Source organism: Eschrichtius robustus, chromosome 5 (genome assembly GCF_028021215.1).
Source record: "Eschrichtius robustus isolate mEscRob2 chromosome 5, mEscRob2.pri, whole genome shotgun sequence".
NCBI lineage: Eukaryota > Metazoa > Chordata > Mammalia > Artiodactyla > Eschrichtiidae > Eschrichtius > Eschrichtius robustus.
This window is the reverse complement of record NC_090828.1, coordinates 29726834-29777653: the sequence shown is the minus strand read 5'-3', so window position 1 is coordinate 29777653 and position 50820 is coordinate 29726834. Positions and strand designations below refer to the sequence as shown.

The 50820-nt window shown below is 38.7% G+C and overlaps 1 protein-coding gene across 1 annotated transcript; it reads right to left on the bottom strand.

Annotated features, from left to right (window-relative positions):
• Window positions 1–403: 403 nt before the first annotated feature.
• On the bottom strand, window positions 404–50498 carry DYTN (dystrotelin). Its single transcript, XM_068543811.1, has 12 exons — window positions 50480–50498; window positions 41626–41700; window positions 38650–38851; window positions 36727–36812; window positions 36116–36216; window positions 31728–31799; window positions 31305–31468; window positions 26431–26542; window positions 24864–25012; window positions 9677–9836; window positions 6657–7164; window positions 404–507 (listed from the first exon to the last, which is right to left on the bottom strand). The coding sequence occupies exons 1-12, from the start codon at window positions 50496–50498 to the stop codon at window positions 404–406; spliced, it is 1752 nt and encodes a 583-aa protein (XP_068399912.1).
• Window positions 50499–50820: the final 322 nt, after the last annotated feature.

The following is a 50820-nucleotide window of genomic DNA, read 5'->3' as shown; positions in this document are numbered from 1 at the left end:
TGCCAGACTATTGAGAAAGAGGTAGAAGGTTTAGTTCTTTTAGTACAGATTTTTAAATTTATTTCTTTATTTATTTATGGCTGTGTTGGGTCTCCGTTTCTGTGCGAGGGCCTTCTCCAGCCGTGGCAAGTGGGGGCCACTCTTCATCACGGTGCGCGGGCCTCTCACTATCGCGGCCTCTCCCGTTGCGGAGCACAGGCCCCAGACACGCAGGCTCAGCAGTTGTGGCTCATGGGCCCAGCCGCTCCGCGGCACGCGGGATCCTCCCAGACCAGGGCTCGAACCCGCGTCCCCCGCACTGGCAGGCAGACTCTCAACCACTGCGCCACCAGGGAAGCCCAGTACAGATTTTGAAAACATGTTTCATCATCACCACAAGGGGCCTTTGAGCCTGGACTCTTTTTCACTTCAAGTTGGGCAAAGCGATCTGATCAACAAGCGCAGAGAAGGCCCTGCATACTCGCTCAGCTCCACAGTACAGGTCCATATTTACTGAAGATTGCAGGTCTGAAAACAACAAACAGGAAAGTCCTTCAGAGAAAGCACCTGTAGGTTCTCAAGCTGACCTTAATAAAGCTCTAGCACAGAGAAGAAATAAAATCCATCTCTGCAGTTCCTGATGGCAATGCCCTTTCTCTAAGCTAGCTTGCAAATGAGATGGGTATCATTTACCATGATCAATTACTAATTCAACCAAGTTGTGGGTTCTTAAAGAGCATTTTCCCATAACTTCAAGCACGAATCTGAGTAGCCAGAAAGCCCACTCTAGAGCAGTGGTTTTCAAACTCTGGTGTATGTTAAAATCATCTGGACAGTGTTAAAATAGATCGCTAGGTCCCACCCTCAGAGTTCTGATTCAGTATACATGATGGTTAATTTTATGTGTCAATTTGATTAGACTGTGGTGTCCAGATATTTGATCAAACATTATTCTTGGTGTGTCTGTGAAGGTGTTTCTGGATGAGGTTAACATTTGAATTGGTAGACAGAGTAAAAGCAGATTGCCCTCCCTAATGTGGATGGACCTTGTCCAATCAACTGAAGGCTTGAATAGAACAAAAAGTCTGAGTAAGAGAATTCCTTCTGCCTTACTGTATTCCAGGCAAGACATCAGTTTTCTTCTGCCTTTGGACTCAAAAGGAAACATCACCTCTTTCTAAGGCTCGAGCCTGCCTGCTTTTGCATTGGAACTACACATTGGCTCTTCTGGGTCTCCAGCTTGCTGACTACTGATCTTTAGACTTGCTAGCCTCTGTAATTGTGTGGGCCAATTCCTTAAAATAAATCTCATTCTATATCTATATATACATCCTGTTTGTTCAGTTGCTCTGGAGAACTCTGACTACCATAGTACATCAGGGATGGGGCCCAAGAAATTGTGCTTCTAATAAGTTCCCAGGTGATACGGATGCTGCTGGCCTAGGGAAGATGCTTTGAGACCTCTGCTCTATAGCTACTGATTAATGGTTTGAGTGCTCCCCTATGACCTATTGTAATAGGAATTGTGTTGTAGAAAGCTCTACAATTTGGCAGTTATTAACCAAAAGTTGGATACGCATAATTTTTAAGCTAAAAGTTCCATTTCTAAGAATTGATCCTACAAAGATATTTACATATGAGTACAAAGATATATGCTAGAAGAATACTCACCAAAACATTCTTATGATAATAAAAAATTGGGAGCAACTTAATTACACACCAATAAATAAATTATGGTCTATTTATACCCTGGGATATTATGCAGCACTTAAAAAATGACACTGCCCAATGTCTAAGATATTTTGTCAAGTGAGAAAAGCAAAACAAGTACAACCTAACTTATGTTGAGAAAGTAAAGACACATATATGCAAAGAAAAAAGTCTGAAGGAAAAACTGCCAACATTTTTTACCTCTGAGAAACAGGTGGCAGGGAGTGAAGGACATGATGATGAATTCATTTTTGAAAAACATGTGCACTTAGGCATTTTAATTTTACAATGAGCATGCTGTATAATATTGTTTGTATAATTAAAAAAATAAGATCACAGGAAATAAAAACATGTAAAGGCTTAGTTTGTTATACACTTTAGTTACATGATTTATTATGGCTCCACCTATGCTGTTTTCTGTTGAACATAAGAGGAGAGGGTTCATGTCTTTTTTACTGTCTAGTCTCTAACACTGCCCCAGAACTACAAGGACCTTGAATAAATAATATTTTATTGCCTGAATAAAAAACCTTGTCCAGAGGCAAACTTATTTTAGGATATTCTATTCCTCAGCCCACAGTTATAAAAACTTTAAATACAATAAAGAAATAGAGAAGCAATAATTCATTTCATACATCGGTTCTTTTTTTCTTGTTTGGTTGTTTTATTTTTAAGCTCTAGTCCCTTGAAATGTTAAAACTAGCCAAAGATATGCACCTAACACCAAGCATGTTGCTTGGCATAAACTTGGAATTCCATACATATAGGGACTGAATTAATATAGCATATAGTCAGAGGCCTAGTGAGATGTTAGATAGACAAACCTGTGAAATCAACAGTCCAGAGGAAATCACAATGGGAGAATAATTCACTTGAATGTAGTTAACAATCTATCTGGTCTCTGAATGAACTTGGGATGTGAGAGAAGGCTATCAGAATGATGGGTATAGAGGTTTAAAAGTATTAGATTATTTACTCGATGATTACTCTTCTGGCAATTGAAATACTGAGCCCATGTCTTCCTTACAATAATAATTAATGAAGCAAACCAATATGCATTGAGTATCTACTCTGGACTAAGACCTTGAGCTCCAGATTGTACATGTTGACTGCCATTCTGATATTTCCATCTGGATGTCTCCAAGCAATTCACACTTAATGTGTTCAAAACAGAATTCTTGATTTGCTGACCTCCATCTCAGCTTTCCCAGCTTTCCTTATAGCAATAAGTCTATGACAATCTACCAAGTCCAAGCTGCCACCACCTGCCCTTCTCCAAGCCACTTTCTACACAATGACAAAGTGTTTTAAAAACATAAATTTACCCCTTTCAAAATGAATGCCCAGCATCAAGCACAGCTCTTGGCACATAATTAAATCTTGATGACTATTTGTTGAATGAATGAATGAATGAGTGAATGAAGGATGAACAAAATAGACATTTTTTTCTACCTTCGTGGAGCTTAATGCTGGAACTCTTGTGTATCTTTTCCCATCAAGAAAAATTACTTCTACTTTTTCATATATATATGTGTGTATATATATGTACATATATATATCAGAGAGAGAAAGATTCACTAAGCATTCAGTATATATCCTTAAGATTCCCAGGCAGCATTTGAGAAGTCTACCTTCTAGATAAGTGAGATAAAGATCCAGTGTTGAACTTCTCTTACCTGTGGTTGCTAAAGCACTGCTCCGTATTTTTCTACAACCTGCTAAAGTCCAAACTTTATCTTCTGATTACTTAAAATAATAGTTTAGATGATGGTTGCAGGTGGGGAAGAAAGGAACAGGAATAATTCTCCCACACCCCCACCCTTAACCATGCCCTCCTAATCCCATCATCACTCCCTCGCCTTCCCTTCTCATCCTTGAAACCTACTGTGGTAAACGGATGGCAAAGAGGGATGGAAGAGAAGCTGGGGAAAGAATTTCAGAGATGTAAGTAGGAAATTTCTCTCAGAAAGGGAAAGAAAATAATTTAATGAGAAAGTAAGACTAGAGCATTACGTTTGTTTTTTTTTTTTTGTCACCACAGAAGCAAGTAATGTTAGATGCTCTTTCAAATCTAATTCCTTTACTGCAAATTTGAACAAAATGTTTGCTACTGATTTTCAGTCCAACATTTGGAATTTAAAAAGGTTTGGGGAACCCCTTCTACACACTTTTTCTTTTCCATTAAGCCCTCAGGGTCTCCTGAAATCCTATTATCCTAGATCTTGATATTGAAAGACTCTATTCAGTTAATGTCAACAACTGCCCCCAAACTGACCATCATGCTTGCCGTTTTCGTCTCATTAAGTCTTAGGTCATATAAAGTTCATCTCAATTTCCAAAATGTGTTGACTCCTTAGCAAAGCTCCAATTCAAAAGGCTAGTCAGTTACTAGGATAATCACACACTGGGTGAAAATGTTGACACTCTGAGCAAATCTTAGTATATTACAAACAATAGATCTTTCTAATTTTTCCAACAATTCTCAAATTAAAAAATAAAAAAACAGGGGCAGTAAAATGATTAGAAACTTCCTGCTGTTATCTGATGCATCTGTAACAGAGATAGAAATAAAACAAAAATGACCAATACCTTAAAATTTAGTTTGTTTGCCTTTCCACATCTTCATATGTGTGGTTATCACATTTCTGTCTCTGATTACGTTTGCTGTGATTTTGATAAGCATGCATAAATTATGGGGTGTATTTTTATAATCCATATTGCCAGTGGCTAAGTAGAGTTTACAAACAGAATCATATTCAATACCTGATTGAATAAGGATACCAACTTAATAAGAAATATTTGAGTGAAGAATGGCAATGTTTAATAAATGTAGATATTAGCCATGAAGATTAACATAGATTCTATGCTTAAAAGCCTCAAAGAAATAAAACTGATATAAAAGAAATGACTATAAATTTAAATCTTGTCGATTAGCACTCACTGAATTATCACAAAGTATACAATGCAGTATAATAACAAAAAGGGAAAGGTGTACTTCCCTGCTAATATCATAAGCACTTTTGTATAATAATGCATACTACCTACAGAAGCATCTCAATGGTTCTACTTAAATTGCAAATGGAAGCAGAGGTAAATTTTTTGAAAATATATTTTTTATATTATCTACAAGATTGGATAATGCTAACTGCATATTTATACATTATTGCATTATCTGAATTTAAAAATAAACTTTGCCTTTTCATGATTTCCCTTTAAATGATATAATGATGGGTATATATATAGATACAGATACATTTATATGTATAGACCTTGATAAAGTTACTTAAAATATGCATGGATCTTTTAGGTATCAAACTGCATGCAGTGCTGGGATATTGTCTCCCAAATATGTGTAGTAGGCCTAGTCTATTAGGAATCTGAAATGTACAATATAGCCTACTACATTTGTGAGGGCTGACCCAATACAATATTTTAAAAATCAACAGCTTTCATAAACTCAATTGGAGAAACAAAAACAAAAAATAAAAATGAGATGAATATGTGAAATCCTAAAATAGTTTCTAAAATAAAAGTCAAATTTTTATGTGAAATTTTCCTAAAAAGGTCAAGTGGATATTGACTTTGCTTTGAATACTCATCATGACCCCACTGATGTTTAGATGGAAATAAGTGGGTGGAATCTTGTGTTGGCCTAAGAATCAGGCACAAGGAGTTCTCATACAGTCTTTGTCTCAGGCAGCCTGAGCATGCTTCTGGTATCTTTGTGATCTTGTTTTCTCTAATACAGGATTATAATTCCAACTCTCGTCACAGTAGATATTTTTAGAATCACCAAGTAATTACTTCATTGACTTGGCTCTACCGAGTTCAATATATAACTGACATTATCATGTTCCCATTTTATAGCTCACCAACTATTATGGGCTGAATTGTGTCTCCCTCCCCAAAGTCATATACTGAAGTCCCACTCCCAGTATCTCCAAATGTGACTATATTTGGAGATAGATTCTTTAAAGAGTTAATTAAATTAAATGGAGTTTATGTGACTGGATCCTAAACCAATATGAGTAGTGTCCTTACAAGAAGAGGAAATTTGGATAGGGACATGACAGAGGGAAAATGGTATGAAAACCGAAGGAGAAGACAGCCATCTACAACCCAAGGAGAGAGGCCTCAGAAGACACCAACGCTGCTGACACCTTGATCTCAGACTTCCAGCCTCCAGGAACGTAAGAAAAAAATTTTTTAGATTGTTTAAACCACCTGATCTGTGATACTTCATTATGGCAGTCCTAGCAAACTAATACACCAACTCAGAAATATTTTGGGAAGGCCTTCTTTGATGCAGAAACACATGAGAATGTTATCCTTGTTTTATCACCAGTCTCTATATGATCACTCCAACATAAAAGATCTTACACTTTCTTAAAAAGAAATGGATACAGATATAGATATATTAAGATGACAAAATACTCTATAAATAAGACAATGTCACTGTAAAACAGAAGAAATAGCTGTAATAAAGAAGTATTAATAAAAAGAGCCTTTAGATTTAACAATGAGACATAGCTTATGAAGGTGATGATGATGATGGTATTACTAATAATACAGAGACCTTAATCAATTATCTAGAAAGAGAGCATCATTCTTACTCCCATTTTTAAATGGTAACATCAGGCTGCCCAGTTATATATGTTTTAGTACTATTGATAATAACAATTGCAATAACAAAATAATAGGTATTTATTGAATTCTTGGTATGCACCAGTTGCTATACTAAAACTTCATATGGCTTATCACTTTTAATGCTCACAGTAACCCCATCAATTAGGCAACACTAGAAATCAAGTTCAGAGAGATTACTAATGTCCAAAAGACTCACAACTCCGTTACTCACTAGATGAATCATAGCTGTAGGGCTAATACAGGGCTATAGAATCAAGTGTTTTAAAAGGCAGCCTGACTCCCTGGCCATCACTATCTCTAGGGATTGTGAAAAATCTTACCTGAAGGCATTTCTAGAGTGAAGGCATCCGTGAGTTTTGACAACAATTCTTGCAGTTCCTCTTCCTCCAGCTCATCCTTTCCCTCCTGGATGTTAACTGCCCCTTTCCTTTCCACAGGTGCCAGGGCAGGACTGTTCATTTCAGTAGGAGCAATTTGGGAGGTGTCCTGCAGCAGTCCTTCCTGGGAACTGGATAGGGAACTAAAGATTTCCTTCGATGTCTTTTGTGCTTGGCTTCGTGCCCTGGTGCTTTGTGTTGACCCTGGCTGCAAAATGGCCTCTGGTGATTCTGAGTTTGGTAGAACATGTTCTGCATGTGCTGGACCTTGGTAACTTCCGTCAATCACAGTGGACTTAGGAAGTGTTTCCTCTTCTGAACGATCCTCAGTGGCACCCTTGATCTGGGAAGACTCTCCTCCCCTCTGAAAACTTTCTTCACCATGTCCATGGTCATGCTTGGCAGCCATATTTTGCCAGGAAGATGAAGGATGAAGGGGCTGCAACACTGCCTGGATAAAGAAAACTTTATTTATGAAGAAATGAACATTTATCTTACTTTTTCATTATGCATTAAATTTTAATATTCCAATAGGAAATTTTAATGCAAGATTTTCTTTTTTGTCTCTAAATACATTGCTATTAATTTTATTTTATGCTGTTGATTCAATGTCAACCTAAAGGTAGAACAGCTCAGATTCTAAAATATCACAGGGAATAATCACAAGGAATTTGGGAAAATGCTAGGTTCTGAAAGCTCAGGTTCTAAAAATATCATAAGGAATATCTGAAAATGTCAGGATATCTTGGATTGATAGATAAAAAGTATTACAATAAAACATTCGTAATGATCTATTTACGTAGGTATGTTGTGAGGGGTTTCATAATAAGCCATAGGAATAAAATCTGGGGGGTGTGCTCTCCACAAAGCACAGCCCTCAAAGTGTGGTCCACAGACTCCTGGAGGTCCCCGAGACCCTTTCAGGGGTCCAAGAGGTCAAAATTATTTTCACAGTAACACTTAGAGGTTATTTGCCTCTTCACTGTGTTGACATTTGCACTGATGGTGCAAAATCAATAGTAAGTAAAGCTAAAGTTGTTGTTTACTGCACATCAAGGCAGTATCACCAAGAAGTGGTAGTAGTGATGGTATTCTTACCATCGTGCACTTGCAGTTAAAAGAAAGGCAGTTCCTCTTAAGAATATCCTTGATGCAGATGAATGGATAAAGAAGATGTGGTATATATACACAATGGAATATTACTCAGCCATCAAAAGAATGAAATAATGCCATTTGCAGCAACATGGTTGGACCTAGGGATGATTATGCTAAGTGAAGTCAGAGAAAGACAAATGTCATATGACATCATTTATATGTGGAATCTAAAAAAAAATGATACAAATGAACTTATTTACAAAACAGAAACAGACTCACAGACATAGAAAACAATCTTATGGTTACCAAAGGGTAAGGGGGGGAGGGATAAATTAGGAGATGCACACGACTGTAAATAAAATAGAGAAACAGTGAGGGCCTACTGTATAGCACAGGGAACTATATTCAATATCTCGTAATAACCTATATGGAAAAGAATCTGAAAAATAACATATGTATTTATGTATAACTGAATCACTTTGCTGTACACCTGAAACTAACACAACATTGTAAATCAATTATACTTCAATAAAAAAGAAAAAAAAGACTATTCTTGAAGGTGTAGCAAAAATTCTTATTTTTCTTAGTAACACATGTCTTCTTAATATTATATGTGATGAAATGGGAAGTATGCATAAAACACTTCTTATGTTTACTGAAATATAAAAGTTTCCTCTTGTGCAAAAGAATTAGACGGGTATTTGGCAAACATTTTTTCAAAAATGAATGAAGCGAGACTGTGACAGTAAGGAAAGCAATGATATGTGTTGCCAAGCTTAACAGTTGAGTTTTAAGCAAAAATTAGAATTTTGGAAAACTTGCATCCACTACCATGAGCTTGCTTGCTTTCCAATTCTTAAAGACTTTTCTGATGAGATTCACGGTAGTATTAATGAATATGATTTTTTATGATTTTTTTAAATGATTCTTTAAAATCTTGTATAATGAAATGGGTGAGCATTAGGAAGTTCGGCATAGCTTGGTGGTGAACTTCCAAATGACCAATGTATGATGGTATAAAATCATGCCAGGATAGAAGATTCATTCAAAAAGCACAACAGAATATTGTATTTTAATGAAACAGGGTGTGAAAGAGATGTGGTTTCAGATTCAATACTGCAACCATCCTTTAAGAAACAATCATTTATCACCTTTTGGTGTAGTATCAAAGAAGAAGATCTCCAATTATCTGAAAAGGCTATTAAAATACTCCTCTCTTTTTCAACTGCAAATCTGTGTGAGGCCATATTTTTTCATATTCTTCAGCCAGAACATCTTGCAACAGATCAAATGCTGAAGCAGTTAGGAAAAATCCAGCTGTCTTTTCTGAAGCCAGCCATTAAAGAGATTTGTAAAAAACGTAAAACAATGCCAGTCTTCTAATTAAATATATATAAATATATATAATTACTGTTTAAAAATGTTCCATAAATAATGGGTTTATTATTTTCATTTTCAAATTAGTTAATAAATTTATTTTAAAACCGCTTATTGGTTTTAATTTTGATTAGGGTAAACAGCAATAGATATAACCCACAGAAGCTCCTTGGGATCCTCAAAAAATTGTAAGTCTCTAAAAGGGATGCTGAGACTAAAGGTTTAAGAATCAATGCTATAAAGAACCTCTTTGCCCCAGGTCTGTTGTTTCTAAATCGTACTGATGCTGTTCTCTCCCAATGGCACTTCCTTCGCAAAACTGGAAGATATCATCTGGCTGGTGAAAAGGGGAGTTGGTCAGGGTATGGAGAGAAGAGGGAAAGGGAAGAGGCTGATCAGAGTGAGGTGCAAAGGCTCAGGCTGCAGCCGACCCTCAGCCAGAAGATTCTAGGTCAGACTTCCAGATGGCCAGTGTCTCCCACATTCTATACCTGTAGATTTTGTCCCATTAGCTGTAGCTTCGTCCACAGACTGTCCTGGTTGGTTGTGAGTTCGTGAATCTTTGTTTCAAATCTGCAACTTTTTTCTTCCTGGCAGGCATATATGGCTTGCAACTTGTCTTTGTATTGGTTTAACTGTTTTCTAAGGAGGCTGCAAAGAGGACAGGTCTGAGTGGGTTGGAAGGGCAAGAGGTCAGCACAGCAAGATGCAAGAGCCCTAGCGAGATGTACTCCGGGACCTCTCTGGAAGAAGATGCCGGAGTAGCCTGCGCCTCGACTATTACCTAACATTGATCAATCCTGCTTTAAACTGTTTGTTCACCATGTACAGCTGTCCTTCGTGTCTATTATACACACAATTCCCCCAAGAATTTCATTGGTTTTAGAGGTGTTTTCAAAAACTCATCATGCATGTTATGGATTACTTTTGACGGCATACATTCAGCAGCTCCTTAAATGCGAATATTGACTTTATTCATTATCTTTTTGTCCAGAAACACTCCATTTAGAATGATAGCATACATGTCATGGCTAAATACCTAACACCGGACCAAGACCACAGGGAGGGAACAATGGTGCAATTTGTGAATTATGGGTCTTGGCTTCTCTTCCTAAGTCTAGTTGTTCATTGGTTTCAGAATGAACCAAGTAGTCAGGGTAATTCTTTTAAAACATGAGGCAGAGGACTTCCCTGGCAGTCCAGTGGTTAAGACTTTGTCTTCCAATGCAGGGGATACGGGTTCGATCCCTGGTCAGGGAGCTAAGATCCCACATGCCTCGCGGCCAAAAAACCAAAACATAAAACAGAAGCAATATTGTAACAAATTCAATAAAGACTTTAAAAGCGATCCACATCCAAAAAAAAAAAAATCTTTAAAAATTTAAAGAAAAGAACAACAAAGAAAACCCATAAATCAGATCATGTTACTCCTCTGCTCAAAGCCCTCCAATGTTCCCCTCCTTATTTAGAATAAACCAAAGTCCTTATAGAGGCAGCCAAAGCTGAACAAGATGGCCAAGGCCCTCCGCTTCCCTCCCTGACCTCATCTCTGCTTTCTCTTACTCACTGTCTGCCCTTCAGCCACGCAGAGCTTCTGGCAACTCTTCGAACACACTGGGCATGTTCTCCCCTCAGAGTTGGCTCTTTTGGCCCCCAATACCTGGAATCCTCCTTCCCCCAGGTTCTTGCTCAGCCCATCCCCTCATCTTTAAGTCTTTGGTCACCATCATACTCTCAGTGAGGCTCTCCCTCATTGCTCTACTTGAAACTGCAAACCAGAACCCCCAACTTCGCCTCCATCACCTCCCATCTCCTTCCCTAGTCCTTCCCATCTCCTTGTCTCCATGGATTTTTGCCATGTCTAATTGCTACAGCACATGATGCGATCTTAGATTTTGACTTAGTCTCGAGCCTTCAGACTTCTGGACAGTCATTTTATATGACATGCTACCTGTTTTACTTGTTATTTTACTTATATCTTACTTACTCTATTATTAATTGTTTATTGTCTCTTTATTCTGGCAACTTTTTTTCTGTTTTGCTTCTTGCCATATCCCCAGGCCCAGGCCTAAAATAGTTCCTGTTACAGTGTATGTATACAGTGAAAATTGGCTTTCTAAAGTACAGTCTTATTCTTTGACCAGTGCGGTTGTCATATTTGTGGAAGTTGTAGAAATTGGCTCCCTGGTAGGAAATGCAACAACATTTCTCAACGTTAGAGCCTTTGAAATTCTTAATTGCCACAGATCTTGGAGAGGTCTTGCAATTTAGCTGGGGCTCCTATCCAAAGCAGGCATCTCTAAAAGATGGCCCTCAAACTTCCAGGCAGTCACACAGGTGAAAGAGGAGTCTGATTCTAAAATCCTTGATTGTAATCAGAGTTTCAAGTACTTCTTTATGATGGACTTTTCAGAAAGGAGTCAGCCCAGCGATTTTATATAGCAGACAACAAAGAAACATTCTCAGAAGGCCTCTCTAGATAGTATTTTCTATACTTAGAGTGTTGTGCTTGTTATGACCAGTAGTGACATCAGTTTATCTTTCTCCCATGCTGTCTATCACTCACATCGTCTTCCTCCTTTCTGGCCCATCCACCATGTTTGAACATCTAGAAGACATGCGTTCCCATCCTTCCACAATCCAGGTGAAAGTAAGGAAAGCCCTATCAGAAGTGCAGCTCTTTTCTACTCTGTTGTTTTGTTTGTTTGTTTGTTTTAATGGAGAAATTCTCGGAGAGTCTCCAGTGAACATGATTTACCCAATGCCAATACTTCCAGCAACTCGAAGCCCCATACTTTCGAGGTAAATATCCACTGTTAACAAAACAGTTCAGATTATTTGAGAAATAATTCCTTTCAAATGATCTGAAATCTGTCTTTCTAAACTTTTACATCTTTACATGTAGTTCTGCTTCCTGGAGCTAAGGAGCTTGAATCTCCCATGTACCAGGTCTTCAAATACAACACAAAGGCAAGTTAATTCACCAGGCGAGTTAATCACGCACAGAGCAGTGGAACATTACTTTTCTTGATCAGCACCTAGCATAGAGTAATAAATAGATAACTAATAATTGAATGATACTCTTTCTTGTAATGTAGTCTGAGACTGCATTGCTTTTTAAATCATCAGTGACAAATTGTGGGCTGTTACTGAACTTATAGTTGACTATGTATCTCAGGTCTTTCCACGCTCTTTGTTGTGAACCTGGGCCTATAATTGTAGGATTTGCATTTAATCTTTTAAAATTTGGTCTTTATTAATTGCCCCACTATTCCAGACTATGATATCTTAGTGATTCAAGACTGTCATTTAGCTTATTATCTATGCCTTTTGGTATCATGTCACACACATTTGAGAAGCATGCTTTCTGCTATTTTATCCAAGTCATTGATAAAAATAATGGGGCAGACAAGAACAAGGATAAAGCCTTCACATAGATTTTACTCACTAATCAGGCTCACACTGGTATTCTTTGTGTTGATAAATACCTTACTAGGAGACCAATGGTGTATGTAGTGGGTATGAATTATATAAAAGGGAATCATCTAGTTTAAAATAATTGTTTGAGGTAATTATTTTAAGAATTAAGTTTTAAAGAATTAAATTTCAAAATTTCCTTTTTATTTCTACATTTAAGTTTCAAAATTGCCTTTTTTTTCCTATACTATTTTCCTTAATTTTATTTCTAATTTATTTTTCTTATACCATGGAAAAGATCAAAATTGTTTTTAACATTTAAATTATTATTAAATTACTTTAAAAGTGTTATTAAGCTTCTTTTCATGAGTTATCACAGAAATTTTAAATGTTCGTTATCTTTCATACCTTTGCATTATGAAGCACATCTCATCATATATATATATACCTACACATATATATTAGATGATCAATAAATTTATTGATGACCTATTTTTATTTTAATACATATTTATTAATATATATTTACTCATTAATTTATTGAGCATCTACTAGATACCAAGCATTGTGCCTGCAAAAAAAGGTTTCCCTCAGGGGGACCTTCTTATTGAGGAGCCAGGAATTTTGTCTTCTAAAGGAATGACAACATGATACAGGAACTCAAGGGATGATTAGTCCTGGGACTTCCCTGGTGGTCCAGCAGTTAAGACTCTGTGCTCCCAATGCAGAGGGCCTGGGTTCCATCCCTGGTCAGGGAACTAGATCCTGCATGTCACAACTAAAAGATCCCGCTTACCACAACTAAAGATCCCGCTTGCTGCAACTAAGACCCGGCACAGCCAAATAAATAAATTTTTTTTTTTAAAAGGAATAATTAGTCCTTTGAGACACAATAAGATGGTAGACAGTTTCCAGCCAGCCTAGTAAATCTTCGAGAAAGTTAGATACTGTTGGAGAAATGTACTGATTTATTTTAGAAGCCGTAAGACACACACAAGACACACACAATACTTCACTGAAAATGCTTAACCAAATTTCAAGGAATAAAATCACTCAATCAAAACCCCAAACTTAATGTAATTATCTGGGTGGTTTTAGTTATACTTAACTACTCAAATAGAGTCAAAGCCCCCTTTTACCTTCATACTGGAACCATAGCATTTCTCTGTTTAAGAAATGTCTTCCAAATTAAAGAGAAAAAAAGAGCACTGTAAAAACTTTGTAGAATTTCTTCCTCTAAAAGCGAAGCAAAATGCTATTGCTGTGTCTCTGCTGTTGGTATTTGTTCACACGTGGTTCCTACCTTCTGTCCCTATGGAGAGCATTAATGGATTCGTGAGTCCTCCACAGTTCATTCCTAATGCTGACTATGGTCTAGAGAAGCGAGAAATAGAGAAAATAAGTTTTTGGGTTGAATTTAATCCATATTCCTAAAAATTCATAATAACACGATAATGATATTTCAAAAAAATTTCTTTTTCAGAAAGTGACTGGTGTTCATATGCTCAAAGTGCAGTCACACCATCTTATTTTTACGAGACACTTTTCTTAAAGATATGTAAACATGAACAAGATTTTTAGATTTAAAAAATAAGTCACAGTAGTCTTTTGCCCCAGTTAGGCTGCTGCTCAGAACGTCTCCTTCTCTAAAGCATCTGCAAAAAGCGGTTGGGTTATTTTATTTCTCTTGGCTCAAGAAATCTTTCACTTCTACCTTCCACCTTCTACTGAGAGTTCCTTATCTTTCCATTGCTTGTGTACTGGGAATTATGGCTGAAAAGGACTTTACCCTTATCTGTAATATTTTAACTTTCTATAAGGCAAACAGATTCAGGTCTTATTTGTATAATTAAAAATGTTTTTTTTTAATCAAAGAAAGAAATGTATTACATACAAAAGATAGGCTGTAGCAACTTTAAAAATTAGAAAGAGGTGACAGGGAGTAAAAAGAAAGTGAAAGAAAGGAGGGAAAGCAAAACCTCTTTTAAATTTCTTGCCTCAGAACAAAGCAATGTTAAAGTGAAACAAACTGTCGCATTGTGAAAATGGCTTTTTTTCTTCTTTTATTCGAAGCAGGAAATGGAGCAGATCTTCATTTGTCCCCGCACAAGTAACTCCTGCTCTCTGCCTGGCACTCCAGCCAGAGGCATTCTTGGATGTGCAGTGAGGGGTGTCTGAGTGGTGCAGCTGCATGAGCTGCTGATGAAAACGCACACAGACCTGAAAAACCTCACCCAGAGGCAGCGCACAGGCTGCTTCTTCCTGGGCGGTCACAAGACTTACTCTCCTTTTCACACTTCTACCAGGAACAACTGCAATATGAGAACTCTAATTTCTCTTTGATGATTGAGAAACATCACAGATGATCGTATTTTGAAGACCTCCCTTAGGATCTGACTGTACTGATTACAATGACGAAGGGACACCTACAAGTGGAGTTGCACACGGGAGGGCAAGTCAACAACTGATTGAAAACATGATAAAGGAGTTGCAGACTGTACGCTTAAAAAAAACAAAAAACAAGAAGCATTTCTAATTCCTTTGATGAAAAAAATTTCACTGGGTTTTTTTTTTAAAGTTTCTTCCCTCTTATGTTTCTGTCACTTTCCTCTCTCATCTCTTCCCTTTGAAAATTCCTGAACATTTTCTTTATGTACGGATGAACTAATTTTCCCTTTTTCCCTACTTTTTAATTACATCGAAACTTAGGATACTGAATAGTCAAGTTAAGGTAATTGTGGGCAGAAGAAAGCCTTGTCTGTAAGTAAGCTATATTTAGAAGTTTCTGGCAGAGACTTAATATCTATGGACACTGGAGTAATTTAAAAATATCAAAGTTGAATACAGCTTCCCTTTAGGATGTAGACTTGGGAAGAGTCCCTTCAAAGCTAAACTTTATCCATTAATTGTGCCTTAATTGTTCTTTTCCCCTTCAGACTCACCTGACGATGTGCGCTACTGCCTTTGGTTTGTTGAGCCAGAGATACTCTTTGAGGTATTTGTTTGAAGGCCTCTGTGGTTGTTGTTTCTACTGGTCTAGCTGGACTTACATACCTTGGTGCTTCAGATCTATTGTACTGAATGGAGAGCCTGTTATAAAAGTAGAATTTTATGAGCGGTTGTAATAATTTTTAATGATCAGTTATGACATTGAGGAGAGCCTTTTTAGAAAATGTCAAATCAGCTATTCAATTTAATATCCAAAAATAGCAATAAAGTAGTTCAACTTTTTCCTCTGTGATCTTTTCCAACTACTTAGTTGATATAGAGCGAATTAGCCAATAATAGGAACAAAAATTCCACTTCCCTCCTTCTTGATAATCTAGAAATGAGAATGCAGAGAAGTTCAGGGATGACTACAGAAAATCCCCCAGGTCATCTCGTCCAGGTCAGATACTAGGTGTTCTAAGTGCAGATGTGTGTTTATTATGTCATATCTAAAAGAGCGTAGAATAGAGTAGACTAATTTAAGGTCAGGCATATCCATTTTATACAATTCCATTTAATTTCGTTCCCTTATTCAAAAACTATTTGAAGCATCTTACCATCTCGAGTTATTGCAGATAAAAAGACTTTTTTTTAAAAAAAGCAGAGAACTCCCTGCTCACAGAGACTTTACATGTAATGAACAGACAAATACACAATCATTTCTGACATAGTGCGATTATTTCTACAGAATGCAATGAGAGTATAGGGAAAGAAGCGATTACTCTGGTACACTTTAATTATGTGTTTAAGGAGTGGGCACTTTGGGGTAGAAAAAAGCGTAACCCATGACTTCTTTGTCACACAGCTTCTGAGTAACACACTCTATTCCTACCCCGTCTCAAATCATTTTAACACCTTGGGGTTGTTCAACACCATTTTCTGCATTCATACAGATGCTTGCAAACAGCAAAATACATATTGAATTTGTTTTTGAAACAAAAATGGCATCATTCCATACACATGATTCTGCCACTTGCCTTTTTCTCTTAATGTATGATGATGAATGCCCTCTAGTGTAGTAGATAGGTGCTAAAATTTGTCCTTAAGTAGATTCACTATGTTCTCTTGTATGTTGTATCGTATATAATCGACCATTTTTCTACCAGTGGATCTTCAGTTTGTTTGTTTAGTGCCCCACCCTCCAATGCTACAATGTTTATCTTATTTTCTATGTAGTAGTGCTCTTATTCCTATAGGACAGAGTTCCAAAAATGGATCAAGGGCCAAATCTTGTGTACATTTTTATGTTTAGTAGGTACCATTCTTCTAAAGCCAATCTCTCCACATGTGCATAGATTCCATCCCCCCTTGGCTGCCGAATGACATTGCTCCAACAATTCCCCTCTCTTGCACCAGATCATCAAGTTTTCCCGCTACAAACTCATCCCCTTCAGTATACTAACATGCTGTTATTTTCCCCATCATAACCAAACATTCTCTTAACTTCAGATACTCTACTACCTACACTATCTCTTTGTTCCCTCTATAGTAAAAAAAAAAAAAAAAAATCCTGGAAAGAATTTTCTTGTTTGGTATCTTGAATTCCTCAACTCCCATTCTCTCTTAAACTGCCTCTGGTCTGATTTTTTTCTACAACCACTGTCCTACAATACTCTTTTTGAGGTCATCAATGAGTTCCTCAGTGCTAAATCCAAAGGTCAATTCTTACTTCACCCAGCAGCAGCATTTGACAGTGTAGATCATGCCCTCCTCCCTGAAACACTCTCTTTACCCGTCTTCCAGGATTCCTCATTCTTGGTTTTCCTCTTACCTCATCCATCACTCTTTCTCAGCCTCCCTTGCTGGTTTTTCACCTTCTCTCCAACTGTGTCATGTGGAGTGTCCCATGGTTCAGTTCTCGGTTTTCCTCTCTTCTCCATCTACACTGTCTATTTGGTGATCTCATACAATCCCATGGCTTTAAAAACCATGTATGTCAAACATTCACAAATTTGATCTCCAGTAGACTTTCTCCCACATTCCAGACACGAATAGAAAGCTGCCTACTCAACATCTCCATGTGGATGTCTAAGAGACATCTCAATCTTAACATGTTCCAAACAGAACTCCTGATCTTCCCCTATGATCCAGCTCCACTGAAAGCCCCCCCATTTCAGATGATAGCAACTTTATCCTTCTACTTAATGTAGCACCACCATGACCATACATCTAGTATATGCACAAGAATTGACCTCTAGATCTGAGGAAGAGAACATAAATTTTATTAATTGATTCAAGTGTATAAGGAAACCTAATATGTGACAAAGTTGGTAACTCATTTAAGTGGAAAAAGATAGATTGGCTATCCATCTGAAAGAAAGCAAGCTAGACCTTTGCTAAAATAAATTTCAAATCGGTTGAACATTTAAATTAAAATTCAATACAGAAACATTAGGAAAAATTTAGGAAAATATTTATATAGCCCTGCTTCTACACTGCCCCCTTTAGGCTATTGTCAATATTTCCTCCTTCGTTCCATTCAGCCACACTAGCCTCCTTGCTGTTCCTTGGAGCTGCCAGGCACACTGCCACTTTGAGCTGGCTGTCTCAGTTAGCAGTATGCTTTCGCAGGTACCTGTAGGATTCACTCCCTCACCTCCTTCAAGGCTTTGTTCAAATGTCACCTCTCACTGAGGACCACTGAGACCACTCAATTTAAATTTGCTACCAACACTCCCTCTAAGTCTGGCTCTCTCTTACCTGGCTCTTCTTTTTTTCTTTTACTTTAGTACTTTTAACTTCTAATATATTATTATAATTCATGTATATGCCTATTGTTAATTGGTTAGTTTCCCCAGTAGAATGAAAGCTCCATGAGATCTTCATCTCTTTTGTTCCCTGATATATCCCAAGGGCCTAGAAGAGTGTTCACTAAAGATTTATTGAATGAATTATTTTTCAGATTATTTTCTGAAAAGTCTATAGCCATTTGCACTTCAACCAAATGTCAAGAGCACCTAATTTCTTCCATGTTCACCAGCACTGGACATTATTCATTTACTCTTTGCCATTCTGATAAAGAAAGTGATAATATATCATTGTTCCTTTAACTGGCATTTTTCTAACTGCTAGTTAAGATGAGCATATTTTTGTGTGTTTAATGGCCATTTGGAATTCCTCTTCTGTGATTACCTATTTATATATTTGGAGTATTTTCCTCTTCGCCCTCGCTCTCCTCTTCCTCATTTTCTTCTTCCTTATTTCCGTTTCCCTCTCCTCTTCCCCCTTCCCCCTCTTCTTCCTTCTTTCCCTCTTCCTCTTCTTCGTCTTCTCTTTCTCCTTCTTCTTCTTTTTCAGTTTTTCGTATCAATTTGTAGGGACCTTTCCATAGCATAGTTTATCCTCTTAGTGAAAATATTTTTCCAAGTCTGAGACTTATTTTTGATTTTGTTTATAATATCATTTACCGTGAGAAAATGTCTACATTCGCATGTCGTCATATATATATGTGTATCTATTACTTCATGATTCCTTATTTTGTTGTCTTGCTTAGAAAGATCTCCTCCAACACCAGGTTTCCTAAATGTTTCTAATATTTTTATTTTAAACTATTTTTACATTTAAACTTCAATCAATTTGGAATTTATTTTCGTTTATGGGGCAAAACAATGGATACCTGATGGATAGCCAGTTATGCATCTTTTTCCACTGAACTGAAATACCACCTTTCTCATGTGTTAGGCTCCCATTTATACTTGGATCATTAATCAAATTTTGTATTCTTGTCCTCAAATCAATATGCCCATTTCTGATTTATACTATATTATTTGGTCATGGTGGCTCTAGAGTAAGTTTTAACGTCTGTTGAGGAACAACCCTTCTCACTATTTTTTTTTTAACGTCTTTATTGGAGTATAATTGCTTTACAGTGTTGTGTTAGTTTCTGCTGTATAACAAAGTGAATCACCTATATGTATACATATATCCCCATATCCCCTCCCTCTTGCGTCTCCCTCCCACCCTCCCTATCCCACCCCTCTAGGTGGTCACAAAGCACCAAGCTGATCTCCCTGTGCTATGCAGCTGCTTCCCACTAGCTATCTATTTTACATTTGGTAGTGTGTATATGTCCATGCCACTCTCACTTCGTCCCAGCTTACCATTTCCCCTCCCCGTGTTCTCAAGTCCATTCTCTATGTCTGTGTCTTTACTCCTGTCCTGCCCCTCTCACTATTTTTTATTTCCACAATTTAAAATATTCTTGTACCTTTATTCTTTCAACATGTCTTCAAAATTATTTTATCTTATTTAAAAAATCATGATTCTATTTGGAAATGCATTTAATTTAAATGCAGTTCACTCTTATTATCCATGGTAGTTATGCTCTTTGAAGTCACGTGAACAATGAATTAGTGGAAACTGAACGATGGCTCCTGGGGGAAACACAGGGTTAGGATCTTGGAAGTCTCTGGTCAGAACATTTTCATCAACCTATCAATATATAACCTTGTTTTTCATGTGTTTCTTTTCTTTTCTTTTTATTAGTTATCTATTTTATACATATTTGTGTATATATATGTCAATCCCAATCTCCCAATTCATCCCACCACCCACCCCCCGTGTGTTTCTATTTAAAGATATATGTATACTGTTGAATGTTTACTGTTGATTCATTAACATTGAACCCATGTAGCTCGTGTCTGAACGAAGCTTATTTCATACACGTATTTTTTGTTAAGACATATCATAGCCTTCTCACACCTAGGAATGCTAGCCAGCACTGCAGCACCATGTTTGGAGGTTATTTGCAACAGTGAAATCACCAACAAAAAGCACAAAAATGGGAAAAACATGGCACAAGATAGACTGTGTAAAGGACATGTGTTTATACTATAAGGGCAGAAACCAGAAGGCAGGGTGTCACTCAGTTCTACCTCAGCTGTGCATCAGGCAACTCACATTTTTTTGCCACTCTGTGCATTTCTGCAAGTGACCAAAGAAGCATCGCGAGTACTGATTTTAAGGTTAATTTTTGAATCGCGTACATTGTTATGTTAGCGTCTTCTCTTTTAGGAATTTGGTATGTTTCTCCCTTTTGCTCAGGTCTTATTTTCTGTATATTCAATCAAATATTACAGCTTTCCTTATATGGGTTTTGTATGTTTTTTGTTAAGTTTTTTCTAGTTTCTTTTAAAAATAATTTTACAGGTATTGTAAATGGGATTTTTATAAAATTTCTATCTAGCTATTGCTGATATAGTGAAGAGCTATTTGTGCATACATATTTTATTTTCCACCACTCAAAACCAATTAATTCTACTAGTTTTTGCTAGAGTTACTTGTGGTTTCTTGGGGATTCACAATCATATTAGCTGCAAATGGAAGTAATTTTCTGTGATCTTTTTCACAGTTTTTATATTCTTTTTTAGTATATTTGTAAGAATGTCCCAAAATATATCATAATAGTGGTGATATTTGGTACCTGGATTTCAATTATGTTTTTGTAAGTGAAAATATTATCAGTGTAAACTATTGCATGGAATCCACATTAAAAGGAAGGAGGCTTATTAGGATGAAGAATGTTTGCTGAATCAATGAATGAATTCAATATTACCATTTGGCAATAACCATGAATCTCTTAGAAGATGGTCAGTACCAATGTGCCAACTTAATAGATAGCAAGGATATGATTTTGCCTATTATCACAATGTAAAATAGTAATATTCCACATTAATTTCTCCTTGACCAATCACTAATCAGAACTTTTTAATTCATCAGTATCTAGGCTAAAGTGGAAATTATTACATTAGAATTATACTTTGGTGAACAACTCAATTGTACTCTGGTGAACAGAATATAACACACCAACATTTAAAGAACGTTTAGTTTTGCGTAGGACTTGCAATTCCCTTTCCTCATCTTGTCTCCACAAATATTACTCTGGGAATAGGAAGGACAGGTTATCCCTATTATCAGGTGAAGAAACCAAGTCTTAAAAACAGTCCCCGAGGGGCTTCCCTGGTGGCGCAGTGGTTGAGAATCTGCCTGCCAATGCAGGGGACACGGGTTCGAGCCCTGGTCTGGGAAGATCCCACATGCCGCGGAGCAACTAGGCCCGTGAGCCACAACTACTGAGCCTGCGCGTCTGGAGCCTGTGCCCCGCAACAAGAGAGGCCGCGACAGTGAGAGGCCCGCGCACCGCGATGAAGAGTGGCCCCCGCTCGCCGCAACTAGAGAAAGCCCTCACGCAGAAACGAAGACCCAACGCAGCCAAAAATAAATAAATAAATTAATTAAAAAAAAAAAACAAAAAACAGTCCCCGAGGCCACACACAGAGTTGGCTGAGAACAAGACTTCTGTGTCTCTCTGTCCCAGGTTCAAACTTCACTAATGTCTTCCAACACTGGGTAATTACTCCTTGAGTCACTTTCATACCCCATTCTAAAAGACCCACTTTATCGATCAATCCATTAATCGCTCCATCATGCATCCATCCATTTTATTACTCGGTCCGTCAGTCATTCAACAAACACTTATTGAGCATTTATCATATTCAGACATTTTTACAGATTCTGGAAATACAACTGGAAACAATAAAAGTTTCCTCCCCCGATGGAGCTTACATTATCGAAAAAAAATTTTTAAATAAAAGTGAAATTTGTATAACGTCAGATGCTGATGAAGTGCTTTGAAGAAAAATAAAGCAAGGGAGGAGGATTGGGAGTGCCAGAGTGGGGACAGGGGCTAAAATGATAAATGGGTGGTCAGGAAAGGCCTTAAGGATGAGATGACATTTGAGCAGAACTTTTGCAAGTATTTAGGAGGTAGGCGTCAAGTCATTACAGAGAAGTGGTCTAGGAATATGAATTCTTTAAAGTAAAGGTTTACGTCTTAGGAGTTGGGGGATCTGGCTTAGTCTTATGGGGAGGAGGGAGGAATCAGGGCTGGAGCACAGAGGTTGGTGGGGAGATGACGCTGGAGAGGTTCCCAGGGTAGCTCAAACATGCAGGAGTTTTCTAAGTCACCTTACAACTTTTAGTTTTTAGCTTAAAAACAATGGGAAGCTAATGGAGGGGTTTAAGGCACAGAATTTTGGGAAAAATGAGTGCGTGAGGAATGCCATCATATTTTGAATTTGTAAAAGATCAGTCAGGTTTCTGTGGCCAAAAGAAATGCACATAAGAGCATGGATCTTTGTGTTCTAACTATGAGAATGGAGGAATTTAGACAAGATCTCAAGTATTCAATAAATTCTGCTGATTAATTGTCCTAGTTTACTGTCACTCTGTCAGGGAAAGGTGAAATAAATGGCTTGAAGAAGACAGATGAATTGGCATCTGATATCTTTGTTTCTATTTTTAAATTTAAATTATTTGTACTCTATTAAAGCTATACATCAAGATGATATCCAAATTCTCTAACTTTAAGAATACTTTGGGGTTTCCCTGGTGGCACAGTGGTTAAGAATCCGCCTAACAACGCAGGGGACACGGGTTCGAGCCCTGGTCCGGGAAGATTCCACATGCCGCGGAGCAACTAAGCCCGTGCGCCACAACTACTGAGCCTGTGCTGTAGAGCCCGCGAGCCACAACTACTGAGCCCATGTGCTACAACTACTGAAGCCAGCGCGCCTAGAGCCCGTGCTCCACAACAAGAGAAGCCACCGCGATCAGAAGCCCGCGCACCGAAGAGTAGCCCCCGCTCGCCGCAACTAGAGAAAAGCCCATGCGCAGCAACGAAGACCCAATGCAGTCAAAAATTTAAAAAAAATACATTGATAACCACCTGCTAGGAAAATGTGGTACAGGTATAAGGCATGGCATCTAATGCGAAGTCAACATGTATTTTTTCCCTTTAAAGAGCTGTACAAATACATTAAATTATACCAAACTGTAAAAAGTGACAAAATGACCACAGAAATAGGGTCTGGGATCGAGATAGAAATATGCTGGTAGATGTCTGAGAAAAGTTTAGGGAATTGCAAAAGAAATTAATAAATGAATACCAATTTGATTAAAGTGATCTATTCTTATACTTCTGGTAGATAAAATAAGAGTGAATGAATTATTCTGGGTTTTTTTTCTCCCAAAAGTCTGATGATAATAAGCCCATGGAAACAGTACCTCTTTCCTTTATCTTCTGAAATTTTAAATTATAAAGAAGTAGTGGGGCTTCCCTGGTGGCGCAGTGGTTAAGAATCCTCCTGCCAATGCAGGGGACACGGATTCGAGCCCTGGTCCCGGAAGATCCCACATGCCGCGGAGCAGCTGGGCCCGTGAGCCACGATTACTGAGCCTGCGCCTCTGGAGCCTGTGCTCCGCAACAAGAGAGGCCGCGATAGTGAGAGGCCGGCGCACTGCGATGAAGAGTGGCCCCCGCTTGCCACAACTAGAGAAAGCCCTCGCACAGAAACGAAGACCCAACACAGCCATAAATAAATAAAATTTAAAAGAAATAAGCAAAACACTCTCTCTATAAATTTGATCTTAAAAAAAAAAAAAAAAGAAGTAGTTACTTCAGCAGTTAAGGTCATGAAGGCTTTTAAAAAGTCATCTTTAGGCTGGTGCTCAGGTATGTGATGGGTGATGTCAGATACCAGTGGTGCTGGGATATCCTTTGAGATAACCCTCTGGAGCGTAGTTTGGCATTCTGAATTTTGAGGATTAACAAAATTCACAACTTTTGATGCAATGGTTTTACTTGAGAGAATTCATCTTAATAAAATATAAGAAAATGCGTGTGTAGGGATGTTGACTACAGAATTTTGGTGGGGGGCAAAATTTGAAAATAACCAAAATGTTAAGGGATTGCTTGTGAATTATGGCACTTCCTTATAAGGATAAGAGTGAGGTCATTGAAATGATATTTTGGAAGCTAATGACAGGGAAAATGCTCTCCATTTAATGTAAATGGAGAAAAGGATGACAAGTTGTATCTATAGCATAATTCCTGATCTGGTAATACTGAAATGTGAATAACACTCACCTGTGAGTGATGGAATGTGCCTTTCTTTTCCTTTTTTAAAAAATAAGTATTAATTCTGAATTAGGCTTTCAAAAGTAACACAACAACAAAAAAAGATGTTGGAGAAAGTTATTCAAATACTCTAATATTAAAAATCTTCTGTGTCTGTCTGAGGTCTTTAGTTGGGATAACTCTAAATGATCGGATGGGCCACTTAAAGGTATTTTTGTCTCGCGTTCTACTTTAAAATTAGAGGTCGTTTCTAGAGGGGAACAGCATCTTTACCCCTCCCTTGCTTGCTGGCTGCATAACCCAGTACCCAGGCTCTGGGCTGCCAACCTGCGCGACTGTCACTCGGAGACACTCACCTGGCCTCTGCATGGTTAGCCACACCTCTTGGATTCACCTGGTCCAGCAGCCACTGCCTTCTCGCAGCTTCTTTCCTCCTACAGCGCCCTTGGAGCAGGTTGTTTCTGAGGGTCCTGAGGAAGAGTTTTGTATTTTCTTTTGCTGACATCTGCTGGAATAGCCAACAGAACAAAGGGCGTCAGATCAGTCTTAAAGTGGTCTTCTTTCCTTACTTGGGTGGATTGGCTGCCATGGAAGTTTCTGAAATTATTTCACTTACCGTTATGTCCACAGAAAAATCATCTTACTTCCTTACTACCTGAATTTCTTCACATCCTCTCTCTATACACATACACATAGTATATGTTTCCAAATTAAATACCCCCCAACTTCTGCAAACACTCCTTTTCCTTAGAGCAACCCAGGAATGGGGAATTTTAAAGCTAGAAGAAGGTACGAAAAAGGACTAAGCCTGTGGTTACTAATTTGGAGGATTCCTCTGAGAATTTATTTCCAGAAAAATCCTCATACATTTAGTCTTGTATAAAATATCAGTGGATTCTCAGACCACCTGAAGTCCACCCCACATGTAAGGCGAAAGGAAACAAAACAACGAGACCTTTAATTAAAAGTATTCAACCCTTGAAATCTAAAGTGTAATAACAAAATGACCACATGGTGTCAGTCTAATATCAATAAGCCCTATTTCTCCCCAGACTTTTAGAAACAAGAGGATCATAGGCCAATAATCTGAGGATCTGGGTTAATAAAATTTAGTAAAGCAGTATCCACTGAAAATTAGTTGGCAAGATTGAGGCACTTGACTTTTGTGGACCATTCATGGTAAAGAGAGAATGAGGGGAAAACTGTCCTCAGTAAAGGTAATTAATCAATATTTTTCACTATTGTGAAATTTGGGGATGAGGCCATCTGCATGGAGAAACTGATTCATACTCAGTGATGAAAAGAGAGTGTTCTTTCTGGAAAAATTGAAATGCTCTCTGCTTTAAAATTATCCTATTTCTCTTTCTTCCCAGCAAGAGCTGAATTCTCTTGCTGAGTATTGTAATTTTCTTTAAAAAAATTTTGAAAGTCAGCTATGAAGTCTTAGTTTTACACTTTTCCAGTCAAAACTGAGATAGAAATCTTTCTCTTTTGTTTTTCCTAAGGAAAAAATTACTTGAGTTTTAGTGCTCAGGAAAAGACATGTTAAAAAAGAAAATTCCCGAAATGTACCAGCAACTAGAGGCCTTGATGCAGCATTTTACCAAACCAGGGCTTTTTCTTTTTAATCTGTATCCATACAGATATGCTCACATATTTTCTAGTACACAGTAGGAGTCAATGGCTTCAGATTAGACTCTGGCCTTTTCTTATCCTCAAAAGGTTTATTAAAATCTACAGTGTAAAGAAAGTATATGTATATTGAGAGATATTTAAGGTTGAGTTTGCCACTTCCTTAGTCTTAAATATTATATGTATGAAAGGAGCAGAACCTGTGGTTTTCCAGGAGGAAAAGTTTTTTAATTGCTGTAGTTTTCACTGATAAGATTCATGAATAGTTTGGCACATGGCATTAGATGTTACCTGGATGCACTTCTCAATCACAGGATGAGACTTCTGGTGGGACTTGCTCTGAAGACCAGATAAGAAACACACCTGACAGATGTCAAAGTTGAGACACTTCAGACAGCGGTATCTGCCAATTAAAATGGAAGTGTGACTTACATCACTACTAGTAGGTGAGCAAAGAAAGTATTATTCAGGTGGAGAATGAGCATCCTGAAATATACAGGAGGTGTCTGAGCTAGCGAGTGAGTATAAAGTTGTCTTCTTTTGTTGGCATTTTTATAACATGACATTAAATTAATATAGTTTTGTCAACAAACTATCATATAGAGGCCTGATTCATCCTCTCCACCCCGCCCCCCAAATACCAAGTGTCTTTTATATGCAGGGTATTATGTGCTACAACCTTTAGGATAGACCCTTAAGTCTGCAGCCACATTTGTGTAGCTGCATAATTCATTCAGGTAATTTGAATTTAATTGCCAACTTAAAGAAAACTGGGAGATTTCCAAGAAGTTTGAATTCTAGCTTCTCTGGAAAATGTGTGAGATATGATGATATTGGACCCGCATTCTTGTGTGGTGTTGGGGAAAATAAAACCATAGATGAAGAATCTAAAATAAATGTGTCATTTATCAGAAATCTGTATGTAGGAAAGAATAATGTGGAAGAGAGGGAGTTCCTCACCAGCCAAGACTGAGTGACCACCACACCCAAGTTTCTTAACACATCAGTGTTGCAGACTTTCTGTTATGGACAGTTACAATCTTAAATCTCCTGTGATCAGAAGGACAGGCGGAAATCTTGAGACACTCTGGTAGGGAAGGGTGTCTCTGGGCACTCAAGGAACATGTTGTGATATCGGGGAGGGCTGGCGAGACCTCATAGTCATGAATTAGTAACTTTTAAGGATGAGTGGGATCATATTGTTTGTCTGCAAAATATCAGGGATCTATACTTTTTTTCCTGCTATTTTAACTCCCTTCTTCAACTACAGAGGATGCGGCATAAAGTCGGGTCTTCCCCATCAACGGCAGCAATGGGCGAGGGCAAGGGGCAGCTACACCTTTAAGACAGTCCCTCCCCAGACTACCGCCCTCATTTATACTACTTGCCTTGCCCCCAATAGCATTTGAGTTTTCAACCCCGGTCTTCAAAGTTATAAAACTTAAACTATGACAAGATTCCTATGCTCTTCAAATTTCATATCTGGCTGCAAAGACATGATATGGAAGCTTGAGGTACTAACTAGCAAAATTAGGTGCCATGTGATGAAGTGCCGAGTAAGAGGCATGGAAAATACATGCTGTAGGAGAGACGGGGGAGATCCCTGGGAGCTGGTATGGTCTGATAAATGTTTCTGGAAGAGCTGAGACTCATGCTAGGCATAGAATGCTGGGTGGGAGATTAAAGTAGAGGAAATCCCAGGTAGAAAGAAGAGGAGGAGTAAGGTAATGCAGACTAGGGTGAAGAAGAAGGGTTTAGAGCTTTTCAGACCTATCAGACCTACAGGTAACTGTGGAGAATGGAGGAATAAAAACTTGCAACGTTCCTGAGGCCAGATGGCAGAAGGGCTTGTGACCAAAGTCATTGGAAGGCAGAGCAGGAGGATGGAAATGCCATGAGACCAGCTCTCACGGTCCTTGTTCACTGCCATCCCCAACACCTCGTCCCAGGGTAGGATATTAATACAGAGTGTTGAAGGGCTATCACAGTAGCAAACAGTTTTGAGCCTTTACTATGTAGCAGGCAGTGGACATGCATTGACATAGTTAATCCCCATGAAAGTTCTTTAAGGCAAGGCATTCTTATTATTATCCTCATTTGAAGAAACTGATTCAAAGAGAGTTTAAGCAATTGCACAAAGTTACACAACTACGTAGTAAGTGGTAGCATTAGGCTTTGAGCCCAGGGATACCATCTAAATGGAGAGCCAGCTATTTTTTTAAAAAATTAATTAATTAATTTATTTATTTGTATTCATGGCTGTGTTGGGTCTTTGTTTCTATGCGAGGGCTTTCTCTAGTTGTGGCAAGCGGGGGCCACTCTTCATCGCGGTGCGCGGGCCTCTCACTATCGCGGCCTCTCTTGTTGCGGAGCACAGGCTCCAGACGCGCAGGCTCAGTAATTGTGAGAGTCAGCTATTTTAACCCCTCTTAATAGACCACCAAGGCAGGAGACTTGCGTTTGAGTCACATGCCACTGTTACCAGGTGACCTTGAAATGGAAACTTAAGCTCACTGTTTTGAAGATACCTGGAACAACGCAGGTTTTCAAAGAACATTAGCTGAATGAAATTAAATGAATGACAGTTTCTTCAATGAAGAAAATGGGGCTAGTAAACCCTGCCCTCTAGGCCTTGCAAAGTTTTTACAAAGCTTTGAAAATTATTCAGCATGCGTAACTGGGGAGACATGAAGTCTATAACATAAAGTATTTTTTCTAAAGATGATTTGATGAGCCACCTGTACTGGCTGCTTTATTTAGCATTACTGTATGGTTACAGTTGACTCGTTAGGACAATACACTGACCCTAATCTCGGCTTAGTTCCTCCATGCTCTGAAATTACCGATAGGTGTGTGAGAAAGGGTGCAGTGTGGATAATGAGATTGGTCTGTTGTTGATGCCTTTACTCATAGAGAACCAACTTTTTTCCCCTAATTTCATTTCAAACTTACATGGCTATTACAGCATAAATGTGACACATTCTGCTAAAATTGAACACTTGGCTTAGGAACAAGCTCTGGTCTTTTTAGCTTCTCCTACTTTAGGAGGTCAAGTCTTTGCCCTCTTCCTGCTATACCTCCAGATCTGCAAACACTTCTGCTCTAAAATGTCTTTATGAATCTCACTGAAACTAAAAGCCTTGAGGCTATTGCTGGAGTTTTCCGAGAGCCAAAAACACAGGTTTAAGGTTAGACCTGTAATACATTCAAGCAATTTCTAATAGACTCAGAAGGTTACAGCTAAAAGAAGCCTAAGTCATCATTTGACCCACCTCTCCTTCTCTTGCTTACAAAGAAACCGAGGTCTAGGAAGGTTAAAGGCCATGCCCAGGTCACGCAGCTGTCTGCATATATGAGAACTGTACATTGCCTTAGATTTCTAGGAGGAAGGATGGGTCACACAGCGGCATTTCTAAGCGGAAGTTTAATCTCACTCTCAATAGATAGGGACGTAATCTAAAACTTAAAGTATGGCACTTCTAGCCCTCTGCCTTTGTTTTTTTGGTTTTTTTTTTGAGTGACCTGAGCAAGTCATTCAAATTCTGTGAGACTCCTTTATAAAATAAAAATAATACATGCTTTATGTTATACATAATGCTTTTGAAAAAATATTTCAACGTAAAAGTTGTATCTTATGTAACTGCAAAGTGAATTCTGTACCTAACCCAGTGCAGGATGCAAAGTAACTGCTTAAATAATACTTGTTTATTGAGTAAGTCAGTATGATATACATATAACATGGAAAATCATATTCATGTTTGCCCACTGTCCAATAAAAAAAGGTTTATTTTTCATTGTAGTATGCAGATTTCTTTGGTTTGGCTTACTTGGCTTCCAACAGTTGGGACCATTTGTATGTTTTATTGTTTCAACTTGAGTTATTTGTGAAGAGTTTGTCATGAGTGAAGTTTCACTGTGTCCTCAGAATTCTCGGCAAATCCAATTCGTTTTCTCAGCAAAATTAAAACCTGATTTCCAGTTTCTTAGTGGACCCAACAGACCTATTTTATATCAGACCTATTTTATATCACTCCTCCTGCCCCTCCTGGGCACCCCCTTTTTTTACCTGTTTTGAGCTCCCAAGTTGCCCCAGCTCTTCAATCCTACCACATCTCCAGCCCCTGTTACACCCATGTTTGTCCACCACGGTGGTCCCCCTGCCTGGCCCACACCTGCACGCTTCCTTCTCTTCTCCCCATCTTTAATAATAACTCGAATTTCACTTCTTTATTGTTTTATTGACAAGAGAACTACAACACCCTTTCCCTAATATGGGATTTTGACTGTCATCCTCAAAGCTGTGGAAAGGTCTGAATCTGCAATGTCCAAACCTAGCTTTCAAATCTGCCTTTTCCTCGAGGCCAGAGAAGCTCTGGTGTGAGCTGCTCCCACAAAGCCTCATCATTCCTTTGGGTTCAAGGAATGTTCTCAGTTGTCTGCACAAGGCGGCAGCAGTGCATCACGGTTGCAAAGCAGGCACTCTGGATTCGGTCGGTAGCCTCTGCCACTTGCTAACCATGTGAGCTTAAGGTTAAGTTATTTAGTGTCTCTGCAAATTAGGCATAACAATACCACATTTATACAGAGTTGTAACAGGCTTTACATGAAATGATCCATGTGAACTACACAACCTTTGTTCAACATTTAACAAATGTAACAAGGTCCTACTATATAGCACAAAGAGCTATAGTCATCCTGTGATAAACTGTAATGGAAAAGAACATGAAAAAGAATATATATATGTTTAACTGAACCACTTTGCTGCACAGCAGAAATTAACACAACATTGTAAATCAACTATACTTCAATAAAATTTTTAAAAAAGCAAAGAATGTAAACTATTGTTATTGTTATTATTATGGATGGTTCCAAAGTATTTAACAGCATTTTTTGGTAACAAAAGACAAAAAAATTTCCCCTTCAGGAACAAAAATATCTAGCGGTCAGAGTATGTGTCCATAGAACTTCATATTCCATTAATTATAGAAGGTAAAATAAAATTTATTATAAGCAGGATCACTCATACAGGAAATTATTGACCCCCCAAAATCAACTGAGTTCTAGATGTGTGAGAAGGACCACAAAAAGAATCTGGAGAAATGCAGCGCCAACTCCAGACCCATTTGGAGAGTGACGGTCCGTGTAATAGTGATGAATGACTCTACCTCAGTCCTGTGATGGGGAAGTTCCTGCAGATTCTACATCGAACAGGGTGAGTGACCATTTCAGGGGCTGACAGTCGGTAGCAGGTCGGGAGCCACAGGAGGATGGGAGGCTCAGATTGTAACCAAGATAGGAATTTCTCTTCTTTAATTGCTGAGCTCAACACCTGAAAAACAATGGCACACTCAGATGTGTTTCTAGGCAGAACTTTGGTCTGTTGTAGAGATGAAAATGTATTTTCATCTTCTCTTCTGGCTCCGTTTCTGTCGGCTCTGCTTGAGAAGTTTATCGCATGCAAAGTTGGGGCAAGTCTACCTCTAAATTAGGTTGTCTAGGATGCGGTGTAGAGTAGTAGGTCTGTGATTTAAATGGGTCAGCAGTGGTGTCTGCCCCCCAGGTCTGAGGGACATGTGAATGGCACTCACCCCTTGGAAACAGCTGCGTGTAGCACTCTCCACAGAGCACAGAGCTCGACTTTCCCCCATGGCAGTCGGGATCTACAAGAGGCAAGAAACCCCACATCAGCGATCAAGAAATGGAGAAATAGGTGGCCACCAGTCACTCCTGAGAGGTGGCGCTTAGGGCCATAGTGTCACAAGTATCTGGTGTCTGAGACTGGATGGGCTGTCTCAGTCTAGGCAAACAGGACATGTGTGGGTTTTGTGCAGTGTATGAATAGAGATAATGAATGAACAAGTGGGAAGAAGTGGAGCTGGGAGGAGGAGGAGTGAGAAGAAAGTCTGGCAGTGGGGGAAACACAGGGAGGGCTTGCATTGTTTCTTTTCTTTTGACCCCAGTCAAATATTTAATCTTTCTTTGCCCTTGTGCACCTATGAATTACAAGTAACAACGATACTGTATTAAAGTTCAGGGCAGTTTTAAGGAAACCTTTTCAAACACTTTCACATCGTCTCATTTTAACAAATCCCAATTTCTGAGGTAGGGCACTCATTATCCTTGTTTAAAGCAAGGAGTAATTGAGATCTGATATTTTGTCCAAGGTAAAACAAGCAAGCAAACAAACAAACAAATGCAAGTTAGCTGCAGAATTGAGCTCTCACTCTAAGACTCCTTACTCTGTTGAGGGGTTCTCCCAAAGCTTTGTCACACCCAGACCTGATGTGTATTCCAATGGCTTGATTTACACCACCTCACTCAGTGGTTTCCATCTTTCAATCAGTAACATTAAGGAGTTTAACTAAGGGACTAAGAACCCCTTGTGACTGCCGAGATGGCCAGGGACTTGGCCCTGACATTATCTATATGCACAGATACATGTACCTGTCACCTCCATTTATGCCCATTTGGTTGTGGGTCCCAGTTTCACATCTGATGTCTTCTACAGCACAGTCTGTCAGCAGGCTTTGCTCCCAAGCTCAGAAGTAATTTCAAAGACCCCCCTGCTGAGTCCATCAACTCGAATAAACATTCTTCTAATCAGGAAAGTGGCACTTAGAGCCACTTTGCTGACAATTAGCCAGACAGAAGTCAACAAACATTTGTGTAATCGTGACAAGATGGCTTGTAGTTTAAATTGATAATAACCCCATCACCAGCTGAACTAAGTACTATGCGTTATTTGGCTTTTGTCTGAAAAAATAACTCACTAAACATACTTTGGCCTGAGAGTGCTGATGAGCTAACTGGAGCATTTATTTGGATGGCGTCCTTGAGCCCTGAGAAAGGGGTTTAGCCTCATTTGTAAAATAAGGAATGTGGATCAGATAGGACCCACTTGTCAACTCCATGATTCTGACACCAGTCAAAAGAAAATTCACTTGTGTAGTGGGTTCTAACCTACATTTTTGGCTTTTAAGTGTGTGCACAAAGATTTTGTAGATTAATTGCCCATTTGACTAATTTCTTGCAGGTGTTCTAAGGAAGGATGCAGTGTGGCTGGATAGCATGCCAGCACAGGCAGAACACCACTTGAAATGATAATTATGATTCTTGGGGGAGGGGTTGGGATCACACCGTGGGGCCTGGCATTTTCTATGGGAACCCATCTCAGTGGTCTTAATGGAAGTCAATAGGATGATAATTTGCTATGCAAATCTCCACCTTCCTAACAGCTTTCTCAGGAGCCTACTAATGCATTGGGGGGCAGACAGCGCTGCAGGAGCTGCCATTTCGGCAGCTCATTGACATCAGTTGAGCCTGAAACAAGGGCAGATTTTTAGGGCCTCTTGGATGGGGAGCCAGCCTGGGGCCAGCTGTAGTAGTGAGGAAGCAGCACAGGATTTCAGGAGGAGGAAAACGCCCCTCCGTCCATCTTCTTTCATTACATCCACCTCAACACCTTAATATAACAAGCCTGATTGTGCAAATGGATGGACAGATTTTCCCGGTCTCCCTGGCTCCCTGCAGCTTAAGTCCTAAGATGTTGGCATTATTGGGGAAGTAGCTCCTTAAGATATGCCTGGAGTCAGCAGAAAACAGGGCCCATGTGCTGCTGCAACCACCAGAACAGCTCTTAAATAACTACATATGATGTTTGAACCTTAGGAATTAAAAAAAAAAATCATTGTTCCACTTAAAAAATATGAACATCTTACATATTATTTGGAATTTACAGAATACATTAAATACTAATTATTACAATCAATATGAACATAAACTATTACTATTAAGGCCAAATCAAAGCAAAAGTAATTTTGGACAGGTTTTTCTAAATCATACTCCCTGTCTGATAATCTCTTTCCTTACCCACTCCCACCTGTATCATAATTATCCCCAGTTCAGAATCCTCGGTTCTGAAGGGTACCAGAATATGTCACCCCCAAATATGAGCCCTTGGCATATGTATTATTTTGAACTAAAGACCATTGAGAACCAGTAGATGCAGAAAAAGCTCTAAAAACAGGGCACAAGTTTTCCTTTTGTAAATTTACATTTATAAAGGAAACTTCTTTTTACCAATAGTGTCTCCCCCTCCCTATCAGGAAGAGGAGGACTCTTAACAACACTTATTAATGGAGAAATCACAGACGTAATTCGGCATAACAAACCTTACTAAACAACCCTTGTTCACCATCTATTTCCCGTCACCTTCTCATAACTTGCCTCCCCCCACCCAGAAGCCCAGAGCCCCCTTTCCTTTGTTTACTGTAAAATAATTTACAAGCCTGAGTTCCATCCACCTCTTTGAGTTACTCATCATTGGGTGTTCCTATGTGTATGCACCATACACATTAATAAACTTTGGTTTGTTTTTCTCTTGTTAATTCTGTCTTTTGCCAGTCCAATTTATAGGGCCCCAGTCACAGAACTTAAGATGGGTCAAGGAAAAAGAACTTTTTTTCTCCCCTACGGTCCAGACCCAGGGGAAAAATGACAGAAAATTACTATGGCTTCACTGTGAGGAAAACCTAGTTTGGGGATTTTACAGGGGCTTGAAGAAGAATAGACGCATCCTTGAAATCAGGGTAAAAGCCACAGAGGGACAGTGACCGCTCTACACAAGATAATCCAGAGCCTGCTTAACCCATTTGCAGAAGATCTTGCTTGGTTACATGATTTTACATCATTTTAATATTTAAGAAACATATTTACTTTAAGGAGGTTAAATTCCCTTGCCTAGTATGGATAAAAACAACACTACATTTGCACATTCTTAAAGAATAGGAAATGATGGAAAGCAACTATTTGAGTATTCGGGGTTGCATTTCATCTATGTTTCCATTAAGCCCCGTTGAAGGCTTTAGTATCAAGAACTTTTCAAGCCATAAAGATAAAGAGATAAAATTCTTGCCCTTGAGAAGCAGCCTAGTGGGAAAAGCATATATCTAGGACATAATTGCAACAAAATTTGACAAGTGCTATAACAAAGTTATGTACAAGAGTTAAAGAGGCTTTCAGTGAGGAGGTGACTAATATTTGAGCGATCTTGAAAGGCAAACAGTATTTGTCAAGTGAAAGGAGAGGCAGTGGTGTTGCAGACAGATTGCACCTGCACAAGTCAGGCATGGAGAACTTGGTGCATGTCAGGTACAGTAACAATTTTGATATGCAAGAGTGACAGTGATGGAAGGAAAAATTAAACACTGTAGAATACGCAAAAGAAACCACTGAATATCGTTTCAATGGGGATTATCTGAACCTATAGAGATGTGCATCACTGTCTTCGACTAAGCTATTTTATAATTTTGTAGACATTAACGTTAACTTGTAGACAACTGATCACAATGCAAATAATTCTTACCTATAGACATGCAAATAAATTCTGTCCTGGTTGAGGGACAACCCTCCCCTTCAGCCCAAAGTCAGTCTTGGGTCCACCTGCAAATTCATTGTCAAATTCTTAATCTATCAGCTTGTCTGTTCTTTGGTTATTTCTTTCAACTAGTTGTAACTTACTGGAGCCCTCTTTTAATTGACAAATTAAATAAAATTTTGAATACATGTTCATTTTATATTTGTATAAGTATCATGATTTACCTCTTTCTGAAAAGGGAAGGATTGAGTCAAATCATGAAAGCTTTGCCTGTGAGGCTAAGGAGTTCAGGTTTTATTCTATCACAGAATATGGCCAACGAAGAATTTTAGGCATTTACATGTACATTTTGGAAGAGTCACTGGCTGCTGTGTGGAGGAAGAGTTGCAGAGAGGAGAGGCTTGAGTTGGGCAAAGCAGTTAGGAAGCAATTGCAGTAGATCAGTCTATATTCAGATAATACCAGTGGCTAAAGAGGAGAGAGGTTGCATGGAGAACTATATTAAGGTAGAATTGACACTGTAAAAGTCAGATCCTTTAATAATAAATGTGACTAATGTAACTGGAACAAATTTAGAATTCTTAAGTATTAGAGATTTACCTGTTGTAGATCTGTTAGTAGGTTTCTCAAAATCCTTCGAGTCATGCGTGCCCCAGAATCATAACCTCCCCTGTTATTTTCTGTATAGAGCTGAAAAAGAGCTAGACACATAAGGGGGGAGAGAAATCTTTAAACTGAATACTTGCTATATATCTTCGAAGAATATGTGCTTTGAATTCTAAACAGTTTATTTGTGGGTATAAAGGCGAAAGTTATAATTCTTGGTTATTTGCTTGCTACTTTGAAGGCTTCCCAAACTCAATAATTTGATAACTAATGAAGATCCATTCACATTTCAATTTTTTGATAATTTAGCACATCAATGACAAAGACCACAAGGTTGGTAAATGGCGATCTGAGCAGAGTCTGTCTTTAAAGGAATAATAACTACTGGTGTCTGAATAATCCCTATACAAATAAATATCAAGGATAACCAAATTATGAATAGTTAGAAAGCACAGATCAACATCTTGAAAAATTCTAGGTCTTGCTGAGTACTTGCCGAACCAGAGCAGTGTGGCGGGGATACAGGAGTGAGTGAAGAAGATAACATGTTGGAGAGATTTGGTGGTCACTGCACTTCAGACATTCAAAACTCCTACATATGTTACCTCTGTACTTTGTAAGAGGACTATCCCCTGAGAGGGCAATCAGGGCAGCAGCTGCAGGTCCAAGCTTGAGAAAACCCGTTCCCGAGCTGCATGGCAACAAAACAGAAATAAGAATGGGAAAAGCAGGGTTATTCTTGGTGAAGTGGTTTATAAAAACCATGACTATGAATGAACATTTCTTTCTTTTTTTTTTTTTGGCTGCACTGTGCAGCATGTGGGATCTTAGTTCCCCAACCAGGGATGGAACCTGCGCCCCCTGCAGCGGTAGCTCAGAGTCTTAACCACTGGACCGCCAGGGAAGTCCCTGAATGGACATTTCTGACACCGTGTTACAAGTTCACGCTTTTCATGGTCAGTTTTCCTATATCTAGAATTTGACAGAACTAAGAATTGAATGAAAATATTTCATCCTTCATATATTCATTCATTCATGTGTTCAGCAAATGTTTACTGGGTGCTTCCTCTGTACTAAGCAGTGTCCTAGGCACTGGAGACCCAGGCGTCTTCCTGGGTCTTCCTGGGTCCTCCTGTACCAGGCAGTCTCACTTCCTTTAGGGCTCACATGCTGGGAAACCAAACAACAGAGACAAGGGCCAAAAGGAAGGCAGAAGGAGCAAACCTTTATATTAAAAAAAATCCACCCATTCTCAGGCCCTCACTTAGAGCCTCATTACTCTGTGCCCACTGGCTGTGCAGTTTCCAAACCTACAAAATACAATGTATCAAAGGCAGGAGGATTGTTAGAGGCAGGCATTGATACAAGAAAGGACAGCCAAAATCACAATGCTTAAGGAGACTGAAATCATGAAAAAATAACTTGAGAACATGCTTATATATTATTTGTACAACAAAAATAAATAAATAATAAACGAGTAAGGAATTTGCCAAGTGGTTAAACTGTGCTTGCCTTTGGGAGGCAGGCTTTGGGGTGATATTTCTTCTTCACTCTTTCTGCACTTTCCACATGTTTTATATTTACTGTGAGCTTTTAAAAGTCCATTCTACAGGATGAAGGCTACTGGGTCAAGATCACGTAAGATAAACACAACTGAAGTGGGACAAAAAAGTGGTAAACACACACACAAACACACACACCCGATACCACTGACTTAGAGCGTGCATAATCAAGCCTTTGACAGGGTGTAAACTGTTTTATGTGTGCCTCTCCAAGTCATATGTTGAAATCCTAACCCCCAATGTGATGGTATTTAGTGATGGGGCTTGGGAAGATGATTAGGTCACAAAGGTGGAACTCCTATGAATTGGATTGCTATTACTACAAAAGAGACCCCAAAGAGCTCCCTTGCCCCTTTCACCATGTGAGGACACAGCCAAAAGATGGCCCTCTATGTACCAGGAAGTGGGTTCTCACCAGACCCATCTGTCTGCTGGTGCCTTGACCTTAGACTTCTCAGCCTCCAGAACTGTGAGAAATAAATGTTTGTTAAGTCACGCAGTCTACGGTAGTTTGGTATAGCAGCCCAGACTAAGACAATAGGTTAGCCATTTATGCACAGGTTATTCAACTTTATCCCACAAACAGAAACTGACAACTGGTTATAAAGGAATAAGCAAAGACATATACTACCGGGGACTCAAGAGAAAAGTGTAATTTATATATATACATAGATGCATAATTGCCCTAGCAAAAGGTGTGCGTGCTTCTCTAGAGTGGAAATGAGTCTGTATGAAAATGTGGATTTTCCCCCTTTTTGCTGTCCATGAGTCATTCATATTAGTGAGGTTGATAAGCATGTACTTCTTTGTTCCCCTCCTGAATAATACATTTGAGGAAAACAAACAAACAAAGAAGCCTTCTTAGATATCAAACCTTGAACAAATATTAGACAATCCCAACTGGTCAATGACCAGAGGCAACTAAACACCCCCTGTGAGGTCACAGCATGGTCCCCTCAGCCTCACCTGTCATACATTGTTGTGAGAAGGCTCAGAGTGAGTTCCGAAGCTCTGGGGTGCACCTGTCCTGGTTTTTCCACCCTGACTCTCTGAAACAGCTCCTGCAGAGCCTGAAAAAGCTGCTGCACAGAGACAGCACTTTCTCTTGCCTCCCAGAGACTCTGACGTAGTAGGACATGCTGAATCAGAGAACTGCCAATCAAGTCCACTGCAGGAAGCAAAGGAAACACTGCATCACTTCTGATCTGAACAAAAGGCTTCAAAAAAATAAACATCATCTAGCCTTTAATGAAGACTGTTTTTTATGGCAGCTGTTTTTTTAAGGGAATTACATATGGCCACTATTTGGATACATCTCTCTTGTGTATAATTCAGGCATTCCTATTCTAACAGTCGATTTGATTTTGCAAAAGTGCATCTGTTTGTAAAGCATAGTTAGAACATTATTCCCAGTATAACCTCTAGGATGTGGCTTTATAAAAGGAAATTAAATGGGAAAGAAGTGAGAAACTTGAAAATAGCTTTCTGAGGAAGTTAGGACACTGGTGAAAAGTTGGGAAAAACATTTTTATGCTGTTTATTAAGTGGATTGAGAAAATTCATCTTTCATGTTCAAATATCATTTTTTCTTGTCTGCAGCCTAGCTCGAAAAGGAATATTGTGTATAAAAATGCAAATGCATTACTTAAAAAACTCAGTGATCTTTATAAAAGAGCAGTTGCTGAATTAGACTCCTTAGGTCTCACCCTTGCTTTAGTAATGTTAATTTTTTTGATCTTGGTCTCATCAGTATTATTATCCAGAAAGGCACTTAATAAAACCAAAGTTGCTTACAAAAAATAATGGTTTATTTCTTACATGTTTTTTTAATCACCTTCTCCTAAAAATGTTACAAGGCAATAAATATAAGGAAGAATGAAGTAGAACTGACCCTACGGTTTCTTGCAGATGGAGGATGACAGACAAAATGAATAAACACCCACTTGTGCCATCTGAGAGATGGGGACGTCAGTGGCACCAAGAGCTGCTGGCATTTAAAATGCTTCAGCCTGTGAAGTGATAAAACACTGCACTTCTGTCTACTTCGTAAATCAACCTCACATACAACAAATCTAGCACGTATAATAAACATTTTTATTTGTTCTCTGATACTGCTTTTAAAGGGAGAGTCTAAGAAAGTGAGGGGGTATGTTTTGGGATGAGACTGTGATCAAAACGTGGCTGCATGTGGTAGAGACTGAAAACTCTTTTATCCTTATTCAATCACAAAACCTATCACCTCGGCCTGTCGTGCTGTACACAGGATGCTATGGCTTCTGCTGAGAATTCTGTATTACAGCAAAACAGATAATAGTGGTGTCCATTAATCTCACCACCAGATTTGTGCAGGAACGCTCTCCGGCTCTCCAGATCCTGCTGCCTGGAGCACACGATATGTTTATCTCGGTGTTAGGGACTTTTGTTTCCCCAATTTTTGTTTGGTTATCTGTTATAGGTAGAACTTTCCAACTTCTGATTTCGTATACTGTTACTATTTCCCATGCATATTATTTATATTCACTGTTTCTGATGCCAGGCATAATAAAAAATTCCGAAAGGTACACCCTCAAATTACACTGTTTGTACACACCCAGGCTCATATGAACAATGATGGAGGCTCATGTGAGCATTGGCTGCTAACTTTCTTTAATAGGAGACATTCTCCAGGAAAATAGCATGATTGAGGGTAAATTTTTAGTGAGCATCTTCTGCCTTTTGTTGATTTCTGGAGTAATATAAGCAATTTGTCTATATCAGTGATTTAAAAAAAAATTTTTTTTTAAGCCAAGAATCCCTTCTTCAAAGGACACTTTCACAGAAATGCAATACGGAAGATAGAGAAAAACAGAGTTGTTCTGGTAGAGGAGATAGCCTTTTGGGTTTTCTCTACTTTCCTATTCTTCCTTTTCCCACCTTGCTGGCCCTTTTGGGTTTTCTCGACTTGCCTCTACTTCCTTTACCCAACTCGCTGGCCCTTTCTTACCCTACTTCACACCCATGTCCACTTTGTGAAACACAGTTTGAAAACCACTGGTGTACCTAAATTATTAGGCAGAGGCAAAATATTAAAAAAATTTCAACCTTTAGGAAAAATGACATATATGTGTGTGTGTGTGTGTGTGTGTGTGTGTGTGTATATATATATAAAATACAATTTATATATATATATATAAAACAATTTTTTTAGGTCTGCTATAATAAATGTCATAAATTACACAAAGTGATTTTTTAAAAATGCAGTACAGAACTTATTAGAAATCAATAACTTCAGATATGCTGAATGCCTGTCGTTTTTCACAGCCAGGACCCAAGTCATTTCATTTTGGAGAATTTTTACAGGATAAAAATTTTTACTGTATTTTACCTAGATAATAGTATAGGAAAAGAAACCATGGCATTCAATCAGGTAAAATTTAATGCAAAAGAGTAGTTCTCATGAAATTCTCAAGCGATTTTTAAACTTTATGGCCTGAGGATTATTCATCTGAACTTACTTTTGCAGGTTCAGAAAGAGACGGGGGTATAACTTAAAAATGCAAGTCTTAAGTAGTAGAAGGAATTTAGAAATGTTTATATTTGAATCTACAAGTTATATTAAACTAACTTATTTTGTGATTTTATTTTGCGTCAATATTGGTATCCTGAAAAGGAAATAAACAAACAAAAAATTTGCAGAAACCAAGTAGGAACATTTTTTTAAAGAATTAAAATCCTCATCCATGAATAATTGTCTATTGTCAGTCAGCGAAGCTACATGTGGGTGGAACACACAGGTGTATCTTCCACACTCCATCTTCCCTGTTACAAGTAGGGTAGATGCACAGGTCCAACCTTCCAGATCCAGCAGTCACTCACATGGGGGGAGTTTTTGGTTTTCTATGACTTTTACATTACACATCAGGGTCAGATTATTTCAAGTGTTTCAAGAGAACCTGTACTTACATTGGCACAAGGTTTGCACTGATCGTAATTTGAAGGCTGTTCTATAAATGGAATTCTCAATACTATTAAGAGCATCTGTAAAGAAAACATGAAATATCATAGATAAAGGGCTGTCTCATTAGATAAATCCCATATCCTAGAAGGAAATCCTAGAGAGCATGTAGCCCTACTTTATTTTGCAGGTGAGGAAATCAAAGTCTAGAGCTCTCTTTCCTACCTGGGAACAAATAATAATGGACTACGCTATCCTAGGCTGCAGGTGACCATAGAGAGCCTCCTCTGAGCCCACCAAACTAAGGAATGCCCCAGTGAGGAGGGCTCTTCCATGAAGCCGTCCACTTTTTATATAAAAATGAAATAGCCTATGAAACAATAAGACAAAAAACTATCTGTAGAATATAAATTCAGTTTGTTAATATATTCTAGTCATATGTACACACATATTTATGCATCCATGAAAATGACTACCCATCCACTCATTTAGCAGATTTTTATTGAGCTCTTACTATATGGCCCTGGCATGAGTCCAGGCTCTTGAAATATAGCAACTAACAAAACAGATAAAAATTCTTGCCCCGTGGAGCTTAATTTCTAATGTCATTCGTCAGATTGTTAACAGTGGATATCTTTGAGTGCTCGAATTCTTAGTTATTTTCTTCCTACTTGTCAGTATTACCTAAATTTTCTATAAAAAGCACATGTTATTTTTATAATCAGAAAAGAATTATTAATATACTTTCTTTTACCCACCACCAACATCACTACATCAGTGGCTAGCATTTCTGAGCACTTACCAGGCACTGAGTATGTATTCACCCTTTTCACAGTGTGGAGGAGAAGAGAAAGCTCTGGAGCCATATCTAGGTAATAGAAAATGTATATGTAATATACAAATGCCCTGTACATTTGTATATGTAATAGAAAATGTATATGTAATAGAAAATAGAAATGATCAAAACATATGAAAAAAGAAGTTGAAAGACTAATTACTGTAGAAGACTTTTTGACGAGGAAAAACAGTCATCAAAGATAAACAACCATAAGCAGAGATAGTTTTGCAGGCAAATTCCTTTAAACTTTCAAGCGATAGGGGAATCCCTGTTACTCAACTCTTCTAAAAACTGGAAAAACTCAGAAAACTTCCCAGTTTATTTTAGGAGGCTAACATAACTGTAATACCAACATTTGATATAGATTTATTGAAAATATTGTTATTACTGAGTTATTACTAGTTAAATTCTGATTTGAGACTTTGAAGGAAATTGGTCTAACTGGCCAAGGAAAATTGTCCAATATGGGACGGTTTCAGCATCAACTCAAAAGTCTAAAGTTTGAAGTCTCATCTAAATACCATCTAAATCAGATATATGAAAAATAAACAAATCTTATTTAAGATGAAAGCAAAGATAAAACATAATATATTAGCAAACATTTTCAAGAACATATTAAAGAATTATGTTCCATGATATGGAAAGATTTATTTCAGGAATTTAAAATTTGTTCAACAGTTAATAAATATATTAAGAGAAGGAAAAATGTTACTGAACCAGTGGATTCTCAAAATACATTGGTAAAATTCATCAGCCATTCTGATTTTTTAAAAACTGGTACATGATCTAGGAAGAGAGGAAACATCCTTAAAACGTCAGAAATAAAAGGCAAATTTCATATAAAAGTGAGATAGACAAAAGACATCCCTGTTAAAGTCAGGAAAAAACCACCCCCATCCCCCTTTTCACCACTGTGATCCAACTCTAGTCTGAAGCAGAGAAATAAAATACAGGGCATCAGGACCACCCCTGTCCCCTCCGCACTGTGCCAGATAGGGCGGAATCTCCTTGATAGACCTTGAAGGATAGCCCTCCAGGATGTCAGTATGAGTCCATTGGAGCTGGCATATAATAATAGAATTGGAACTTATTTGCTGTCCCTGTTTTGGAATTCTAATCTACAAAAACAAATAAAAATAAGTGTTATAAATTTTAGGAAGGAAGAGATGTACAGATGTTCTGATTGCCTCTCTATCTAGATAATTCATGAGGATCATCTGCAAGTTGGCTGGATTTAGGACAATTGTATGAGAATCAATAACTTCCCTTTATATCAGTGGTTTTCAAACTTTATCTTACATCAGATTGCAGGGCTTACCCCCAGAGTCTGGGTGGGGGGGTCTGGGTATTGCATTTCTAAACCCAGGCGATGCTCATGCTTTCGGTCCAGGAACTATACTTTAAGTACCACCGCTTTATACCAAGAATAATCAGAACAGGTAATTTTTAACATCTAAAAAATGCCTAAAGTAAACAAAACAATGTGCAAGACCTTATAAAGCTTTATTGAAAGACATTAAAGATAACATGAATAAATGGAGAGATCTATTTCCTCCATTCCTGGATTAGGAATGTTCAATAACATAAGGATATGAATTCTACCCTATAAACTTAAAGCAATTCCAACCCAAATTCCAACTACCATTTTGAACTTGACAAAACAATATAAAATTAATCTGTAAGAATAAATGCAATGTGTGCTTATTTCAGGAACAGATAGAGTACTGGAACAGGACAAAATCAGAAACTGACCTATGTATACATAGGGTTTCAGCATATGATAAAGATGATGTTTTAACTCAGTGAGAATCAACAACTTCCCTTTATATCGGTGGTTTATATCAATGAGGAAATTACAGATTATTTAATAAATAGTGTTGGGGCCATTGGATGGATAACTATTTAGAAAAATATAATATAGGTACTTTAGTTCAGATCATAAACAAAAATAACACTAGGATGCATTACAGAGTTAAATATGAATTCTTAAAACTCTAAGACAATTAAAAGAAGAAATTTTTGGCAATCTTGAGGTTGAAAGACGTTTTAAAGCATGATTATAAGCCCAAATCCACGGCAATGTGGCTATAACTTACTATGGTCCTATTTTTGTAAATGATAAAAACTAATAGCAAAAAAGAACACAATAAACACAGTAGGAAAGGTTATATATCAAACTTCTAACTGTTTATCTGGGGACAGGAGTACATTATGGGAGGGGTTTAATTTTTTACTTTCTATAACATGATAGAGATCTGAACGGTACTGGGGAGAGAAAATTGGGGGGAGATACGAGGCACAATTTTCTAGTGAAATTGATAGGGATTGGTGGCTGATTGGATGTGGGAGGGAGACCAAGTGTAGGAAATAATGGGGGAGGATTAAGTTTGCGCATAGAGGTGGAATGGGAATTCATTTTCAACATCTGAGTTTGAGGTTTCTGTAAGACATCTGAATGGAGATGTCCAATAGGCAGTTGAAACTACCTCCCAGACACTTGGGAGTCCAGGATTCTGGAACAGGGACTTGTCCCCAGAGAATTGGGCTTGGAGTACAGGGAGTTGGAGGGCATGGTCCTTGGACTGCAAATCATGGAGCTAAGGTGACCTGAGAGAATAGGCAGACATATTGGTCAAGGTATCTTTCTGAGAAGGCTTGGGGATCAAGCAGAGTCCAGGTGAAAGGCAACAGGTCAGAAACTGGGAATGCTGGACTAGAGCCAGAGGGTTCCACATGGTGATGAAAAGGAGAAGCTTAAAGAGATTTCCCAGCATGGAGGGAGTAGCCATGAGAAATTTTTAGAGTATTGCTGTCCAATAGGAGAAATACAGTATGATTCAAATATGTCACCTTAAACTTCTAGCAGCTACATTTTAAAAAGTAAGAAGAAACAGGTGAAATTAATTTTAATGATGTATTTCATTTAATCTATCAGAATATTATTTAACATGTAACCAACATAAAAATTATTAATAAAACATTTTCTGTTCTTATTGTCTTCAAAATTCAATATCTTTTTTACACTTGCAGCACATCTCAATTTGGACTAGCCATATTTCAAGTGCTCCATAGCCACATGTGGCTAGTGGCTATCAGACTGAGAGCTCAGTTTTAGAGAATACTGGCTGGGAGGGGGAGCTGTTCAGGGTGTTGAACAGGACTCAGTTTTTGACTCTGTGTCTGGGGGTCAGGGTTGCTATTTAGGATGGGATAGAGATTTAGGAGTCATTAGTGTTGACTGTGGGCAAAACCATGTCCATCTACTAGGTTGCCTAAGAAGAGTGCTTTAAGTGAAGAGAAAATTAAGCTAAGTAACAGTACGCCTGAGAAACATAATCATTTAAGTACCAGAGGAGAAAGAGAAACCTAAGAAGAAGAAGAAGGGAAAGCCAAAGAGACCAGGAGACAGCAATGGTACAAAGACCAAGGAAGGTGAGTTTCAGAAAGTAGAGACAAGACAATACTTCAGTATCTGGAAGCCACAAGGAGATCAACTATGGGCTCAAAATTAGTCTCTGTTTTTGATTAACTTGACTATTAAAGGCTTCATAAGAGCACTTTTATGGGGATATGGGGGCCGAAATCAAATTACACAGGATTGATCAATGAATGTAAGGTAAAGAAAAAAATATAAAAACAGACAACTCTTTCAAGATTCTTAATCTGAAGGGAAGACAAGAGGGCCATCGCTAGAAAAGCACACAAAATCAAAACTGATTTTCAAAGGCAGGAGAGATTCCAAAATGTATGTATGGGTCATGGAGGAGGGGTCAGGAGAGAGGATGAGGTTGAGGGTCTAGGAAGTAGGGTTCCAGGAGGTATTTGATATAGCAAAGTCTGTCTCAGAGGACAACATGTTCCCGTAGCCACCCAACATCCATTCACCTTTCTTCTGGTGAACCTGATCTTGGTCCATGAAATTCCCCTGATCTTGGTCCATGAAATTCTAGTTGAGTTCATTCCAATGCTCCTATTTCCATGGAGGACACGTGGCCCAGGCCTACCCGACCAATGAGAGCATCATTGCCCTCCCCAGATGTGGACTCATAACCAAAGTCAGGCAAAGAATATACCAATGAAATTTGGATCAAGGACTCTTTGTTCAAGTTATCAGGGAAGAAGACTTATTTTTTCCTGTTGGACTTGAAATTGGAATCATAGATGGGAGCAGCAGTTACTCTCCTGTCGGGATGTGTAGCTTGAGCATGAAACCAACACACGAAGGAGAGTAGAGACGAACTTGGAGATGGAGAGAAACCACGTCCTACTGACATTGTCTGGGCTCAGAGCAAGCTAGTCCTCCCTAGGGTAATTAATTATATAAGGTAATAAAGCCTCTTTGAGCTGAGTTCTCTCTTACAAGTAACTGAAATGTAGCTAACTGATACAATCTCTGAGGTAGAGGCAATGGATGGGGGAAGATGTACAGGTGAAGGAATTAGCTTTGGCAAGAAGCCCCTGAGAGGACTTCCCCGCATTCCCTGAGAGGAAGAATAAAAGGATATGATGGTGGGTGTGGGAAAGAAGGCATGTCTGAGGGTTTCTGTTTTCTTTATGAAGCTGGGGACAAGTTCACTCAGAATTAGGGAGAGATGGTAGAGCAGAAAACTTGAGGAATGGTAAAGATATGGTATTGTTACAGCAGGCAGTGAGAGAGGAAGCCAGTCACACACTTTGGAAAGAACTGCCAAGCAACGTTGCATCTCTAATATTTCTTGTGATAACAAATTTCAATTAAATAGACTTTATACCCATAATGCTCACTTGGAAGCAAGGTTTCACATGCAAACGAGCTTTGAGCCCAGGACTTACTTGTATTTATTATGCTGAAGGTAAGCTGCCTTGAGGAAAATAAAGCTATTTTCAAATTTATTGTCAGCTGATTACCATAAAACTTAGGCAATTGGGAGTAAATGGTTTGTGTGCTGGAGAAGTGTTTGTGACTAGAAACACAGCAGGCTCTTTAGCCTTTGCTAAGCAGGCCCTAAACAAAACAAAACAAGGGATTGATGGGGGGATTTCATTGATTCAAACATATGTGGCAGGATAATTTATGGTGATATTAATTTCTGACTTGTTCTTGCAGCAGTGGGAGAATTTAAAGAATGAAAAGGCAATGTTTCCATGTCCATTTCTGTGTGTGTTCCAAGGTCTAAGCTCTCTTTACTCCTTTGGGAGACTTACCACCTTTTAAGGGGTCAGTATTTCAGGGGCCACCCTGAAGTCAACCCACTCAGGCTTTAGTATGAAAGGCCCATCAAAGAATGCCATCCATGGAAATGGGAGAGTTGGGATCAACACTACTAGAATTTCATGGCCTAAAATCAGGGGGAAGTTGTTCTTCCAAAGCAGGTGCACTGGTTCAGCAGAAGAAACGCGACCAGATGCTGGATGGCCAGAAGAGCAGGTTCCCTCTGAGAGGGGCTTTGCTGTGGCAAATATCACCTGGATCCCTCACTGCCTGCACCTCAACTTCATCCTCTGTCCCGGCCGCTCCTCCCTGACCCATATACCTACAGACATTCTGGAATCTCAGTTGCCTTTGAAAACCAATCTTGATTTTAGTGTCGTTCTAGCTATGACTCTCTTTTCCCTAGAGCGGGAGAGACGCTGATACCTGGACAGGAAAGTGGGAGATGCCTAACTGGGGTTCAAGTTTGCGGGCTGATTCCGGGGCTTCCCTTACTAGCAGTTCCCCGGGGGGAGGGAATGGCTGCGTTGTGTAACTAGGGAGACCGGACACTAGGCTTGGCAAGGATTTCTGTGTCCAGTCTTGACAAGGAGTCCCCTGTCTTCAAGTGGACCCCGAAGCCAAAGGCAAAGAGCAGAGTGAATGGCGGCCACGATGCTACTTCGGACCAGATACTCTGAGCACTTCAGACCAGATGTTCAGGAAAAAGCTGAAATGGTTTCTGTCTGTCTCAGGACGGCTGCTGCCCAAACTTAACTTAGTCTAAATTTCATACCAAGTGACAGTGACTAGCTTTTGGTTTGGAAAAGGCTGTTTCTTGCCCTTGAGTGTCGTGGCGTGAAGTCCTGGCTATTCCACATATGGGTGTTGAGTGCCAGGCACTAAGCTAAGCCACTCAGGGTGTTACAAGGGCTGAACCAGGTCAGACCCACCCTTGAGACCTTAGAGCATACCCCTGGCCTCTCCCTAAATATACCTTGATCCAATGATCGATATATGATCATGAGTCAAAGACACCTACCTTAGGGGAATGTGGGCTGTGCCTGAAAATGTCATTAAACAAGACAGCTTATTTTAAAACCCTCTATATTTTGTTATTCTTTTTTGAACAGGTATAACCATATCAGAGACCTACAATTCACTCTCTTTTGTTGTTTACTATTTCCTTATGTTTTAAAAATGCTTATTTTTCAGATAAGAGTCCAGTGTTAGAGTAGGGGAAAAAATCATACCTCTGCCCTAAGTCTGGAGAAGGAGAGCACATGGAGAGTAGCCACAAGAGTGTGGAAATGATTTACAAAAATGTGATGCCCAACATTGTTTTTCCTTCTGGAAACTGGCCAATTTTTGCGCCCTGGTTCCTCTCAGATGCACCAAATGAACATAGAATCAGCAAGCTAGGGAGTCTGCAGGTTCCCAGATGCTGCTGTTGGTGGAAGAGTGATTCTATGGCTTCTCTACCATCTGGCCCATCACACTCCTGTCAAGTTATGTTTTGCAGTGTCATCTGATGAAGTTATGCAGCATAACAGGGCAAGCTGTGATATAGTACATGGGGAAAATGAATGAGTATCCCAGGTGATTCACCAGCAGCCCTGCTTCCTCAAGGCTTCTTTTTTTTTTTTTTTCTCCTGCTGGTAAGAGAAGACTCAAGAAAGGAAGAAATTGCTGGATGTATCAGACCCAAAGCTATAAACAAAGTAATTTGAGATGTTCAAAAAAATAATAATATAAGCTACAAAGCTACATATGGTCTTGTTCATGGAAGCAATTTAACTGGGAACCTTGTTTTGCTTTAAACGATTCATATTTTTACTTAGCCAAATCAATACGTGTCATTTTCTACAGATACTAAGAATGTAATAAAATTTCTTTCAACAGCCCATCATCTAGTTCGATGATCCAGAAAGAGATATTTTAGGCCAGTGGTCCTAAGCGGGCAGCATCAGCATGGCCTGGGAACTTGTTAGAAATTCATGTTCTTGGTCCCCACCCTGGACCTACTGAGTCACAAACCCTGGAGGTGGAGCCCAGCATTTTAACAAACCCTCTAAATGATTCTGATGCACACACACTACATTTAAGAAACACTCCTTAGGGAGAGAAAAGTGAGCTTTGAATGGAGTATCTACTGCTTTGTGTTAAGCTTACTAATATGAAGGCCCAATACCGGGAAACCCAAAGATAATTTGAATCATTCAGAATGTTGTTTTAGATAAATAACTTGAGATAGTACGGAATTTTATATAAAACAAGCCAAGTTAACAATCTAGATCTTAGCTAGGGGAATAAGGCTGCCACTAGGTCCAACAATAAAAATATCACAAGCCAGTCCTGGGCCTACCCTGGCATTCAGAGATGCTGGAAGAAAAGCGAATTAGTTTCCCTCTATCCATTTATCAAATAGTCATATAGTAACAGCTGTGACACTTTTCTCTCAACTTTGGTCTCAAATAGTACAGTGAACTTACCCCTGACATTAAAATATCTACAGTGATGTCATTTTAATAGTAAACTATGAAGATATATGTAAATAAGATAAGCCACTTTTTGTGTATTTGAATAGCAATTTAAAGTGCAATTATATTGAGATCAAGTCTTTTGTTAAATTATTTTTTGGTGCTTTGGGGACAACAGACCAAATACTCGTCAATATGTTATGAATTTCTGTTTAGAAAACGGAGAAAGTCTTTTCAATCATCCAATAGTTTCTTTTTCAGCCAGGCATTTGCCAAATGTCACTCCTCTGCAACTCGGAAGTCTGAAAATACAACATCTGTGCCTGATTTTTTTGTTTGCAAACTGTGCTCAAAAACTTAACAATAATACTTACCTTGTTTATCTGGGTCCATTTTAGGAATTTCTTGGAATAACAGATGGCAAGAAGGTCCTTGTAACTGGAAATGAACCAATATTTTAATCAGAAGATTTTGCAGTGGAATTGCTGGATGTATCAGAGATATTTTAGGCCAGTGGTCCTAATTGCTGGGTGGGGGGCAAAAAGGCAACTAAGCAAAGTCATTTCACCTGTGGAACGATGACTGCAAGGTGTTCAGGGAGACTAAAAATTCCTGGGAGGGTAAAAAATAAGGAAAGCAGGGAGAAGCTTCTTATACTGGTCACTTCTCTAGGGAAGCTGGAAACAAACTCCTGAAACTAATACGGTGAATACTT

Excerpts from the sequence above, each read along its gene's own strand:
- DYTN (XM_068543811.1), bottom strand. Across the intron at positions 36,813-38,649 it reads CTCACAACAATGTATGACAG|CTCGGGAACGGGTTTTCTCA; the intron begins GTGAGGCTGAGG and ends GTTGCCATGCAG. Across the intron at positions 7,165-9,676 it reads TAATGGGACAAAATCTACAG|GCAGTGTTGCAGCCCCTTCA; the intron begins GTATAGAATGTG and ends TTCTTTATCCAG.